Below are 72,089 nucleotides of genomic sequence, written 5' to 3'. Positions count from 1 at the left end.
GTGGGAGGAAGCAGGAAAAGTGCAAGAGAGCAGTGATGTGCTGTTGGCGGCCTCAGCCCGGTGGGTCCATTGGCTGGGCCTGGGGTGTTTGCGGCCGGTAGTCGTCATGTACTGTTGTGCGAGTCTATGTGCCTTTTTGTTTTGTTGTTGCGATGTAGTGAAGTTTGTGCGGTTTGTTGTGCTGTAGGTTTGGTTGTGTTTGTTTTGGAGTTTGAGAGGTGTATGCAGAGGGGAAATTGTTAGTGGAGTTGGTTAGTTGGCATCTCTATCCTGAATCGAAGCGCTAGGCTTGCGTAGTCTCCCCTGATTCGGCTCTGTCCTGATCTGGGTCCATCTGCCATTCCGAGGTTCCTTACTTCTCTGGCCCCCACCTCTATCCGGCTCGCTCATATCCCCCCTGTCCTCCCTTCATACTCCTGAGGCCAGTGCACCTGTCGACATCCAGAAGTCAGGTAGCGTGGTGAATTGCCAATATCTCGACAATTTCACAACACTGTGGTATCTGGTGGTAACTAAAAGGCGGGTAGAGATGTTAGGTGGGATAGGCTGGGGTAGTTGACTCGGTCTTCGTGTGTGTCGCCTGTGTTCCAGTCTATCCGGTGTCACCTGTCCAGGTGCCATGGGAGCTTCCTTGACATTTCTGGGGCTGCCTGTGTCCTTTTCAGTTTAGTAATCCCTTTTTCTCTTTTTTTGTTTTCAGTTTGAGTCTGAGGTGTTGAAGAGCCAGGTTTTTAGTGATTTTCTAAATTTTAGGTGATCTTCGGTGTTTCTTATTTCTTTTGGGATGTTGTTCCAGGTTTTTGCAGCTAGGTGGTAGAAGGAGGTGCCTCCAAGTTTTTTCTTAAGGTATGGTTTGAGCTCCAGGCGGACTTCGTTGCTTGATTGGAGGGGTCTCGTTGGTTTGTAGATTGTTATTTTCTTTTGTAGGAATTCTGCTCCTTGTCCGCTGATTGCCCTGTGCGTTCTGCACATTATTTTGAAGGTGATGCAATGTTTTAATGGGAACCAGTGTAGTGTTTTAGGGCAGGAGTGATATGGTCTCTTCTGGATAGTTTGAGGAGTAGTCTTGCTGCTGCATTTTGGATCTGTTGCAGTTTCTTCAGGAGGTATTCTGGTATTCCGAGGTAGAGGCTGTTAGCATAGTCGATTCTTGACATGATTAGGGCAACGATAGTGAGTGTTTTGTGCGTGAAGGAGAGGAAAGGTAGAATTCTTCTTGCTGTGTGGAGGAGGAAGAAACATTTCTTCACTGTTGCATTTATTTGTGGTTCTAAGGTTAGGGTGTGGTCCATTAGGACTCCCAGATTTTTTACTACCTTCAATGGTGTTGGGGCGTTTCCCATTTCCATAGGCCATGGGATGGCGGTTTTTTCTCTTGGTCTTTGGATACGATTATGATTTCTGTCTTTCCTGGGTTCATTTTCAGGTTGTTGGCATTCATCCAGTTGAAGACTTCTTTTAGAAAATCAATTAGGGTTGAATGATCAGCATCGGTATCTTCGATTTTGTAGATGATTTGAGTATCATCTGCATAGTTCTAACATGTAATGTTGTATTTTTTGAATATTTTGATGACCAGAGTCTGGTAAATGTTGAAATATAGTGGAGATAGTGAGGATCCTTGTGGCACTCCACAGTCGTTAACTCTTGGAGTGGATTGAATGGTTTAATCCTTATGGTTTCTGTTCTGTCTGCTAGGAATGATTTGGTCCAGAGTAGTGCTGTGTCTATTATGCCTATGTCTTCTAGTCTTTTGGCCAGGGTGTCGTGGCTAACTGTGTCAAATGCTTTGGAGAGGTTGAGTAGAATAAGGGCTGAGGTAGTGTTTGAGTCTGCCTTAGTTTTGAGGTCGTCCCAGAAGGATAATAGTGCTGTTTCCGTTCTTCTTGCTGGTCTGAAACCGACTTGAGCTTGGTCTAGCGGGTGGTGTTTTTCTACGTGTTCTTTGGTTATTTTATATATGTACGTTTCTAGAAGTATTGCCGGGTAGGGGATGTTAGAGATCGGCCTGTAGTTGGAGAGGTCTTCTACGTCGCCACTTGTGTTTTTCAGGAGTGGCTTGATGTATGCTGATTTGAAGATCCTCGGTACAGCCCCTGTTGCTAGTGATAGATTTATAAGGTTTCTGTAGTGTTTTACTGGCGTTTCTTGCGCGGTGATTGACTTTTAGATGTCTGGGGGACATGGGTCCATGGGTGATCTGGCTTTCTTGCTTTGTTTTACCAGCATTGCGAATACCTCTGCTGATATTTCAGGAAAGCTTTTGAGGTTGTGCTGCGGTTCCGTGTTAGGTTTGTTAGGTTGTATGTTGTGGTTGGTTGGTCTCTTTTGTATGGTTTGTTGGATGTCATTGATTTTTTTTTAAAGTGGTCTGCCAGGTCGTTGCATAGTTTTTCTGAGGGGGTTGGGTTGTTATCACAGCCAGGTGGGTTTCTCATTTTTTTAATGATGCTAAACATGTCTTTTTGTGTGTTGGTGGCATTTGTGATTCTGTCATCGTAATGTCTTCTCTTCGCCTTGTGAATTTCCTTCTTATATGCGCAGATTTGTTTCTTGAACAGTGTTTTTTTCTGGGTTGTATTCTTTCCTCCATTCCAGTTCCATTTTTTTGTTTTCCTTTTTCATGCGTTTAATTGTGGGGTGAACCATTTTGCCATTGCTCTTATTTTTTGATGGGGTGAACGGTTTTTCTGGGGCGATCTTCTCAATTGTATCTGCAATACATTTGTGTAGTATCTCCGCTTTCCCGTCTAGGTCAGCAAGCTCTAGTTCTGTAGTTGAGGGTTTGGTTAATTCCAGTTGTTCGAATAGGTTGCTTTCTTTGATGTTTTTCCAGTTTCATTTTGTGGTGGTTGTGAGTTTCGGTGGTGGCATGCAGACTTGAGTAGGCAGAGTGATCATGAATGGGGTGATGAGATGGTTGCTCCACAGTATTTGTATTGGCGGTGCCGTGTTAATGAGTTTTTCGTTGGCGAAAATTGCATCAACGGTGTGTCCTGCCGAGTGAGTTGCCCCTTTGACTAGTTGTCGTAGTTTCATGGTGGTGAGTTGTTCAATCAGTGAGTTTTGGGAGTTGGCGTGATTGTCTTCAAACCCGATGTTGAAGTCCCCCAGGTTGATTAGGTGTTCGTGGTTGATGGCTAAGTTGGTGATGGCTTCTATGAAGTTGTCGACGAATGTTGCATCATATTTCGGGGGTCTGTACATCAGGATGAATGTGATGTTGGTTTTTGGGCTCGCTGTTAGGTGTATTACCATCGTTTCACAGTTGAGGTTGTTGAGAGGTTTGTCAGTTTTTATTTTCAGGTGTTCTTTGAATGCTATTGCGATGCCTCCTCCTTTTTTGTTTTTTCTGTTTATTTGCAGGCATTTGAAGTTTGTTGGAAGGCAGTTTTGGAGTGTGATTTTGTGGTTGTCGTCCAGCCATGTTTCTGTGATGAACAAGATGTCAATGCCGTTGTCGTCGAGTAGGTCGAAGATCTCTGTTGAGTGTCTTGACATGGATCTTGCATTTATTAGATTGCAGTGACGTTTGGAGGTGTTGTTTGGTTTAGACTTTCTTGTTGAGGTCGTCTTCTGATCGGTGTTGAGGCTTTCTTCCTGGTCGATCTCTTATTGGGCTGTGGGTTTCGGGGTGTCAGCGTCTTCAAAGAGTTCTTCTTGGTTTTGTCTTGGTTTTTTTTTGTTTTCATCGGGTTTGTCTTCCGGGAGTTGTGGTTGTTGATTGGAGGTTCTTCTTGCTTTGGTGATGTAGGGTGTTATCGGATAGGTTGTGTGTTTGTTGTTTTTTGTGTTGTTCCTCCTTCTTCTACTTGCTTGTGTTGGGTTGTTTGTTGTAGCTGCATCTAACTTTGGGTTGGATTGCTGTGGTTGCCAGATGTCACCAAGGTATGGAGTTAGGTAGAGGGTTTTGTCTCTTCTCTCAGCGTTGGTTAGATTTGTGTTCCTGTCTGTCGGGGTGTATTCTATAGTTGTCGTTCTTAGTTGCAGTTCTGGAGTGATTGTTCTTTCTTCTCTTCGTCTTTTCCTTGGATGGGTAGTTTGCGCGGCATTATAAGGTTGTGAGTTGTTTAGTCTTTGTTTGGTGATGTCCAGTTGGTCCTGCTTTGGTCTGGTTGTCTTGTGGTGTAGTAGAGGGTGTTTGAGGCTGTCCACTACTAGTTTGGGCTCTGTCTTATGTGGTTTCTGGCTGAAGTTGGCGACTCGTTCAGTCCCTGTCCTTAGAGAGGATGGGGAGGTGGTTAAGGTTTGTTTAGATTGGGTGTTATCAGTGGCTCTCTTTAGTGTCTGTCTCCCTGAGCGCGGTTCAATCCGGTGAGCTAGCTATGTGGGTTTGGGAAGGGTATATACTAGTTGAAGAGTGGCTTGGAGGGGCGCTGCTCGAACTTGCGTCTTGTGATGTGTGAGCTCCTAATCAGATTGACACTCTACAGTGATACACTGGTGGGTTTTGTCTCACTTGAGAGTGAGTTGGTCAGCTAAATTTGAGACACCTGTTTAGTGGCAGAGAGGCCTATCAATGCAATCCAAACACAATATGCAATTTGGGCACAGAGGCCCCACATGATCTGAAAGACCTAAATAGTGGCAGAGAGGCCTGCCAATGCAATGAAAGTATCACGCAGTGCAATTTGGCCACAGAGGCCCTGTTAAATTTGAGAGACCTGTATAGTGGGAGAGAGGCCTATCAATGCAATCTGAATAACACACAGTGTAACTTTGGGCACAGAGGCCCTGCTAAACCTGAGAGGCCTTTGTAGTGGGAGAGAGCCCTATCAGTGCAATCTCGATATCAAACAGTGTGGTGTGGAGGCCTATCAATGTAGTCTAATATCACATAGAGCGATTGGAGACAGAACCCCAGCTAGATCTGAGAGACCTGTACAGTGGGAGAGAGGCCCAGCAGTGCAATCTAAATATCATACCATGCAGTCTAATATCACACAGTGCAATTGGAGACAGAACCCCAGCTAGATTTGAGAGACCTGTATAGTGGGAGAGAGGCCTAGCAGTGCAATCCAAACATCATACAATGCAGTCTAATATCACACAGTGCAATTGGAGACAGAACCCCAACTAGATTTGAGAGACGTGTATTGTGGGAGAGATGCCTAGCAGTGCAATCTAAATATCATAGAATGTAGTCCAGTATCACACAGTGCAACTGGAGGCAGAACCCCAGGTGGACTCAAGATTCCTGCACAGTGGGAGAGCGGCCTAGCAGTGCAATCTTAAACATCATACAATGCAGTCTAATATCACAGTGCAATTGGAGACAGAACCCCAGCTAGACCCGAGAGACCTGTACAGTGGGAGAGAGGCCTAGCAGTGCAATCCAAATATCATACAATGCAGTCTAATATCACAGTGCAATTGGAGACAGAACCCCAGCTAGATTTGAGAGACCTGTATAGTGGGAGAGAGGTCTAGCAGTATAATCTAAACATCATACCATGCAGTCTAATATCACACAGTGCAACTGGAGGCAGAACCCTAGGTGGACTCAAGAGACCTGCACAGTGGGAGAGAGGCCTAGCATTGTAATCTAAACATCATACAATGCAGTGTAATATCACACAGTGGAGTTTGGAGGCTAAGTTTGGATTTTGACTAAGTTTTTGGAAGAGGGTGAGAGATGCAGTGTGGTGTAGTCACCTTGCTTAAAGTGGGTTTCTAAGTTGCATGGATTCTAGTGTAGAGTGATTGCTCTACTCCTGGCCTATGGCCACTCCTACCTTACTGGTCCTTGTGGGTGATGGTTGACGGCTGGCCACTGGCTTCCCCCTGCGGACACCTGCTGACACTTCCTGGAGCCGCCTCTGTTGCCGCAGCCCTTGGCCTTGGGGCCCTTAGCCAAAGGGCTGCACGGGCAGAGGGCTGCCCTGGGAAGAACGGTGATGAAGGTCGAGAGGACCAATGAGAGCGGGGGAAGGCGGGTCAGGAGGTGGGAGGGGATGCAACCAGGAAGGGGGTTTTGGGAGGAAGAGGATGGTAGCAGGGGCTGCCAGGGGTCTGGGGGGGGTGCTGGAGGGGACACCAACAAAATGGAGAAGGCCCGGAGTGGCCTAAATAACAACTTTACTCACCGCGCATCCACTGCAGAGTGGATGCCGGTGCTCACGAAGTGGCATCTGGGCCCTGCAAGAGATGGTCCGGAGGGCCAATCAGAGTGAGAGAAGGCGGGTCGGGAGGGGATGCAACCAGGAAGAGGGTGTGGGGAGGAAGAGGACGGTAGCAGGGGCTGCAAGGGGCCTGTGGGGGGGCACCAACAAAATGGAGAAAGCCCGGAGTGGCTTAAATAACAACTTTACTCACCGCGCATCCACTGGAGATGCAATGACATGACTGTCAAGATACCTGTAAGTGTGCAGAGTGAAGTATCTGGGAGAGTCCTGTTGGGGAATGACTTAAAAACTCTTGGAGTTGTATCAAGCACCCCGCGGCCTCCCAGCAAAAGGAAACAGGAGCAGACTAGGAAGGCCAGAGAGAGACCTTAAAGGGCTCTCCAGAGGAGATTATAAAGCAAACTATAACTCCCAGTTCCCAGTCCACAGGACTTACTGACTGCAATTTCTAAGAAGAAGGAGGAAAAGGGGCCACCTAAAACCTCCAGGAATAAACCACCCAGCACTCCTGTGCTACCAACAAGGACATCCCCAAGAGGACTGTCCAAAGTCACACCTGTGACTCCTCCACCAGCTGAGGCTGAGTGTGTGGAACAACCTTGTGTGGTTGAATCAGCTGCTGAGGAATCAGAGGTGGAAGAGGACCTTGCTCCTGTTGGAGATTTGTATCCTGCAGACCATCCTGAGCTGCAGTCTTTACTGGCAGAAGTTGGACCCTGTAGGGCAGACTTCAGCAGAGGTCAAAGAGAGTGTCCTACTGTTGAAGGTCTTCGCCAATAGGCAGATTCCCAGCTGGATGGGCAAGAGCCAGGGAAGCATATGTTGTACTGGGAAGATGGCCTCTTCTACAGTGAACCTACTGAGTCTATCCCAGGGGACTACAGAAGACTTGTGGTACCTCTTGAAAGCAGACTCCAGTTCCTACTGTTAGCCCATGAGATACCTTTGGCTGGTCACTTAAGTTTTAAGAAGACCAAGGAAAGACTTTCTTTATATTTCTACTGAACTAAATTGGGGTCTGATGTAGATACGTTCTGTAGGAGCTGTCACACTTGCCAAACCTCTTTCAAGAGTGGAGCCAATAATGTGGCACCCTTGGTGCCTCTCCCAGTGGTGGGAATTCCTTTTGAGAGGGTAGGAATCGACATTGATGGTCCCTTAGACTCTCCCACATCTTCAGGAAACAGGTTTATCCTGGTTGTAGTAGACCATGCTACTAGGTATCCTGAAGCAATACCTATGAGAGCTGTTACAGCTCAGGCTGTTGCTAAGGCCCTACTTGGTATTTTTACCAGGGTAGGTTTTCCTAAGAAGGTTATCTCTGACAGAGGGTCCAAATGTTATGTCTCACTACATGCAGGCCATGTGGAAAAGCTGTGGAGTACCTTACAAGTTCTCAACTGCCTATCATCCTCAGACAAATGGATTGGTGGAGAGGTTGAACCATACAATGAAGAGCATGATAGGTGCTTTAGAGGAACCCCTTAGAAGAAATTGGGACATTCTACTGCCACGCCTTCTCTTTCTTATAGAGAAGTCTGTCAGGAGGGATTTGGATTTAGTCCCTTTGAACTTCTTTATGACCATCCAGTTAGAGGCCAATTGCCCCTGATTAAGGAGGGGTTGGAGAGTGCTCCTTCCCCCAAGCCAGTGAGAGTCACTGACTACGTGATGGGTCTCCATAGGAGAATGTCACAAATGATGGCAGAAGCATCAGAAAGATAGGCTCACAAAATGACTCCTTTCTCATCGACAACACTCGCATCCCCATATCTCATTCAGTCAAAATATTGGGAGTATATCTGGATTTGAATCCCACCATGACCAGACAGGTCAATGCAATATCCTCAGCAGATGCCTACCACTCAAAACATATACCAGCCGCCAGACAATTCCTAACGCAATAAAGCTCCCTCACCATCGCCAGAGCAATCATTGGATCTAACCTTGACTACTACAACGCGCTCCTACTAGGCACGTCGGTAAAGAACATCAGGAAACCCCAAACAGTTCAAAACAATGCCCCCAGAGCAGCCACAGGCATCTCCAGGAGAGATCATATCTCGGCCACAATGAAATCTGTCCATTGGCTTCCTGTTAAGGAACGTATCCTCTTTAAGTCTCTGACACTTACCCATAAATGTCTCCATGATACTGCACCCCGGTACCTCTCTCAAAGATTCTCGGCGCCCCCCCTGGAACAGACTCACTAAATCCAGCTACACCAACCGTCTGGCCATCCCCAAAACCCTCAAAGCCCGGGCAGGCGGCTCAAGCTTCTCGGTGATAGCAGCCACCAACTGGAACCTGCTCCGTCCCACAATCAGAAGCATTGAATCCCATGGTGCCTTCAGAAAAGCAATCAAAACAAGACTGTATAACTCCTAGTCAGGATATCAGTGTTAGGCACTTGCTACCTGTAACACAGATATTGCCTTGTACATTTTGTAACTAAGACACTTTCTTGAAACAGCGCCTCAATGCCTCTGGGCTGCTAGGTGCTTTAGAAATACAAAATAAATAAAAGATAATTGGAAAGCAGGTCAGGCTCTGGTGAAACATTGGCCTGACCAGAAGGCCAACATGGTTGGGTTTACTCAAGACCAGCTAGTTCTAGTTATAGTACCTACAAGGCAGAGGGCCTTACAGGACAAATGGATATGACCCTTCAAGGTTGGGGATAAACCTGGAGAGGTCAACTATCTGGTGGACTTAGGCAATCCTAAGGAGGCTCCCAGAGTCTTTCACACAAACCGTCTAAAAGCTTATGTCTCAAGACCAGAAGTGGGAGCTTTGCTTCTAGCTTCAGCTCACGAGGAGGAGGAGAGTGAACCTCTACCTGACCTACTTAGAGGCCAGCCTTTAGATGAGAAAGTAGAAGGAGTCAATCTCTCTTCTAATGTGACCCCTGAACAACAGGAGGAGTGCAAGTTTCTGTTAAACCAGTTTGACTCCCTGTTTTCACTATCACCAGGGTTGACCCCTTGGGGCCAGCATGATATTCAAACTGGCGACTGTTTAACTGTTAACAACAGAGGTTACAGGATGTCAGATCATCTAAGATCCCACATAAAGGAGGAGGTCAAAAGCCCTCTACAAGTCCATGGTCGAGTCACGGTCTAGTCCAGCTGTTCTAGTACCAAAGGCAGGATCCAAGGAGTTGAGATTCTGTGTGGTCTATAGAGCTCTTAATGGAGTCACCAACACTGATGCCCACCCTTTACCAAGGACAGATGAACTAGTGAACAAACTTGGTTCAGCCAAGTACCACAGTACATTTGATCTCACTTCAGGCTATTGGCAAATAGCACTGACAGACCATGCCAAGGAGAAAACTGCATTCTCATCCCCAGCAGGCCTTTTTAAGGTAATGCCTTTTGGACTAAAGAATGCACCTGCTACATTCCAAAGGATGGTTAATCAAGTTCTGAATGGGATGGAGGACTTCTGCATGGCATACTTGGATGGCATTGCAGTGTTCAGCCCTACTTGGAAAGAACATGTTGACCACTTAGGATATGTTTTGCAGGCTCTTGAGCACGCCCATCAGACTATAAAGGCTAGTAAATATCAAATTGGTGAGAGTAAAGTGGTCTACCTTGGACATGAGGTAGGAGGGGGTGTAATCAGGCCATTGCCTAGCAATGTACAAGCTGTACAAAACTGAGCCACCCCTACTACTCATACCCAAGTGAGAGCCTTCCTAGGCCTCACTGGGTACTACAGGAACTTAATTGAGAACTATAGGACCATAGCTTCTCCCTTGAATGTGATCTCCACTCCCAAATTCCCTAAAAAGGTCAGGTGAAATGGGCAGTGCACTGAAGCATTTGAAGGCCTAAAGAAATCCTTTTGTCAAGCTCCAATCCTAAGAGCTCCTGACTATAACCAAACCTTCATTGTGCAGACAGATGCTTCAAATACAGGTATAGGTGCAGTCCTTAGTCAACCGTATGAGAAAGGTAGGGAGCACCATATTTGCTTCATCAGCAGGAAGCTGAAGGAACCAGTGGTGGGCGAAACAGAGGAATAAATCAAAAGAGGGGAAAAGCACTCTCTGTGGTAAGTTCCAAGGATATCAAGTTCAGAGTGCCAGAATATGACTTGTCTGTTATTTCCTAAAAGTTGCTTTATTCTTCTTTCTTTTCCTTGTTAGAAAGCTTGCAGGATAAAAGGACTGGGTTGCTGACAGGTATCCAAGTTCAAAATAAAAGAAACGGCATTAGCCGCGTGCACAGTGAAAGTAAAGGCAGCAACTGTGGAAGCTTCCCTGTCACATCAGGAGTTTATTTTGTAAAGTTTGTTTAGTGAACTCTGGGAGGCTATAGAGTCCGGTTCCCCAAGCGAACTAATGACAAGTGCGTAGGTGTTGGCGAGTGAGGACCACATGTGATTATATAAATATATATACCTGTAGACGCGGCAGCTCGTAACTCTGATGAAACAATTATTGTTCACTACAACTTTAGACTGTCCCTTTGAAAACTAGGGAATTTAACGTGGAAACTAACACAACATAGACTCACGGGTATTCCCTTCCTGCATACCTTAATTTTCTTCTTCCCTGCAGGTTGACAGAGACGTAGAATGCCGACGAAAATTCTAATGAACGTTGAAGAAGCTGCGGGTTCTTGGAACGCACTATCTTGCTGGATTCAGAAGCTCTGGTGACAGTGAGGAGAACATTAAGGGGGAATAGAATGGAAGGGAATGGAAAACACAAGAACTATGAAGAAAGCTGTGGAAACTGGGATCAAATGAGCGTTGGTCGGATACTGAGGACAGCAGTAAGTGTTGTACTGCATGAGGCAGAAACAACGCGAAGCGCGGGCACCCCAATGAGTGGGGCTTATAAGGAGCGCCTCGCTCAAAGCATAGAACAACACTGCTAACAAACAGGCTACCAACCGGGCGGCCATTTTAGGTAATCAGGAAATTCTTTAAGCCCATTAGAAATGTCCCAACACAGAACCAAACTTATGTGCAGCCCATGCTCGCCAGGCCAATGACAATTTCTTCTTCCCACAGAGAGTTTGGCACCTTTTGTTACCCAGTTGAGGAGCAGATCTAGGCAGTTTGGCAGTGATCATGACAGTGTTCCCCCACCCCCAAAGCCCCCCCAGGATCAAATCACCCCTTTCTGGTTTATGCGGATAGTTCTGATGAAATTGTTTCAACAACCTGGGAGCATGGATATTCTCAAGGGGTTCCCAAGTTCTGTCTTGTGGTCTGTTACCTTTCCAATCCACTAAGTAAAACAATTTCCAGCGCACCACCCTGGAATCCAAGATAGCCTTGACTTCATACTCCGGCTGATCACTTTCCAAATCCAAGTGTGCAGGAGTTTCTTGAATTTGAGTATCTGACAGACTGGTTTTAACAGAGAGACATGAAATACCGGGTGTATCTTCATATGCTTGGGAAGAGCCAGTTTCATGGCCACTGGATTGATGACAGCTTCAATTGGAAATGGGCCTAAAAATCTCGGATGATATTTCCGAGACCCTTTCAGAGCAAGATTTGTTTAGGCTAACCAGACAGCTTGCCCCACCTGATACACTGGAGAGTCACTACGACGGCGATCAGCAAACTTCTTCTAAGCGTCTTTAGCTACAGTCAGCTGTGCCTGTGCCTTGACTATTGCATTGGAAATATTGTTGTGCAGTGATTTAACAGCTGGCATCTCCAAGGGTTCCGGAGGATGATAAACTGAGGTCCGTGGATGTGGACCATGCAAGGTGTAAAAGGGACTGAGACGGTAGATGAATGCACCAAATTATTGTAGGCGTACTCTGCCACCCACAACACATCCAACCAGGATCACAAAAGGGGGGAACTGCAACACAAAGACAATAATTACTTCTCTACAAGTGAGTCAGTCCTTAGATGCCCCTCCCCACTCTTTAGGCCAGGTTTGTAGGTTTCGTCCACAGAAGAATGTTCATAAAGGGTGAGTCCATATGCTCACCTGTTTTTTGTATTTGAAGAGCTCTCCATCCTGCTTGTTAACAGGGGCAGGTGTCCTGAAGAATTGTGGTCTTCTGAAGAGGAGATGAAGAAACTCGTAGGGGGTGTTAATGTTAATGTTAAAGGACATTTGTACCACACACTATCACCACTGGAGTGGTCCCATGGCGCTCTGGCGGCTCTGAAAAAGGAGGGGGGTTGAGTTAGTGGGAGGAAGCAGGAAAAGTGCAAGAGAGCAGTGATGTGCTTTTGGCGGCCTCAGCCCGGTGGGTCCGTTGGCTGGGCCTGGGGTGTTTGAGGCCGGTAGTCATCCTGTACTGTTGTGCGAGTCTATGTGCCTTTTTGTTTTGTTGTTGCGATGTAGTGAAGTTTGTGCGGTTTGTTGTGCTGTAGGTTTGGTTGTGTTTGTTTTGGAGTTTGAGAGGTGTATGCAGAGGGGAAATTGTTAGTGGAGTTGGTTAGTTGGCATCTCTATCCTGAATCGAAGCGCTAGGCTTGCGTAGTCTCCCCTGATTCGGCTCTGTCCTGATCTGGGTCCATCTGCCATCCCGAGGTTCCTTACTTTTCTGGCCCCCACCTCTATCCGGCTCGCTCATATCCCCCCCTGTCCTCCCTTCATACTCCTGTGGCCAGTGCACCTGTCGATGTCCAGAAGTCAGGTAGTGTGGTGAATTGCTAATATCTCAACAATTTCACAACACTGTGGTATCTGGTGCTAACTAAGATGCGGGAGGAGATGTTAGGTGGGATTGGCTGGGGTAGTTGACTCGGTCTCCGTGCGTGTCGCCTGTGTTCCAGTCTATCCGGTGTCACCCGTCCAGGTGCCGTGGGAGCTTGCTTGTCATTTCTGGGACTGTCTGTGTCCTTTTCAGTTTAGTCAACCTTTTTCTCTTTTTTTGTTTTCAGTTTGAGTCTGAGGTGTTGAAGAGCCAGGTTTTTGGTGATTTTCTAAATTTTAGGTGATCTTCGGTGTTTCTTATTTCTTTTGGGATGTTGTTACAGGTTTTTGCGGCTAGGTGGTAGAAGGAGGTGCCTCCAAGTTTTTTCTTAAGGTATGGTTTGAGTTCCAGGCAGACTTCGTTGCTTGATCGGTGGGGTCTCGTTGGTTTGTAGATTGTTATTTTCTTCTGTAGGAATTCTGCTCCTTGTCCGCTGATTGCCCTGTGCGTTCTGCACCTTGTTTTGAAGGTGATGCAATGTTTTAATGGAAGTCATTGTAGTGTTTTGAGAGCAGGAGTGATGTGGTCTCTTCTGGATAGTTTGAGGAATAGTCTTGCTGCTGCATTTTGGATCTGTTGCAGTTTCTTCAGTAAGTATTCTGGTATTCCGAGGTAGAGGCTGTTAGCATAGTCGATTCTTGACATGATTAGGGTGACAATAGTGAGTGTTTTGTGCGTGAAGGAGAGGAAAGGTAGAATTCTTCTTGCGGTATGGAGGAGGCAGAAACATTTCTTCACTGTTGCATTTATTTGTGGTTCTAAGGTTAGGGTGTTGTCCATTAGGACTCCCAGATTTTTTACTACATTCGATGGTGTTGCTGCGTTTCCCATTTCCGTAGGCCATGTGATGGTGGTTTCGTTCTCTTGATCTTTGGATACGATCATGATTTCTGTTTTTCCTGGGTTGATTTTCAGGTTGTTGGCATTCATCCAGTTGAAGACTTCTTTTAGACAATCGATTAGGGTTGAATGATCAGCATCGGTATCTTCGATTTTGTAGATGATTTGAGTATCATCTGCGTAGTTCTAACATGTAATGTTGTATGTTTTGAAGATTTTGATGACCGGAGTCTGTTAAATGTTGAAATATAGTGGAGATAGTGAGGATCCTTGTGGCACTGCACAGTCGTTAACTCGTGGGGTGGATTTGAATGGTTTAATCCATACAGTTTCTGTTCTGTCTGCTAGGAATGATTTGGTCCAGAGTAGTGCTGTATCTGTTATGCCTATGTCTTCTAGTCTTTTAGTCAGGGTGTCATGGCTAACTGTGTCAAATGCTACAAAGAGGTTGAGTAGAATAAGGGCTGAGGTAGTGTTTGAGTCTGCGTTAGTTTTGAGGTCATCCCAGAAGGATAATAGTGCTATTTCCGTTCTTCTTGCTGGTCTGAAACCAACTTGAGCTTGGTCTAGCAGGTGGTGTTTTTCTATGTGTTCTTGGATTATTTATATACGTATGTTTCTAGAAGTTTTGCCGGGTAGGGGATGTTAGAGATCGGCCTGTAGTTGGAGAGGTCTTCTACGTCGCCACTTGTGTTTTTCAGGAGTGGCTTGATGCATGCTGATTTGAAGATCCTTGGTACCGTCCCTGTTGCTAGTGATAGATTTAGAAGATTTCTGTAGTGTTTTGCTGGCGTTTCTTGCGCGAGGATTGACTTGTAGATGTCTGGGGGACATGGGTCCATGGGTGATCCAGCTTTCTTGCTTTGTTTTACCAGAATTGCGAATGCCACTGCTGATATTTCAGGAAAGCTTTTGAGGGTGTGCTGTGGTTCCGTGTTAGGTTCGTTAGGTTGTATGTTGTGGTTGGTTGGTCTCTTTTGTATGGTTTGTCGGATGTCATTGATTTTTTTTTAAAGTGGTCTGCCAGATCGTTGCATAGTTTTTCTGAGGGGGTTGGGGTGTTATCGCAGCCAGGTGGGTTTCTCATTTCTTTAATGATGCTAAACATTTCATTTTGTGTGTTGGTGGCATTTGTGATTCTGTCATCGTAATGTCTTCTCTTTGCCTTTTGAATATCCTTCTTATATGCGCGGATTTGTTTCTGGAACAGTGTTTTTTTTTCTGGGTTGTATTCTTTCCTCCATTCCAGTTCCATTTTTTTATTTTCATTTTTCATGGCGTTTAATAGTGGGGTGAACCATTTTGCCATTGCTCTTTTTTTGATGGGGTGAACAGTTTTTCTGGGGCGATCTTGTCTATTGTATCTGCGATCCATTTGTGTAGTATCTCCGCTTTCCCGTCTAGGTCAGCTAGCTCTAGTTCTGTAGGTGAGGGTTTGGTTATTCCCAGTTGTTTGAATAGGTTGCTTTCTTTGATGTTTTTCCAGTTTCTTTTTGTGGTGGTTGTGAGTTTCGGTGGTTGCACGCAGACTTGAGTAGGCAGAGTGATCATGAATGGGGTGATGAGATGGTCTCTCCACAGTATTTGTATTGGCGGTGCCGTGTTGATGAGTTTTTCGTTGGTGAGAATTGCGTCAACGGTGTGTCCTGCCGAGTGAGTTGCCCCTTTGACTAGTTGTAGTTTCATGGTGGTGAGTTGTTCAATCAGTGAGTTTTGGGAGTTGGCGTGATTGTCTTCAAACCTGATGTTGAAGTCCCCCAGGTTGATTAGGTGTTCGTGGTTGATGGCTAAGTTGGTAATGGTTTCTATGACGTTGTCGACGAATGTTGCATCATATGTCGGGGGTCTGTACACCAGGATGAATGTGATGTTGGTTTTTGGGCTCGCTGTTAGGTGTATTACCATGGTTTCACAGTTGAGGATGTTGAGAGGTTTGACAGTTTTTATTTTCAGGTGTTCTTTGAATGCTATTGCGATGCCTCCTCCTTTTTTGTTTTTTCTGTTTATTTGCAGGCATTTGAAGTTTGTTGGAAGGCAATTTTGGAGTGTGATTTTGTAGTTGTTGTCCAGCCATGTTTCTGTGATGAACAAGATGTCAATGCCGTTGTCGTCGAGTAGGTCGAAGCTCTCTGTTGAGTGTTTTGACATGGATCTTGCGTTTATTAGATTGCATTGAAGTTTGGAGATGTTGTTTGGTTTGGTCATTCTTGTTGAGGTCGTCTTCTGATCGGTGTTGAGGCTTTCTTACTTGTCCATCTCTTGTTGGGCTGTGGGTTTCGGGGTGTCAGTGTTTTCAAAGAGTTCTTCTAGGTGTTGTCTTGGTTTTTTTTTTGTTTTCTTCAGGTTCGTCTTCCGGGAGGTGTGGTTGTTGATTGGAGGTTCTTCTTGCGTTGGTGATGTAGGGTGTTATCGGATAGGTCGTGTGTTTGTTGTTTTTTGTGTTTTTCCTCCTTCTTCTACTTGCTTGTGTTGGGTTGTTTGATATAGCTGCTTCTACGTTGGGTTGGATTGCTGTGGTTGCCAAATGCCAGCGAGGTATGGAGTTAGGTAGAGGGATTTGTCGCTTCTCTCAGCGTTGGTTCGATTTGTGTTCCTGTCTGTCGGGGTGTATTCTATAGTTGTCTTTCTTAGTTGCTGTACTTGAGGGATTGTTCTTTCTTCTCTTCGTCTTTTCCTCGGAATGGGTCGTTTGCATGGCATTCTAAGGTTGAGAGTTGTTTAGTCTTTGTTTGGTGATGTCTAGTTGGTCCTGCTTTGGTCTGGTTGTCTTGTGGTGTAGTAGAGGGTGTTTGAGGCTGTCTGCTACTAGTTTGAGCTCTGTCTGTCGGTGGTATTCTGGCTGAAGTTGGCGACTCGTTCAGTCCCTGACCTTAGAGAGGATGGGGAGGTGGTTAAGGGTTGTTTAGATTGAGTGTTATCGGTTGCTCTCTTTAGTGTCTGTCTCCCTGAGCGCGGTTCAATGCAGTGAGCTAGCTATGTGGGTTTGGGAAGGGTATCTACTAGTTGAAGAGTGGCTTGGAGGGGCGCAGCTCAAACTTGCGTCTTGTGATGCGTGAGCTCCTAATCAGATTGACACTCCACAGTGATACACTGGTGGGTTTTTTCTCACTTGAGAGTGAGTTGGTCAGCTAAATTTGAGACACCTCTTTAGTGGGAGAGAGGCCTATCAATGCAATCCAAACACAAAATGCAATTTGGGCACAGAGGCCCCACTAGATCCGAAAGACCTAAATAGTGGGAGAGAGGCCTGCCAATGCAATGAAAGTATCAAGCAGTGCAAGTAGGAGGGGCGTGCCCACGGGGAGAAGATGGGTGAAAGCGGAATGAAGGTTGAGAGGATTTTAAGGAGACGGAAGGGAGCAAGGGATAGGAAGGGAGGAATTTGAAATGCTTTCATTATTTAACTGTGGGGAATGGAAATTGTTTATTTATTTAATTGTTGGCAATTTGTTAAAACGGTTATGTTAGTCTGGCCAGGGAGCCAGGTTAGCGTTTCTTCGTGAGGTGTGGCCTGTCACATTAAAGCAACCATTTCCACTTAAAAGCGAGTCTGGGTAATTTTGTGCAGTAATCCCAAAGGTCCCAAAGGACATCATTCCAAGATGGACGGTCTGGTACATCCCTATTGTGATCTATTTAAAAATATCCATACGAGGAAGGGAAAATACAGATCCAATGATGGCTCCTGGGTGCATATAATCAAAGAGCATTGTGGGAATGTAAGAATGATCACGGATGTGATAAAAGGGTAAATACTGCACACACTGGGCTTGGTGCTCATTTAATTGTTCACAACACTCACCCTAACCTTGAAATGTTTGTAACCATGAACAATATGTACTTATTGGGTCAGTGCAAAGGTGTTGATTTGTAGTCAAAATGGCTGCGACAGCTGTCACTACATTGGCATTCTTGGTCGACCTTACTTCTTATTTGTAGAACCTTTTAAAATAGGTGGGGCAGGTACCCTCTGTGAGTGACAGCATGTCCAGTCCCCAATGCACAAACATTCTAAGAGAATTACAAATGTATAATGACTACTAAACCTGGGGTAGGCCTGGGGTGAGGATGCCGGACGCACTCAAGAATGGGGGATTCACCCCAGAAATGTTAAAAACTACCAGGCGTCCCTTTATGTGGCCACTTTCCTGGTGGCTGATGAAAGCAGGCCTCCTTCTCAAAGTGGGGCTTTTGACCCCTATTCATTTAAAATTCTCGGCGTGGTCTGTTTGAAACCCAAGCCAAGCTGTATTTACTTTATTTAGAGACATGCATAATATTTGTGTGTGTCCATATGTTTTGTGTGGGATGTCACTGTGAGTGGAGGAACAACCAGGCTGTGAGGCTTCCTCGAATCCATCCACAGTGTCCCCTGGATGCCAAGCACTTGGCTGGGGGGAGTTTCTTTGTTTGTATTTGTACTACAGCGCCTTATGCCAAGGCGCTTTGCAAAATTAATGAGATGGTACAATTTATGAAATTATGGCAAGTAATAAACATAATACACCAGAGAGAAAAAAGAAGAAGAAAAATCATACAGAGAAGGAAATTAGTTGATGGTCCAGGAAACAGTTAATATGAAAGTAAGCCAAGCAACTTGTGGAAGTTTGTGAGACGAAAAACAGGCCCCACTCCCCTTCACAAAATAGAAACCTTAGAGGGGAGCCAATTCCGAGTTAAAACATGATTAAAAGATGATTAAAAGTCCATCACAACATAAATAGCAACCATGATCCCAGGATTAGCTCCATATGATAAACATGGACAAAAATAGCTGCAACCAAGAGATACAAGCTAAAATCTGTGCAGAGTTGTTGCGGAGAGGGGAACACCCATCTGGCTTGGCACCCATATTGGAGGGCCATAAGAGGTCAACCGTGTGAGACAGAGTTACGTATCGCAGCCCGGCACAATAACATCATTGCCTCCCCCTGGGTTTGAGTACCAGGGGGTCTGCTGCGCCTCTCCAAGATCTTTTTGTTGGCAGTGCATGGCCATACTGATTGTTTTTCCCACCCACTGCCCTAAAAAGTTGTAACCATAGAGGGGAAAGGGAGACTACCGGTGGAGGCACCTGGTGAAAACCAAACTCTTCAGAGTTGATAAACTCATATTTGGCCCCCAACCTGGGTATGGCATGTTTAGCTAAAAGAGCCAATAGGCCAAGTAACACTATTTGGTGATAGTGAGCTCCTATGGGCCCCTACCATGGTGTAATTGGTCGAGCGATGCACTCTCCTGCTGTGCCACCTACTCTAGAGTACAAAGTGCATTTAATGGAGTTTCAGTCTGTAGCAACTGTAGCGAGCTACCTTAGTTTTCAAAATATTGGCTATATTCCGCTTGACTTATTTGTTTGCTGCATGTGGAGCTGAAGACATTGCGACCGACCAATGTCAGGAATAACATGTAAAAGGCAAACACCACAGAGACTCCACTTTACGCTCCAAATTATAAATGGTGTTCAAGAAATAAAGTTTTCAGAATTGCTCCAATCTTGATAAATTTTATTTTTTGTTTACAATTTGTTTGGAAATTATAGGTTCATTTCCATTCACATTTCTTGCTGTGATTTGTTTGAAAATTTTAAATTCATTTTCATTATCCTTTTCAATCATATTTCTTGCTTTCAATAAAGAAAAGTTGTAAACTGCGTTTGCATATATTCATTTTCATTAACCTTTTCAATCACATTTCTTGCTTTCAATAAAGAAAAGTTGTAAACTGCGTTTGCATATATTCATTTTCATTAACCTTTTCAATCACATTTCTTGCTTTCAATAAAGAAAAGTTGTAAACTGCGTTTTCTGTGCTGGTTATTTGGATTAGTGCCTTCTAGCACCCTCTAGTCCCTTGTGGCACCCTCTACACGTGTTTCCCCATGCTAACATTAGGCATGGTTCTTCAGGAGTTAATTGTGATAAGGCGCTGTCTTTGTTACATATTATGCAATTGTGCTGTGGGAAAAGGGGAACAAGAGAAATTGCCTTAATAGTCGTAAGCCCTTTAGTGCCATATGCCAGTTACTTGTTTACATTGTCAATGCCACTTACTTGTTTGCTCTAATTCGTTAGGTATTCTATTTCTTAGGCTCATAGGATTCAGGATCGCCTGGTGTGGCTGTTATAGGCGGTCTGCCATGCGGTCTCTATAAGAGAACAGGAACACTTTTAATTGTAGCAACAATAAATGCTCCCACTCTTGTTTGGCTAGAGTCTATAATGATTTAGCAGTCTGGTGCTTACCTGGGATTTGAGTTGCTTCTAATTCGTTCGATTACGGCTTTATTTTGCAGAGATGCATCGGATTCGAGTGTCCGATACATCTCTCAAAATGGCCGATATAAGTATTGCATCCCGAGCGTCGCAACGCAACGTGATGACGTCACCGCGCTCCGAACACAAACCAATCGCCATTTTGGATCGGGGATGCCTTTTTTTGTAAGTTGCTTTGAGGAATTTTCTTGCCTTTGAATTTTTACAGACTTTGTTTTACAATGATGGAAGAGGCTTGAGTCGACCCTGATTATATTGTAAGTGATGGAGACATTCAGATTGTATATAAATTACTGGGTCATTTGTCAAACTCACGATAGGTGATGGCACTTATTGCTGTTGGTTATGATAGGTGGTGGGGCAACACGTATTGCTGTTAGTTATACAGTTTCAAAAATGTCACAATATTCGATCATTCCTTTTGCACTTCACTGAATTGTTATATAATTGCTTTCATAAGTGCATGCAAATTTTAGGTTACTTGTAGTCTACAAGAAATGGCCCATTTCTGTATCAAAGTTCAGGCCATGGTTGCAGCAGTCAAGGATACAGATCCATTTGGCTTCATGTTGACAAAGTTTTTTCTACCTATTGCCTCCTCTTTGGCCAATTTTGACCTCTTCGATTCCAAAGAATCTTAACCCATCAATGTCCTTTGTAGAGTGTTCCAATGCAAAGTGTTTTCCAAGGGGGTATCTTATATCTCTGTTTTTGATGGTTCGCAGATGTTCTGAAATTTGGATTTTCAAAGGCCTTACTGTACTGCCTATGTAGATCTTGGCACATATGCATGTGACTATATAGATTACATAGTTCGCATTGCAATTCATAAAGTCCATAATTGTGTACAATTTGCCTTTGGACAGGCTTATTTCTTTTTTGCTGTTTTCCGCAAACTTGCAATAGTTGCATTGTCCACACTTGAAGAAACCTTTTCGTTTGTCTTGTGATCAGATTTGGCTTTTGCCTTTTGACAATGCACTTTGTGTGACATGTGATGGGCATAAGATTTGTTTAAAGTTTTTGGCTTTCCGATAAGTGATGAGGGGGTGATCTACAACAAAGTTCCTGAGGTCATTGTCCAGTGTGAGTATGTTCCAATGTTTTTGTAGAATCTTCCCTAAGATCTTCTTGTACGTACTGTAAGTGGTTACAAATCTTATTTTGTTTTCCTGTTTGTCTGTGTGACGTTTTTTCTTTTTGTTTTGCAAGAGATCTATGCGGTTGCAATGTTTGGCTTTGGCTTGTGCTTCTTTCAATTGTTTGTTGTTGTATCCTCTTTTAAGAAATTTTGCAGTTGCTGTCTCCATATGTTTATTCATTTCTGTGTCTTGAGTATAGCTGCGTGTTATCCTGATTAATTCCCCATATGGTATGTTCTTGATTGTGTGCGGTGGATGATTACTGCAGGCATGAAGAATGCTGTTTCCTGCGGTTGGTTTTGTACAGAGTGTGGTTTGTATTCTATTGCTTTCAATTTAAAGTTGCAAATCCAGGAAATGGATCTGATTAGTGCTTTATTCCATTGTGAGTTTTAGATTGTAGTTGTTGTTGTTTAGATATCTATGATAGTCTTGCAAAGTAGTTTGGCTTCCATTCCATATTACGAGAATGTCATTTATGTACCTGCCCCAGAAGAAGATGTTGTTATCTTCAGTGAATGCTTTATGCAGCCAAGCGTGTTTGAGTTCGAAGCTACCCATGTATAGGTTGGCATAAGAAGGTGTAAATTTAGCTCCCATGGCGGTGCCCTGGCATTGCTTATAGATGGTGTTGTTGAACAGGAATATGTTGTTGTATAGAACGAAGTTCAGCATTTCAAGGATCATGTTGTTTTGTTCCAGATATGAGATAGATCTTGCTTTTAGAAAGTATTTGGTTGTTTCCATGCCTTTCAAATGTAATATGCTGGTGTCTAAGGCTGTGACATCTAAGGTGACAAATCTGTAATTTTCTTCCCAATCGATGTGTTCCAACTGTTGTATGATATGTTTTTATTTTTTTTTTAAACTTTTATTTATTTAGCTTGGCAGCATAACACAGGCGAACAACACATTGGGCAAATACATTATAATTACGGTTAAGGAAAACACAGGCGTACAATAACTGTTTCAAATGTGGATACGTTCTTCAGATATCAATGCAGCATGAGCAAGACATAAGAGGGTTGTGATTCATGATGGGGACCCTGAATGGCTAGGGGTATTAGCTGGGGACAGTGCATTCGGCGTTGCACTCAAGTCGGACATATAGGACTGAAATTTAAGCCAAATATCTCTGGGTCTGGAGTGAGTAGGCTGTAGCTAAGCTCAGGTTTCCTCCGTGTCTGAGGCCCATGTGACTGCCCTGAGCCATTGAGCATGAGTGGGAGGTGCGGGCGTAGCCAGCAGAGTAGGATGGATCGTACTGCAAGTAGCATGCAAAGGCCAGCCAGCTTCTTGGATTCTCGGGGGAGTCCGGAGAAGTCGTGGAAAAGGCATAGTGTTGGAGAGGGGTCGATGGGGTGGTCGAGAATTGCGGATATGGTTGAGCAGACCATACCCCAGAATTGGTGAAGATGAGGGCAGGACCAAATCATGTGAATATAATCAGCAGTATCTTGACCACATCTGGGGCAACCTGGGGAGTGGTCACTAAACATGTGATGTAATCTGTTTGGGGTATAATGAAACCTGTGCAGTACCTTGAGCTGTATCAATTGAAAGCAGGAATTAAAGGATACCCTGTGTGTGCGAGCACACATATTGGACCACCGTTCATCTGTTATCTCCACCCCGAGGTCGTCCTGCCATGCTTGCCTCAGTTTAGTGAATTTCGGAGTGGATCTGGATTGCATCAAGGTATACAGCCTAGATATTTTACCTCTGGTGGGTGTAGGGGATGTCAGTTCTTCTATGGCGGGGTCGTCTGGTGGTAGCGCTGGGAACATATGGTAGTGCCGTTTGAGTGTTTTGCGAAGGGACGAATACTGGAGCCAGGCACACTGGCCACGTCTCAAGGGCAATGGGAGGTCCGGCCATTCGACAAAGCTGCCCTGCACGAAGTATGATATTTTTGTATCCTGTACATATGATGCTAAATTTGCTACCAGGGGTTGTAGACAACGGTCAATGTATGCTGAAATGGGTTCTGTGACTGCACCGATGCCATTGATTATTGGTCTGCTGGAAGGTATTGTAACGTAACTTTTATGTATTTTTGGGTAGAAAATAGATTGTGGCAAGTACCGGGTGTTTGGACTTCAAGAAATCTAGTTCTTCTTCAGAGAGAAGGCCATTCTCATGCCAGTCAGTGGTCATTTGGTTCCATTCTGCCATAATAGTTGGTAAAGGGTTGTCTTTGAGTTTTGTGTAGCAAGTTGTGTCTTCTAGATGTTTAGCTGCCATTTTGATGTAGTCTTCAGTATTCAGACGTACTATTTTGCCTCCTTTATCGGCCTCTTTTATTGTGATGTTGTCGTTTTTGCTGAGCTCCAAAACTGCAGTTCTTTCTTTCTTTGTGAGATTGTCGTATTTCTTTCTGTCCTGTTGATTATGTATATACACTTACTTTTCTTAGGTCTTTTTCCACTGCTAGCGTGAATAGGTCTATTACGTTTTCCATTGCTGTGTGTGGAGTAAATGAGGATTTTGATTTGAGTTTAGATGAGACTCTTTGTCCTGTGTCTATATCTAGGTCTGTAAGTAACGTCTCCATCGGACGGCTTTCTTCAGTATCTCCAATGTTGAGTAAACTTACTGTGTGTTCTGTATCTTGTATCGGGAGTTCCGATATTGGAGGTTTCAATGTTCCTTCTTTTTTTTCTTGTCTGACAGGTTGCAAAGTATTTTTTTAATTTGAGCAATCTACTGAATTTGTGAAGGTCCACATTTGTTTGAAAAAATTTTAATCTGTTGGTTGAACTGAAGGACAACCTTTTATTGAGTGCTGAATTCAATTCCTGTGAGAGTTCCAGGTCAGAAAGATTGAGAACTAAGTTTTCTTCTGGCTTGAATTTTTGGATCTTGTCCACATGCCTTTTGGGTTGTCTAGAGTTTTCAGTATTTGCATGCAGCCTATTTAGAACAAGCCTGAAGGCCGAGCCAGTTTGCCCGCCAGCTGTCACCCTGCTAATATGTGTCCTGGCCTTTCCCCCTCTCTATCTGGGCTGGGCCCTGCTTTGGTCTGAGGACAGTGCTGGTGGCTGACCTCCCTCCGCATGGCATCTTCTGTCCTTTCACTCTTTCCCTGCAGCCCAAGAGCCCGTAGGTAAGAATACTGCCAGTAACAGCACGTTAGGCGTGCGTTCACTCTCGGTTGAGTTGGACCATGTTTTGTGCTGCCTAATGATAAGTGCAGATATTTGTTTTCTTGATGTGATTCTGGCATGCTTATATAGTGATAATAATGCAGCAGGATGCCATTCCAACATATTAAAAGAGATGGTGGTTTTCCTTTCTGTGTCCAATTTTTTGAATGTCTTATAATGTACACATCTTTCCTAGCATGGCGATTACGTGCATTTCCCACACATTGGGCATAACATTTTCACAAATCTGGCAAGATCAAGGAGTGTAACATCCCAGTATTCAATTCAGCAAAACATTATGTGAAATGGATAGTTGAGGAAAAAAAGATCATTTGACAGTCTAAAACTACTTTGAAATTGTAAATCTCAATTCATACTAAAATAAAGACATCATTATTAACATAGATAGCTTGGGAAATATATGTGACCATGTGCTGTCAATTTCATAAAAGATGACCTTTGGCAGGGTGGCAGAAATGTTATTTTCTTTTTCTTTCTTTTTTCTTTGAAATTATTTTTTGTAGTAAATGTTGATGAATGTGTTTTTTAGGAATCGATGTGTAAAATGGTAAAGTTTGTTTTCTTTTTCATCTTTCTTTTATTGTATTATATAAAGGTATGATGTAATTGTCTTTTTTGTATTATATTTGTGAAAGATCATAGCACAATACAATATATATGTTTTTAAATGATGCTGACCATAACCATGTGAGTAGTTTCCTGTGAAATTATTTTGTAAATTGGGACACTCAAACCTACCATGGTTTGACCCGTCTCGCGCAAACCTGAGCCGAATTTTGAAGTAATGGATCATGAAGCTGAGGTAGGCTAGTGGTGGGGGATGCTGGAGGCATGCAGGAATAGGGGATTCCCCCCAGTCATGTTAAGGCCTCTGGGTATCCTCTTGACAGCAAGTTAGGTGTGCCCTTCTAAGAGGGGTGTCCCCCGCCATGAGGTATACATACTGTGCATGATAGCTTCAGTGCTTTAAGTGGGGTGAGAAATCAAGGGGAGGGCTGCAAAGAGGGTGTGTGGCCTAAATGATGGCCGTGGCCTGAAGTGTTGCCAGAAAAGTAGTCAGGTTACTGGGGATTCACCCGAGCCCTGCTGGTGACAAGCCAGTGTCAAATTGCGCTGTACTGTTTCATTGGTGCTCAATTCATTTTGTTTCATTCAATAGACTGTGTCAATCAGTTAATTGAATGAAATCAATGGTATCCAGCACCTACGAAACAGCACAGTCCAATGTGACTCAGGCTTGAATCCCCAGCACTGGGCAATCAATAAAATGCTTTATTTTATTGTCCCGTGACAGGGATTCCAACCCGAGCCCTGCGCTGACAAACCAGTGTTGCAACGCACTGTGCTATTTCATAGGTGCACAATTTCTTGTTTTATACAAGAGACTCGTTGACATGGCTTTATGTGTCAAGCAGTCTATGAATGAAACAAACATAAGCTATCACCTAAGTAATAACACAGTGGAAGGTGACCCTGCCTAGTCACCAGCAGTGTGCAGGTTCGAATCCCATGCATGGAAAGAAAAATAAAGTTGTTGTTGAGGCTGTCTGAGGTAGTGTGAGCCCCGGCTTGATGGGAGACTACAGGGACTCAGCCTTGACCCACTTAAAGGCCTGGATAGCTTGCATGAAGGTGGAAGTTGAGTGCCACTGTCAATGCTGCACATATAGTGAGGAATGGAACGCGCAATGGTCTTGCAGCCCATCTGGGTCCTGAGCTGGTTTGACTCTAGTACCTGCTAAATACTGCGCTTCTCTCACCGACCCCCACATTCTGATCCTGCACAGCTCTGCTGCCTGTGGGTCTCCGCCTCTTCCCTCTCCACTTATAGTCTGCTCGGCCCATGTCCCATGTCCCTCTACTCTGGAGCTCCAGGGATGTATTTGCTGTGTCCGTTTGGAGCGTGTTGAGGGGAAGGCCACTGCTCGTTTCTGGGTTTCCCTACAGAGGATAGGTGAGAATATTTAAAGAGGCAGTATCTTCAAAGTAAACAAGTATATTTTTTAGTGTAATGATGTCCTCTAGAGGGGGTGAGGGGACCTAATATGGCGAAGCTGGTCCCAATAAAAGTGACATTTCTAATGTACAGGAGTCTAGTTCCTCTGAATAATATGGGGTCCCATTAGAAAACGGGTAAGGAAATTACAATTCTGGCTCCAGTAAATAAGGTGGTCCAGAAATACATGGATAATTCCCCCTGGGACTGAAATAATACTTTATCAGTGACCTTCGACCACCTTATTGATAACATGGAAGACTTGCGCTCGTCTAACTAAGTCCATGCTACCCCAAGTCTCAGCTGAAGCGAGGCATTTCATACCAGAGTCACATTCTCTCAAGAGGCAAAAGGAAGAAGAGGGTCTCAGGCTCTCTCGATATCTGATTCCTCTTCTTCCCATTTGGAGGGCTGACATTCTTCTCCTGAGAGTTAGAAGAGAAAAAGAGGTGTAGGGTATGCTACCATGGAGTCTGAGACGAGGATGTGCTAGCACTATCCTTCTGTGACCCAACAAACATCCAGCCTCCACCCACTGCAGAGTTGGGCCCATCCGAGGTGGTAATTGCTCTCATGATGCACTGGATAAGAAACTTCCAGGGGGGACTAGGAAAGTAATACATTGTGTTCTGAGGGCCATAGACCAATCTTACTGGACAAAGTCACTCAAACCCCTGAGAGAGTCCAGTCCATGATAGCCTTCTTGACTAAGAAACGGAAGGACAAAGAAGGGTATAGAGGAAGCACTGACTTCATGCCCTGATAAGTTCTTGGCTTTTGAGATTTCATTCAATTTTCGAAAATCCATGCAAAAACAGGAACTCCCATTTGGCTTGGGAACTAGAACTACTGGGGATAACCAGTCACTTTGGGAAGGCGCGATTACGCCGAGTTCTAACATCTCTTGTACCTCTTGATTAATTATTTGCAACTTTGCTTCAGGTATTCTATAGGGCCATAGTCTAACTATAGTTCCAGATTGAGTGTTTATGTAATGATGAGCTAGAGTCGTTCTCCCAGGTAGAGATGAAAATGTCTCTGTATATTTGTCTATTATTTTTGATAACTCGAGCTTTTGGATGGTAGATAAGTTCTGATTTATATTCAAAGTTTCTTTTCCCTCTTTCTTTAACAATTGTGGAAAGTGCTCCGCCTGTATCTCGCTGGTATTGATCATAGCTATGGTTGTATTAGGTTCTACCCATTTCTTAAGTAGGTTCACATGATAGGTTTGCAGCGGTATTCTTTTATCGATTGTCTCACTTTATAAGGTAATGGCCCTAGTACTTCTTCTATCACATAGGGTCCTCTCCAGGCTGCCAACATTTTATTTTCTGACGTGGGTGGGAGAACTAACACTCGGTCCCCCTTTTGGAATTTTCGGAACTGAGAACTTTGGTTATAATATTGTTCTTGTCTTCCCTGTACCTGCATTACATTTTCTCGAGCTATGGATTGTAACTTCTCTACTCTTTCTCTGAGTTGACAAGCATATTCTGTAAGAGAGATCTCTTGGGTCGGTTGTTCTTCCCAATTTTCTTCTAACAAAGTTCTCACTGGTCTTTCGAACAGAATTTCAAATGGAGAGAATCCCGTTGACGACTGTGGGGTGTTTTGAAGTGTAAGTAATATCCAAGGCAATAGCCTGTCCCAATTCCTCTCTCCTGGTTCAGTGGTTTTCCGTAACATCTGTTTGATGGTTTGATTGTATTTCACAACAAGGCCATCTGTTTGAGGGTGATAAACTGCCATTTTTAAGTGTTCAATTTGTAAAATCTCACAAACCTGCTTAAGAATAGCAGACATAAAATTGGTTCTTCGATCAGTTACAATCTCTTTAGGAATCCCTACCCTACTTATGAATGGAATTAGTACATCGCAAACTTGTTGCGCATTAGGTATTTAAGAGGAAAAGCCTCGGGGTACCTGGTTGCGTAATCTACAATTACAAGGATATACTTGTGTCCCATAGAAGAGGGATCCAGTGGCCCCACAATATCCAAGCCAATACGATTAAAGGGTTCCTATACTATTGGCATTGGTTGCAAAGGGGCCTTTTTTATATTCGCTCTATTTTTTTCTGACATTCTTCACATGCCTGACAGAATCTGGCAACTTGAGGGTATATTCCTGGCCAATAGAACCTCGCCAAAATCTTTTGAATTGTTTTATCAGTTCCCAAGTGTCCTTCTCCAACTTGCACATGAGCCACATCTAATACTGCTTTATAACATTTCCTGGGAACCAATAACTGATGAACAGTTTTCTCGCCCATATCTTTCGAGACTCGATAATACAACCCTTTTTCTTGGACAAAATAGGGTTCCTTTACATGTCTGTTCTCTTGGGCGACTGTCCTAGCATGTTTCAAAAGCGGGTCTAGTTCCTGGGCCATTTGAAAGCTATTACCTCCTTCATCAATCCTCCAATCCACAGCAATTGGTAAAACATGTCTTTCTCCCCACTCTCTCTTCAACCTTCTTATGTTGGCTCTGCTTTTCCTCTCTTTACTGATAGTAGTAGGAATTTCCTGATTGTAAAAAGGTGCATTTTCTAACCATTTATCTTCCAAATTCTTTATTATTTGAGTAAAGTTGGGTACATCTGACCCGATCAAAAGAGGCTCTGGCAAAACTGGCAATACAGCTGCCCTAACTCCCATTTGTTCCCCAGCCACTTTCACCTTTATCTCCTTGGTAGGGTAACTTATTACATCCCCATGTACACATCTAACAGGTATTTTTTTAGTCTAATCCACTGTTTCACCTACCAGATCAGTACTTACTACAGTCTGTAGACTCCCTGAATCAATCATTGCCCTGGTGGGCTTTGCATCAACCTTGGCCTCACAGGTGTATACATATTGGTGAAGGTGAAAATTCTTGGCAATCTCCCCCTCTTGGTATTTCAATTGATCCTGCATCCATTGGTTCAGGTTTGATGCGTTTAGGGCACAACCTGGCTAAGTGCCCCCACTCGCCACACTCAAAACATTGAAGCCCCTCAGGAGTAGGACCAAGAGGGCGGGTTCCAGCAGGAACTTCACTAGTCGATCGTTGTCTACCATTTTCCCATTCAGACCTCCTAACCATCGAGTTTGGCCATCTTTGATTACTTGTTGGACTGCTGGATGCATTGGAGGGACTCATAACGGGTCTGGAACTTCCTGTGTAAGTTATTAGTCGGCCTTGACCAGCCTTCCGATAAGCTGAAGCAATATTGACGGCCTCAATCAAATTAGGGCGGTGATGTTGTCGTTCCCATCATTGTATGGGTAAAGGTAGCGCTTCTATGAATTGTTCCAATACAAGTTTCTCAGCCATTTCCTGGGTTGTGGTTGTGGCTGTTTGTACCTAGTTCCTTTACTCTATAGAAGAGTTGACAGGGAGTTTCTTCTGGCTGCAACTTGATCTCCCTGAATTGTATTCTATATGCCTCCTCATCATGTCCGAGGCGTTCAAGCACTACTCTTTTCATGTCTATATAATTTGTATCTCCGTCGGATTCGCTGCATGATAGGCACTTTGCATTTCTCCTGTCATGAGTGGAGCGATGTAGTAACACCACCTATCGACGGGCCACTGGGCATTTCTGGCCACATGTTCAAAGTTCACAAAAACAATGGGCAGGGTCCTCCCCAGGAGCATATTTTTGCAGAACAGATGCTGGTACTTGTGAATGTCTTCGCACATTTGTAGCCACAATCAATTGGGCCTGTTGTACTTGTAGAGCTTGCTGAAAGGCCTGTCGGTCCGCCTGTGCTTGTTGGCTTTGTAATTGTAAAGCCTGTTGTAAGAGATGTTGTCCTTCACTTAGTTCTTAATTAAGGCTTCCATGGTGTCCACTCTTATCCCACCGCTGCCTCCAAATGTCACTGCTTATATGGTGAGGATAAGAGTAACACGCTGAACCAGTGGCAAGTTTTAAACAACATAACTTTATTAACTTCAATGTTTTTCCTTTTTTTTCTTTCAGGTTTAAAGGATACGTGTTGCTGGAGTTTCTGCCAGTTCATGTAAAAGAATCTTCTCAGTTTTGGTAAGTATTATGGTAAGCCTTGTTTTGTTTTCTTCTATTTTTTTCTCTTTCTCCTTCTGTTTAATATATAGTCTATTTTCCAGAAACCATCTTCTTTCTTTAAGACAACTTTACATTATATGATGTACACAGTGTCTCCACCCTTTCTTGTGATCGATTTCTTCTTCTCTTGCTGAACTGACATCTTATCTGTGTAGCTTTCAAGAAAATATGACTGAATCTTGTATACACATTTAATGTTATTTTCCTTCGTAGATGTTTATTAACGTGGAGGAGGAAGACCTTTGTTTTTACACTCTTTTCGCTAACTCATACTTCCTTTATGAGCATCCAGTATTTTCAGATAGGGGCACTGTATTCTCTGTTTAACGGATGCAAATCAGTTACGCTTCCAAGACTAGTTTCGGTCCGGGGTGAGAAACGCATTCAAAGCAGCGTTTACTTGCCATATTATACTACTGACAGGGGGCCGTACCTCAATGGACAGCTCCTCCCATTGTGGGCGTCGGCCTCACGTGATTGGTCCCGATGAAGACTGATTTTCCCTCGGTGTCGGAGCTTCTGCTTCCTCTTTGAAGTGTTGATTTAGCTCCGATTGGTTCCTGTAAGTTCAGCTGGTTCCCAGCTGACGGCTCCCGTCTCCTTCAATGCCGAGAGTCGGACACGCCCCCTCAGAGTCGAGGCTTGGTGGGCCCATCCTGCTACGGACGATTTATGCCTTCTTAGATTCAACCTTTGCCACTGCTGTACAGCCTGGTATTGTTAGAGTCTGCTTTTGGAACAGAACTGTCACAGGGGGGCAATGGCTTCTGAAGCAATCCTTTTGTGGGGGAGGCTGGTGGAGGTTCTCCTTGCAGCAGACTGGTCGAAGGAGGCAACTTTCAAAACGTTTTTTATCATAAGTGTGTTGAGCATATGGCTAATGTTGTGTAATAAGAAGCCTCCTGCCTTGACATCGAATGGCATAATCAAAAAAAGGGGCTCCTGGTTGGGACCCTATTATGCCCAGGAGGGCTAAACATACATCAAACACAAGTGAACAGGGTCGATGGAGCCATTAAAAGTCACAGTGTGAATGGACACTGTCTCATGATTGTGCAATACAACACTTTGTCTCTGTGTAATGTTATGACCCCTGTCATCTGTTGTTGTTGACAGTAGGATGTGCACTGTTGTCTCTGTATAAATCTCACCCCGAGATAATCACCTTGGGACAGTATCCAATGCATCATTCGTGACTATATACCTCTATATAATGAGTTTCTGTGTGCTATGTAAATATAGAAACATGTCCCCTCTCTGACTGAGATAAAACTTTGAATTTGTTTGAGAAATTGAAGTCTTGATTTGTTAATTCAAGCTCTAGAATTCGGTGGTTTGGCTCCATCGACCCTGTTCACTTGTGTTTGATGTATATTTGACATCGAAATGGCTGCACCTCTCATTAACATGAGCTGGGGTTTAGATTATTTTAAACTCTCACAGTTTAAAGAAGTGGGTAGCCATTCCTTCATTGGCAAGTGCAGGAATAATAAGTCACATTTTTGACTGAGGGTGTAAGAGGCTCGAGGAAGCAGTGTCTGTTGGTTTTATGCTGTGCATAACTTATTTGTGAGACAACGTAAATTGATGTCAACAAATCGTAAACAGGGAACCTGTGAAGTGTATTTGTGGGGATGGATGTATTATCCCTCTTATGCACCCCCAGAACAGATGAACATCAGTGTGTGGAGCTAATAGATGTTTATGTACCAAACTATGAAACAAAACAGCACAAACTATGCTGCTTTAATCCAATCGCCGATTGGATGTGTTATCTGCCACCGCCCCACCCCGGCCAGCCTTGGAAATAGAGCAGAGCATATGCATTAATCAGTGAAATGAGCGCAATATTAATTCAGTGGGTTTGACCTGAAATCAAGAAATGGTTGTTGTCCTATCAGATTTCCAGTTTACTGATCTTATATTTTAGTTGGAGGTTGCTGGGAAGGAAAGATGGAAGAGCACATCTAGAAAGATGGCTTGTTGGGTCTCCTGGGCTCGCCATGGAATATAATCCCATTCCCACTGCATGCCACTCCGCTGTTGACTGGCAGCTAAATAAATGCACAACTGTCTAGATGCCGCTCACTGATACATACACCTATTGTGTGTCATTGTCATAAACGTGTGAAGAAGGTCTAAATAACACAGTAGCTAGAGGAAGAGAATCATATATATGTTAAGAAAGATGGCAGACTCTGGGGAACCTTGCAGACCCCAAAATGCCACCCTGGACTAGGAAAACCTGACTCCTCCAGGACAGGCGAGAATGTGTTTTCCAGGAAGGGATCAAGATCTTAAGGTAATGAAAGCCACCAAGAGGTCAAGGACCAACAGCAGGCATATTTACCCAGAGTTACCAGCCATAAGAATGTTGCTCATACATTCAGCAATGCTTTCTAACTAACACCTTGGTCTGAAACAGGGTTGGACGGCATAGAGCAGCGGAAACGGTTTCAGCTGGAAATTGATCTTCACTGAGGCTGTCTAGCACTTTTGAGAGGATGAGTTGAATGGAAATTGGCCAACTCTGGCTGGTTTCCTACAGGTAACGAGGCCAGGGCATAACTTCTCAGCAGATCGTCCATACCTTTAATGGGCAAGTACTGGCATTTCTTATCAAGGCTGCTATACTTTATAAAATGTTCGAGGGTTGGTTCTTCTCAGAAGCAATGCTCCACTTTAATGGCACCTTATCAGCAGTTGTTGGCAGTCTTAAGGAAGCACACAAGGATTGAATCTACGTAATGTTTGAACTCTCTTGTTACCCTCTTCAGCAAGTATGACGAGCGGGCAGAGATTAAACTGTAAAGTCAGTTTCCGCACTGACAAGAAGCAAATCCAGCATGATTTTCTCATTGCCACGTCGCTCACACATCTCTCAAACTCTGAGAGACTTTCATTGGTTGCCCGTACAACAGAGGGTGCTGTTAAAGACCCTCTGCTTGATCTTTAGGTACATACAAGGGACTGTCCCGAGATATCTGGTGTAAATAATCTCGGCCTATCACCAGGAACACGGTCTTCGGTCATCACGACAACAGCTATTGGTGGTTCATCACTCACATTCTGTGACATGGGGTGATAGATGCTTTTCTTGTGCAGGGCCAAGAGCCTGGAATGCCCTACCCTATGAACTTCGTAACACTTTGGACTTTAGAAAAAAATTGAAAGCGTATCTTTTCATCTAAAATAGTAGACAATAATGGCTTTCTGGTGCTGTGCTGTTTTTACATCTGCGCCCAGATGCAATCGTTTTGCCCGGTTCCCCTGTGGATATGCGCTCTACAAATGCTAAAATACAATACAATACAATACAATACATGATTGGTGGGGTTAACAATTGGTCACAGAATGCGCAGAAACAAGCTCTGATCCCTCTGCGTTATTGCATTACCTCTTCCTCAGACAGATCCAGGTCACTTCAGGCCCACCTTAAAAAACTCTTGTAAGCTTTTTTGGAGTATGGTGAGCAGGGTTCTCACTAAGTTTGGGCCTTATCAGGAACCAAGCTTTGAGTGTGTCTGCTGATTAACCGAGATCTGTGTGGATCTTGGTATTACAACAAATGGAGATCAGAGTGAATGAACCTGAGTGTTATCATGAGCCGAACTCTGAAGGGACCTGTGCATTAAATAGAACCCAACTTTGATTAAGCCTGTCCATTATCAAGCAAGGAATCTGAGTGATCTGGGTATTATCAAGAGCACTCTGGTACTACCAACCTCAGTCTTTTTTGCGATTTTACACATTGTCAGGAGCTTGGTTCGGAGTGAATTTGCGTTTCAGAGCAGACCTCTGAGTTAATCTACGTATTGCTTTAGATGCTGTCAGCGACAAAAGGGCACCCTGCCATGATTTATGGGATAAAAAATGTCTTTATTTCAGCAACTATGAAAATTGCTTATAGGAGAAGTTCTCCCAAAAAACGTAATGTTTTAAAAAATTGCCCATAACAAAAAATACATTTTCACAGTTTGTTTTAAAAAAAAGTTCATAAGTAAAATGAGCAGCAAAAATTGCAACGGGAATGCAAAAACATTCTTGCTCGGAACGTGGTCCCAAACCACCCCCACAAATACCCAATTTCTCATGATATCCTCTTTCCCCTTCCCCACCTCTAGCCTGGTGCTGTTTCATTCTTGTTCCTCCTCCAAATGGCATTTTTTTCCACTTTTGAAAAGCGTCTGCTGCAAAGTACCATGGAAAATATGTAGCTATAACTTTGGGAAAAGTGGGCACCCCCTTCTCAGTCAAATATGTTAACAACTACGGGACGGAATAACCCCAGATCCCTCCCGGAAATCCGAGTCAACGCTTCGTACCTGGTACAATTCTGTTCAGCGTTGTTTGCTGTGCGCTGCGCAGGAGTTTTGACTTTTTCTCTATGGGGACATGAATGGGAGAAGACCGAAAAACGCGTTTATTTTCTTAATAACTTTTTCATTTTTGAACAAATCTTTCCCACATTTTCAAGTCTGGGGGACTACGGGTGGGAGGGGAGACTTTGACAAACTTTTTGTTTGCAAAATATCAGCCAAACCCATCATGCAAGTCAAAAGTTATTAGTAATTCAATTTCCGGATTCCCTATGGAACGTGATGCTGAATTATAGTGCTGCTTTTTATGTTTATAGTGTGCCATTGTTTTTACTGTGTATTACGGATTATATGAAGGTGTACTAGACTTTTTCACTGGACTGACCATGGGGTAGGTGCTGCAGCAGTGTTCGTTAAGGGCCCTGGAAGGCTGGTTAACATATGGCATGTATAGCTTGTGTTTTCGGGGTGATGAACTTCCAAATGCAGGTCTCTTCCTGCAGGGCCTTCTCTCCTGTTCTACTCTGTGTGGCTTTCAGGGAAGGCTGAGGGATGGGGTTGGGGTTGGTAGGGGTGTGGGGGAAGAAGGGGTTCCGCCGCTCTGTCCGTGGGTTTGGTGACAGTGGTTCATTGGGCAGTGGAGGTAATGGCCTGGAGAGAACGGGACCGGTTTTCCTCTGTTGTCTCTCGAGCATCCCACTCAGAGCCTTGCCTCCCCCGTCTCCTGGAGATGGACCAATGGGTAAGTGAACTTGCTTGCAGAGTGTCGAGGGAGGAGGGGCTCCTGGCCCTCGCCTGTGAATCCTTTTGAGGCTAATGTTTATTATTTTTCTTTGAGGGGGCAGCTGACCAATGCGGCTCGGTGTGTTTCGCAGTGGTTGTGCCAGGTGTCGACGAGGAAACCCAAAATGGAGGAGGCACCCCCGATAACCCGGGCGGTGTCCTCCTCCAAAAACGCCCTCCCCCCCTCCTCAGAGGAAGGGAGGCAGAGCGCGGCAAAATCAAGAAAAGCCCGCAAAGGGAGGAGCGCGGCAAAAGGAAGAGAAAGCCCGCAAAAGCGGGACAACGGAAAAGGGAGGAGTTACCCCCTTTAAAGCAGGCGGTTCCCCACTGCAGAAATCATTCACCCCTGGCAGTGGGACCCGCCTGCCACCGAGGAATTCGTTTCGGAGGAATTCGTTTGTGACTGCCAAAGGACGTCGGCGTGCGTGAGGAATTCGTGGAGCCCAGCAGCGGAAGCAGCCCTCGCCGAGCAAGGCGTTACGGGGAGAAAGCCGGGAAGAGGAAGCCAGCGGCAGCGACGCAGAGGGAGAGCCCAGCTACGGAAGAGGAACAGCAGAAGAAAGAGCCAGTCAAGCGATCGGCGGGGGAGCAGCGAGCCAGGGCACGGTGGTGGCAGAGGAAGGAGGCCGCAGCCGCTCACAAGGAAGCGCACGACGGCTCAAAGCGGGCCGGCACAAGGGTAAACAGGTCGGAGCTCTCCACTGACAAGCCACGGCTCGGCGAACGAGCGGGCCCCGCCCACGGCAAGGCAAGGGACACTCAGCAGGCCGCGACGCAAAGGCTCACCCCGTTTGGTAAAAGCCAGGGACAGTCGGCAGGCCACGACTCGACGGGCTGGGCAGGTCGACTCACTCCGTGGGGAAAAGCAATCAAGGCGGCAGGCGGCCAACAAAGAAGGGGGAACCACAGCAACGAGAATGGACCTTGCTGCATTCTTGAGCATGGCCAAACAGGCTGCCGCAAAACATGGGCCCAATTGGATGGAGGTCTTGGCGGACCAGCAGGAAGGGGAAGGACGAGCAAGCACAAGCCAGGGGCCTACCTCTCCGGTGCTTTTTCCAGACAATGATGAGGTGCAGGAGCTGGAGGAAGAGGAACAGGTCGAGGAGGAAGAAGAGCCGGCCGGAAAGAGGAAGAGGATTCAGACACAGCGAGCCAAGGCGAGCAAGGAACAGGCGACAAGAAAGCCCAGGACCGTGGGGGCAAAGAACAAGGGGCGGGCACAGGAGGTTGTAGCCAGACCGGCACCTGCACCTGCGGCGCCACCAGGGGAACCAGGTCCACCCAGCACGCTTGTGACCGTACCGGTGGCTGCAAGGGAAGAGGGGCCAGCATCCCTGGAGGCGGTTAAAGGTATGCTAATACAATGTATGCAGGCATGGGGTAGCGGGGGTGCGGGGCAGGTACTAAGCGGGAATGTGAATGCATTTAATCATGTGGGCGCCGGCACAGCAATGGGTCAACAGCCAAGGGGTGCTTGGGGACCAGGGGGCCTGGGGGCAAGGGGATTCCAGGCAGGGATTCAGAGTATCAATGGGTTGCCAGGGGGGGCGAACCTAGGTAGTGGGGAACCATTGGGGGCGAACCAGTGGTCTGGGGCCTGGTTGAACTCTCCGGTTGCAAGTGGGGTGGCACAGCAGGGGCACGGGCCCACTACTATGCACAATGGGAATGCTTTAGGTCAGAATGGCCAGGGGTGGGGGCCACAAGGTCCACACTCTACGGCTGGGAGCAGTCTTAACCACTTGGGGGGGCACAGTTTAGCTGCAGCCCAAAGGGAAGGGCCAATGACAGGGGTGGCACAAGCACCAGCTTGGTGGGGGCAAGGTCTTACGGGGGCGGGGATACCTCAGGGGGGAGGGCCCGTGGCAGGAGCCGGACAGGCGCCCGCCTGGTGGGGCCAAGGGGTGGCCGGGGCAGGTCCAACCCCGGGGCCTAGTGGCAATGGAGGTCTAGAGGGGATGTGGGGGCCCATGATGACACAGTATGGGAGGACAATGCCAGGGTTTGGACCAGTAAGGGTGGCAGTGAACTCTTTGTCATGGCATATCCCATTGACGGTGAAAGAGAGGGTGTGGAGAAAGTAATTTATTGATATTCTGGATTTTGTAGGGATGGAACCTCTGGGTAACGGGTTGAAAGAACTATCAGAGAAGGAGAAAGAGAAGAGGGATAAGGAGCAACCAAAAACAGAGGCGTCCATTCACAATTGGCTGAAATCTTTTAAGGTGTACACATCAATTATGATTGAAAAGTATCCACAAGATGCGTCATCAATGTTGGCATATGAACAATATATCCATGACCTGTATTTAAAGCATGGTGGGGATGGCTGGTTGCAATATGACCGAGCGTTTCGTCTAAAAATGCAAGTGTGGCCAGCTTTGTCTTGGGATGAAATGGATGTGGGCGGTTTTTTAGATAAGATGATCCAGCCTGGGGCGGGGGGAGAGAAATCCCCGGGGGAGAAACCCCAAGTTTGGAAGGGTAGGGGAGGATACGCCAAACGGGGGAGGGCATCCTTTCGCGGGCACTCCTCCTGGACCAGTAGAACCAGCTACCAGGGGGAGCAAGCGGAATGCTGGAGGGTCAATTCTGAAGAAGGCTGCCCCTTTGGGAAGACATGCAGATTCAAACACCCCCGAGGGGGGAGGGCCAGGGAACACAACTCCTCAACCAGCGAGGGGAAGCGTAAAAGCAGCCCCAAACCAAGGGAGAAAGTCAAGAGGGATTGAGGGGGCTAATGGTATGTCTAGGCCAAAACTGCTTTTGTGTAAAAATTGCTTTAAAGAGGGACTGCCGACTCCGGTCAAACTGCAAGCTATGACTCCATGGTTGAATATGTATCATAACAGCGAGGATGCCAGACTTTTATGGGAAGGATTCAGATGGGGGTTTAAGATACCATGTGCAGGAGTAAAGAAAGGAGCGGAGGCGGTAAACCTCAGGTCAGCATTAGCAATGCCAGAGGTGGTGGCAGCCAAAGTCGCCAAGGAAATCAGGTTGGGAAGGGTGGCAGGCCCTTTCCTTAAACCCCCGCTGAAGGACCTGGTAGTATCCCCTTTAGGGCTGGTGCCTAAAAAGGAGGAAGGGCAGTACCGGCTGATTCACCACCTCTCTTTTCCCGAGGGAGACTCAGTCAATGATGGGATCGATGAGGAACTGTGCAAATTACAGTATTCCTCCTTTGAAGATGCAGTGGAAGTAATAAGAAAGGCAGGGAAAGGAGCCGTCTTGGGGAAGGCAGATATTGAGTCTGCATTCCGGTTACTACCAATCCACAAAGACAGCCAACGTTTATTTGGGTTCAAAGTTCAGGACAAGTACTATTTTGATAAATGTCTACCGATGGGTTGTGCCATTTCTTGTGCATATTTTGAGGCAATTAGCAGCTTTCTAGAGTTCGCAGTCAAGCACGAGTGCAGGATGTGGGCAGTGGTACATTATCTGGATGATTTCCTTTTTGTGGGGAAAAAGGGGTCGGATGAGTGTGGGGCTCTCATGGGCACATTCCAGAGATTGACGAAGGTGATGGGGGCCCCATTAGCAGGGGACAAGACAGTGGGGCCGGTGACTTGTCTAACATTCCTGGGAATCGAAATTGATACTTTAAAGGGGGAGTGCAGGCTCCCCCGGGAAAAGGTGCATAAACTGAAGGAAATCATCCAAGGGCTAAAAGGGAAGAAAAGGCTACTTTGAAGGAACTCCAGGTTTTGGCCGGCAATCTCAACTTTGCAGGGAAGGTCATCCCATTAGGCAGAGTGTTTGTAAGGAATGTTGAGCTGAAAACAGTGGGGTTACAACATGCAAATCAACACGTAAGGTTGGGGTTGGAGGTTCAGGAAGACCTTGACATGTGGGACAAGTTTTTGGACCATTTTAACGGGGTACGAATATGGAGAAGGGAGAGGGACAGGGATGGCAGGTTCAGGCTGTTCACAGATTCATCCGGGGCTCTGGGATTCGGGGCAATCTTGGGCACCAAATGGTGCGGCATGGCCTGGCCAGAGGAATGGCACCGGGCAGGGGTCACCAAAGACATCACGCTGTTAGAACTCTTTCCCATTGTAGTTGCATTCAGATTATGGGGGCAACAACTGAAAGACAGCAAAATCGTGCTATGGTCTGACAACTTGGCGGTAGTCCAAGTCATTAATCAGGGTTCCGCTAGCAACACCAGGGTATTACAGATGTTAAGGGTGCTCAACAAATGCATGCTGCAACTCAACATTGAGGTGCGAGCTAGGCACATTCCAGGGGTGCAGAACACAGCTGCTGATGCTCTCTCTCATTTGCAGTTGGAAAAATTTCAAAGGAATTGCCCGGGAGCAGACGAGACGATGGCCACGTTCAAGGCACAGTGGTGGGGCATGATTGGGGAAATCTGAGCGCACTGATCCAAACGGCGCTGGCCCCGGGTACCACGAGCAGATACAAGGCATGCTGGGAGCGCTATTTGCAATTCAAGCAGGAAGTGTTAGCGGGCAACGAGGGGGAGCAACCGGTAAGGGCCTTTTTGGGTTGGGGTTGGCACGAGGGGAAGTCCAGGGCATGGATGGCGTACCACTTGGCAGCCATCGCTCACCACTACAAACTCGAGGGGGAAATGGATCCCACCAAGGAACACTACATAGTGACGGCCATGAAGGGGTGGGCTAAACAAGGAGCATATAAGGGTGATGATAGGAGGCCCATAGACGTGGTCAAACTCCAAAGAATCGTGGCACATTTGCAGGAGGTGTGCCGGGGAGGGTTCGAGGTGGCCCTTTTTAAAGCGGCATTCACACTGGCGTTTTTTGGGGCCTTCAGAATTAGTGAATTAGTGCCCGAAAACAAGGAGGCAAAAGGGAACGGTTTTTGAGGGTAAAGGATGTCCAGGTCGCGGGGACGCAGCTGGCAGTGTGGGTGAGACGGTCTAAAACAGACCAAGGAGGCAGAGGGTGCACAGTAACCCTCCAAGCCATCGCGGGCAACCCTATTTGCCCAGTCAGGGCGGTGGCAGAGTTCCTAAAAGTGAGGCCTCCCTCAAGAGAAGAGGCGCCTCTGCTCATCCGTCACGAGGGGTCGGCATTAAGCCACTTTCAATTCAGACGGGTAATGGAAATGGCTCTGGAAGGGATTGGGGAGACCAAGGGTGTCTTCGGAACACACTCATTTAGGATTGGGGCGGCCACATCTGCCGCGGTGATGGGTATGGGTGAAGGGACGATCAAACAGATTGGCAGATGGAAGTCAGGGTGTTTTAAGAGATATATCAGGCCCGAAAAAATATAACTTAACATGCCACCTTCTCTCCCTCCCAGCGGCAGCCCCGAAAGAGAAACGGACGATCTGGGTGATAGGACACTCATTTGTGTCAAGGGCAGGGGCGAGCTGGTCGGCTGAACAGGAGGAAATGACGGACGGCAGGTTTCGAGTGGAGTGGCATGGGGTACCAGGCATGAAGTGGGCTCAGCTTCAGGGGCAGGTGCACAGGCTGCTGGCGAAGCAGCAGAGACCGGATTTGTTGATCATACACCTGGGGGGGAACGATCTGACAAACATAGGGAGAGGGGCACTGATGCTGGCGATGATGGCCTCCTTACAGGAGCTGGCAGGTCAACTGGGGGACACGGAAATCATCTGGTCCGAGATAATCCCGAGGCAGGAATGGCGGGGGGCAGATAATCATGCAGCCGTAGAGAGGTCCAGAAGAAAGTTGAACAGCGCTATGGCCAGGTTCTGCAGGGGCAGGGGCTTTGGCCAGATCAGGCACAGCTTAATCATTTTAAAATCTCCCGAGTATTTCCTGAAGGACGGGGTGCATTTGTCCCCACTGGGGTTGGATTTGTTTTTCTGGAACATTTGCTCTCATTTATCAGACTTATAAGCAAGGAGGCAGGGGGGAGCCACAGAGGGCGGTAACCCACTTGTGGCGTGGCGGTGTTTGGGCAACCAAACACAAGAGACAGACTCCGGAAGAGCCAGGAGAAAGCGGGAAGGGTCTTCGCCCTTTCCAGACCCAGCGCCCCTTGGGAGCCTAACACGGCAGGGGCGTATGGGGGGGAACAACAAGGGCTCAGCTTCCCCCAAAGAAACGGCACTCTCCCCGCCCAAGGTTACCTGCAGGGGCAGGCGAGGCTCAGGCACAAAGGGCTGGGAGAGTTGGGCCTATGATGGACTTTTGGAAAGCAAGGGGGAAGCAGGTTTCGGACACGGAGCAGTCGCCGCATCTTCCAAAGTATCTCCACTAATGTGTGCAGTGTGTTTTATGATCTGTGGAGAATAAATCTGCGGCCTTTTATGCCAAAAAACCAAGCAAGGCTCATGTAACACTTTTCTGGGGGGAAAAAGGGTGTGAGTATTGCTAAGTAATGGGTCCAAAATGGACGGATGCACGGGTTATGCCAGGTGTCGACGAGGAAACCCAAAATGGAGGAGGCACCCCCGATAACCCGGGTGGTGTCCTCCTCCGAAAGCGCCCTCCCCCCCTCCTCAGAGGAAGGGAGGCAGAGCGCGGCAAAATCAAGAAAAGCCCGCGAAGGGAGGAGCGCGGCAAAAGGAAGAGAAAGCCCGCGAAAACGGGACAACGGAAAAGGGAGGAGTTACCCCCTTTAAAGCAGGCGGGTCCCCACTGCAGAAATCATTCACCCATGGCAGTAGGACCCGCCTGCCACCGAGGAATTCGTTTTCCACCCACCCACCCTACAAACAGGGACAAGGAGGAGGCCTGGTCGTCGACGTCGCAGGACGACAGGCGGTGTGGCGGTGTTTGGGCAACCAAACACAAGAGACAGACTCCAGAAGAGCCAGGAGAAAGCGGGAAGGGTCTTCGCCCTTTCCAGACCCAGCGCCCCTTGGGAGCCTAACACGGCAGGGGCGTCTGGGGGGGAACAACAAGGGCTCAGCTTCCCCCAAAGAAACGGCACTCTCCCCGCCCAAGGTTACCTGCAGGGGCAGGCGAGGCTCAGGCACAAAGGGCTGGGAGAGTTGGGTCTATGATGGACTTTTGGAAAGCAAGGGGGAAGCAGATTTCGGACACGGAGCAGTCGCCGCATCTTCCAAAGTATCTCCACTAATGTGTGCAGTGTGTTTTATGATCTGTGGAGAATAAATCTGCGGCCTTTTATGCCAAAAAACCAAGCAAGGCTCATGTAACACTTTTCTGGGGGGAAAAAAGGGGTGTGAGTATTGCTAAGTAATGGGTCCAAAATGGACGGATGCACGGGTTATGGGTATGCTGCAGCTTGTGAGGAGAGTACACTTTGGGGTCGAGCACCAGTTTTTTGGGGGGTTGCAGGCGAGGTGTGGGCTGGAAGGAGCAGTACCTTCTGCTATTTATCTCGTTGTGTTGTTCTATTTAAATATAATAACACGTTTGTTATTTTATCCCACGTGAAGTCGCAAACTAACCTTTCGTCTAACTCCATGGTACTTATTTTATTAATATGGAAAAGTCGTTCCTTCTTGGAATCGAAGCTTGTGACCTGCAGATTGAACACAGATCTCTGCAGCTGGTGCTTAACCCACCAGAAAATGTTGTTGCCGTTGGCCACTTTATCCTTGAGCAGAGAGAGTGTGAAGTCTGCTTGTTTTATCCAATAGCACAAAAAGACTGCCATGCTCATCCAGTATTCCCATACCACACTTATTGCCAGGGGTAGAAATCATTTTCCAAGTGGCCCCACATTACACATTTTCAGCAAGCCCAACCCTTTTCCTATGGGAAAATTTGGAAATACCACACAGGGTGCTGGGGCCTACCGGGAAAGCTCCAGAGCTGCCTCTAAGCCAGTCCACCTCTGCTTACTACTGTTTACACACTGACCCAGCAAGGCTCCAGCTCCGTCATTGCTTTCTGAGCACGGTCATAGCCCTGATGGTTGTGCTCGTTAAAAGGGAGTGCGGTCCAGATGGGGAGGGGTGACTCCAGATGACACACATTACGTAATTAGATCCACCATGGGGCGTCTCGTTGGCACAGAAGTGGCTTTTGGGAGTTTAGGGCGGGGGTATGGGTTGCCCAGGGATCGGATTGCTTTTGTCTTTACTTTTGGACCTCTGCGCCCCTTCCTTCGGGGGAGGGCACCTAGGGGTGGATCAGATGGGCAGATAGATGGCATGGGGCTCATCTCTAGCTAGGATCACCAGCCCTATAACAGAGGGTGGATATGGAGGGGCATCTCGATCAGGGAGGTGCATGCAAGTTGGAGAGACGTGAGACACCGGAATGGGCACAGCGCCATGTCTCACTGGGACAGAGCCTGCAGGCGTGCACTCTGGGGCAGCATGGAGGGGCTGCTCATCCCCCTGCCCCTCCCACCACTGACTACACCCTGTGGTCGCACCTGCGCTCTGCTCAACCACTCTCTTCATTGTTCAGATCCCATCCGCCCCCACTCTCCCACCTTCTTTTCCTGCCATCTCCATGCTACCTCACTCACCTACTCCATGCTACCTCACTCACCTACTCCATGCTACCTCACTCACCTACTCCATGCCACCTCACTCACCTACTCCATGCTTCCTCACTCACCTACTCCATGCTACCTCACTCACCTACTCCATGCTTCCTCACTCACCTACTCCATGCTTCCTCACTCACCTACTCCATGCTATCTCACTCACCTACTCCATGCTTCCTCGCTCACCTACTCCATGCTACCTCACTCACCTACTCCATGCTACCTCACTCACGTACTCCATGCTTCCTCACTCACCTACTCTGTGCTACCTCACTTACCCACTCCATGCTACCTCACTCACCTACTCCATGCTTCCTCACTCACCTACTCCATGCTACCTCACTCACCTACTCCATGCTACCTCATTCACCTACTCCATGCTTCCTCACCTACTCCATGCTTCCTCACTCACCTACTCCATGCTTCCCCACTCACCTACTCTATGCTACCTCACTCACCTACTCCATGCTACCTCACTCACCTACTCCATGCTACCTCACTCACCTACTCTCTTTGCATAGGAAACCCAGGACTACTACAGGCCTCTCCCTAGACACTCTGTCTCCAGCATCCAATGCTTCCCATTCATTGTAATAAGCATTACGATGGGCCTCCCCAACATCGCAGACATCACACCCACACCCCACTAACTCCACCTCCTTCGGAGCAGGGCATAACCCAGACGAATGCGCTTGCCTGTCCTCCCGCACTGCACACTACGACCGAGACAAAAAGCCGTCCCTCCCCCACCTAATTATAGACCACTGACCCTCTCCAACAACCACACCTAGTTCCAACTCATCAGAGGGAATTAGTTCAGGCCTCCACCCCTGGGTTGCACTCCAGGCTGGCTGTCTTCATTCGGGATTTGACGCGTGACTCTGCCTCAAACGTGGATCTCTGTCACAGATGTATGGAGGACAGTATATGGCCCTAAAGTTAAACAAAGGTAAGTCCCGGGTTGTGACTGGTCATGATTCATTTATATAACAGCTTATATTTTTGGCAGTGTTCCCTCTGAGCTGTGCGCACGTGGACTTGCCCAGCTTCCTTCTGGGTGCCACTCAAAAGAGTTTTAGCAGCGCACAAAGACAGTTCCCATCTTCTCAAGAACTAAATCATTATGAGCAACAGTCATTTTATGTTGGTTGTAATATGAGTAACGTTCACGCACCAATATTTCCATAGCCAATGGTGCCTTAGCAAAGCGTCACCCACGCTGTATAAGCTGTCAGCTCAAATATTGGTTACTGACTGTAAGTAAGCAGGCTACTTGGATGTACAACCTCATACCATGATTCCTGTTCTTTGCACATATGTCACAGAGGTGCCTCCAATGATAACTTGCCTTCTAAGGATTTTAAGTAGGCAAATATCATGCTCAGCCTCTTCTACTTTACCAGTGCTAGCTTTACCCAATAAGTGGAGGGCAACGTTGCAATAGCATCTGCTTGGTCTACAAGGGATTATGGGTATGGAATATGCCCGGCACCATTCATACACAGCATTAAGGCGATGAATATTCAAACAGCTGCATTGCTTTTCAAACAACTGGCATGCTTTATAGTATGATTGGTTATTTATCAGGTGCTTAATACCCAGAGGTTTCTAAGCACGGACCCGGGGATCGAACCTGTGTTGCTCTGTGTCGTCTTGCTTCCAAGGTGAGCACGTTGCCCTTAAGTTAACCTCCCGAGATGTTTCCAGATCCTTTCCAGATGTCCAGAGTTCCATTAGGCATAGACCTTAACAAATGCTCTGGTAATGCTCTGCTAGTTTCAATGAGCACTTGTACAATCCCACGCAACAATATCAGGGGAGGTTGCAAACCATCTGGTTTACACTGCAGAATAATTGTGTGTTTGCATGTTCATGACATTTTCTTAAACTGCCCATAATATCACGGTGAGGCTTTAAATATCTTTTTTTTGCAAAGTATTGTGGGTATGCAGTGTGTGTTTTACTGCTACATTTCCTCACTTTTTACAGAGCTCTATCAACTAGTATTGGAGGCCAGCACAGTAAGAGGTAGTGAGGGTTTAAGGCGCACTGCTAAAACTACTTGGGTTGAAAAACAAATCGGCAATCAGGTTTGGGCAGTGCAGGACTGTGAAGGAAATGTGTTTATTTGCATTAAAGGAGAGTAAACTTTAGTAACAGTGTAGGAAACTGAACCTTCTGTTTCTTTCCATACTCATCTGCTGAGGGGTTTTCAAAATAATCCTGTTTAGTTTTCTGTGTTTAGTGCCTCTAGCCACCTCGTGCATCTTGTTTAACTGATAACGGTGTATTGCAGAAAGGGGAGGCCTAGTTGCAGGAGAAGGCAGTGCATCTGTTGTACCTCTGAGCATTGCTGCTATTAACTTAGAAGGGGCTCCATACAAAACCTCAGTGAGACTCTTACAGAATTTCATCTAGGCTGCAGCAAGGAAGCGTGAGAAAAAACCCTAGCGACTGTATTGTGCATCCAGTTATTTCATGTCCTATGTAAGGGCTACAAGTGAGGATCTGATCAGATTTTACCTCCTACTTGGTATCAAATGATCTTTTAGTGAGTCAAAAAGTAATTGGCTTTGCCAAAAGGCGTATTTAAAGATGTTCTTTCCCTTACAATTCCTCTTGAGATTGGGCAGTAGTAATAGTAGAGCTCCATCCTATGGTAAAGCTGTGCTGGTCACAGATTGGAAAATATCACTAAAACATTGTGGGTAGAAGCAGGGGGTAGGCTCTGATTTGTTCATGGTTTCACATTTTTTTGTTGGTCTCATTTGTACACCCTATTTTTCTATGGCAAATGTTCCTGCTTTTTAGGGAGTACAACTGGGTGGTGTGTATGCCTCTTATCTGTAGAGCTGGTTTTGAATAAGTGTTGTCACTGAACAATGTAATGTTGATGGTAAGCAGTGGCACAGGCATTCTGATGATCATAATCTGTGCTGTAGTTATTCTGATGCAATTATCATCCTGACACACATTATGAGAGGCATGTTCTCTTGAACTGTTAATTACTTCATTAAAGTGCACATGAACTCTTGTTGCCATGATTTCCAGTCACCTTTTTAGCTACCATTGTTTCATGTGTGGGTTTTTTGCCAGCCACATCAGTTGTGATAAGATTATTATTTTTATTATAATACACAAGTGTTGCTTTTCCAATGCCATAAAACACATTCTGCATTGTCTATGAGCAGTGTGTCATAATCTGTGCTGGGCCTGATTATGAATATGAATGTTGTGATGGTCTGGTGATTTCACTGACATTCTAGGTGGCATGTTGGTGTGGTGATGTCACTGGGACTCTAGGTGGAGTGTTGATGGGTATTTGGAGTGCTGGGTTCTACTGGTGTCAGTTGGAACTAATGTGCTGGGCTGGATGGATGTCCCAGTGCTTTCTCTACTTATGAACAAGAGAAATAAACCTACATGGAAACTACTTACCTTCTGGTGTTCCTGTTCTGTGAAGAAGGTGGCTTAGTTTACCACACTGTATGGCCAAATAGCTTTTGACTCGGCCTCTTTGGGCAGAGCAAAAATGTTCCCTGTAACGCTGCACTTTCCGCGAACACGTCGGGCACTTCAGAAATGACGGTGCGTACCAATGCTGCGACGCCTGATTAGGGCTGTGATTGTTATGATGGTCTGGTGGGTGTTGTGTTGTGTTAGTGGAAGAGAGGGAGATATTTCATAATCTGTGCTGGGCCTGATTATGGATATGAATGTTGTGATGGTCTGGTGATGTCACTGACATTCAAGGTGGAGTTTTGGTGTGGTGATGTCACTGGGACTCTAGGTGGAGTGTTGATGGGTGTTTGGAGTGCTGGGTTCTACTAGTGTCAGTTGGACCTAATGTGCTGGGCTGGATGGATGTCCCAGTGCTTTCTCTACATATGAACAAGAGAAATAAACCTACATGGAAACTACTTACCTTCTGGTGTTGCTGCTCTGTGAAGAAGGTGGCTTAGTTTACTACACAGCGACACCAAATAGTCTCAACTAAAATTATTGTTTATACTGAGCATACAATTGTCTTTGTGCATACACATTTTTATGTGCCGAGGGGTACTTTTACTAGGTACTGTGGCTGATATTGAAATCATGGACTGGGTGAAGAACTCTCTTTATAATCACATCTAAAACATGTTTTTAGTCTATATCTTTGGAAAAAAGTGCAGTAAAATGTACCTTTTACACTGATTTGTAAATAATTGCAGAGGTTGAAGAGGGAGAAATTCCCCTCCAAACGTTCTTCAGAGATGATAGCTCAGTATTTGTGTTTTGTTTGACTTATACAGCGCTTAACACCAAGTGCCATCTACTCATGTTCACAAAAAGGCTTGCCCTCATTAGTCAGTTGCGCACATGGAAAATGTGCGCACAAAACCCACCACTTCCGCACATAGAGAAACATAATTAGAGGGAGCATTGCTTGGCACTTGTGTCTAGATGAGTTTAACCCTCTAGCTTTGTGATTACTATTATGCATGATGACAATGAAGACTAAACTTATCGACAGCACAGGCCCCACACGTCGAAACACCTGTCGGCAATTCAAGATATACATTCATGGCAATTCATGATGTTTTTCTTTGTTTAAGATATGTTGTGTGTGGGTTTCATCATATGACAGATGATTTCCTTTTGTTCAAGACTTAAGTTGTTGCGTACACTTCTCTGTACAAACTAGTTATGAATGAATTCACAAGTGACTGAATGACAGGCTAGGCATTCGCCGTTCTGTGTTCATTGTACACTTAATTACTTTTGCCTTTTGTAACTACTGTTGTTACCACAAACATATGACAATTATATATATTTTGTTTCTAAAAAAAATATATAAAAGAAAAGTGTGCAACATTATTCTCATTGTTTTAGGCATCATTGATCAGCAAATCTATCCGCCAGTTTGAATTATGCGAGAAGTGCCCTTAAGACAAGTGACTAATGTTCGCCTTGGTTGGTCACTACATTTAGTTTTTTGGAGAATGAAGAGCTGAGAAACATACAATAAAACACCTCAGTGTTGCAGAGGGCCGCATGTGCTGTTTTTATACGTAACTCTTGAAAACCATACCCTATTGTTATTGCCACATTTACATTCTATACAGCACTTTATTATGACCGCAAGGCCATTATAGGCTCCCTCAGTAGAGTTGGTGGACGCACTGCACTCTATTGTAGACACGCTTATAAGCTGTGCAGTCCTTGTGTTTATTCCATCGATGCAGTGCCATGACGCTGAGACTTCTATGCACTAAATACATGCCCATATTAAGACTTTGTTAAGAAAATAGAAACATAATATTTTAGATTTTACCCTCAAAGGCCAGCAAGGTGGTTGGCAGAATGAGCTATCACTACCTCAACATATAAAAGACAGTTCTACCAAACCTATGCAAATTCATTTATGCAGTAACTTTAGCAAAAGGGAAGCATAGGGGAGCATTAGTACCATGTTCAATATATGCTCCACGTTTTCATAGTCCCGGACATGCACCCTACACTTTGCATTTACTCCTACATTGAAAATACCTAAACATTTAGAAATCATATGTTACACTTTAACTCATTTAACATTATACTGCATTTAAAATGGTTGGCCTTGGACTTGCTTTATTTTAGGCTTTAGAAACGTTTAATGAATGTATGATGTCTGAGTGATATGCTATTATATTTGATTTGTTTTGTTTTTTAAATACATTTTATTGCTTTTTTCAAACCTTTAAAATGACTACAACATATAAACATACAACATACAAACAGCCACCAATAGTAGCCATTCCAGGACACTCTCCTCGTGAGCCGTCGTCTGTCATTACTCACAGTCTCACCTTTTTACAGACGTGTTTGCTCTACTGGTGCCATCATCAGGCGGTTTTCAATTGTCTCCAGAAGCCGAGTTAGTTGGAGTACCAGTTTCAAGTCTGTTCCTTGATACATCAATTCCCACCATTCGTCTACACATAGGGATGGATGGTTTACACTCCATGAACCCAAATGTCTTGTTCTTTCAGATCTTAGCTTGGTGCAAAATAGCACTAAGTGCTTGAGCGATTCATAGGCTTGCAAGCAGAATCTACATTCAGGTTTTGGGTGATCATTGCCCTTCCATGATCAAAGACGCTCGGTGGTTTTGAACATATTTAGTCTGAACAGTAGAAACAACCTTCGTGCTTGCGGATCGGGGAACAGTGTTATATAGCTTTGTTGGCTATTGAAGGCACGTGACTCAAGTGGTACATCACTCATCGATTTGGCAGCCGATCTCTCCATACAAGTTTGCTCCCAGTCTGCACGCCAGATTTTAAGTTTGGCCGCATCCGGGTTTTCATGGAGCATATCAACTTTGATGTCATATTTCTCTAATAGCGCTTCACATCTGTTCATCCACATAGATACGATATTAGAATTGCCAGGTATGGCGTCGTGAAAGATGTCAAAGTGTGAAATTTGCGCACAAGTACATGTTTTGCGATATAGATTTAATAAACTCCAGCAAATCCTTGCGTGAATCGATATTATAGATAGCTCGTATCTTATACATGCAGTCTTCAGGCCCTTGGGGAGGGCTAGTACTTTAGACCAGAAACAATTCTCTTAGGAAGCCCAAGTCTCATAGGAACAGCAAAGCGCATTTTCTGCCCCATATGTCAAGGCAGGGATTACCTTTTGTTGGTAGAAGGCCAAGACAGGTTTTAATGAGAATTTCCTGAATCTTTTTTGGATGATGAACGCCTGGCTTGTAAGTTGTTTGCATTTCCTTTTTGTTTCAGCAAGCCAAGGTCTGTCATTTATAGATGAACTTATTATCATTCCAGGATATTTTACGTTCGATGTTTGGAGCGTGTCTCGACCTAAAGTCCATTTTCTGTTTTGTCTATGGGCAACCCATCCGCCGTTTAGATTTCATAAGACCAGTATTTCACATTTTTTAGTGTTGATCGATAAATGGTTGGATGTAACGTACTGTTGCACAGCATTCATTTTCTTTGTAACCCGATGGGCGTTACATCCAAAACTATCAAGTCGTCAGCGTAAAGGAGCCAACTATAATGTGATTTGGCAACTATTGGTGGAAACGACTTTACTGAGTCAATTGATTTGCCTATATCCAATATAAAAAGGCTAAACATTGCAGCAGCTAGCGGACAACCCTGTTTGACTCCTTTAAAAGTATCAATTGCTTTAGATAAGAGCCCGGTTTGGTCCAGTCGAACTCGAATTGTGGTGTTAGTATGGAGTTCTCTGATCACAGCTGTTAAGTCCAACGGACATCCCCGCCCCGCAATTTTGCCCACAGGATCGATCTGTCGATGGTGTCGAACGCATACGAAAAGTCTATAAATGCTAGATAGACCTTTGTATTCGATTTTATCGCTTCCATTTTGATGATATTTAGCAATAGTAAATTTAGCGAGCATCCTACCTGTTTTACAAACCCGGATTGTCGTTTGTCCACGTGATTCGATGTTATAGCCCAAGCTACCAGTTTTTGTTGTAGCATGGTGGCATAGATTTTGTCCAGTACGTCCAACAATGCAACTGGTCGATAATTTTTGGGGTTTGCTCTGTCGCCTGTTTTAAAGACAGTTACAATGACCGTGGACTTCCAGGATTTTGAGGTCTGGCTAGTTGTGTTTATTCGTTTAAACAACGTTACACAAATCTCAGCCCATAATTCTGGGTGCAATTCAATTTAATAGTGAAGTTTGTGAGACCGTCTGGGCAGGAGCTCGCAAGTTTTTTGCTTTCTTGATAATGGCCACTATGTCGTCTTTCAGAAACGACAGGGCCCAAGGTTTAGAGGTTTCGTTATCAGGGCCGTCAAGTGACTCACTTGCTTTATATAATCCTTCAAAATGGGTTATGCAATCTGATTCCGACACCAGACACGCTTATATGGCTTTTTGCGGGGCATGTAAGTTATTAATGAGACTCCAAAAGTCTTTTGTATTTTTGTTTCGCAGTATCGTCAACATATGTTCCGCGTCGTTTTGAATCATAACATGCTTATTAGATTTTAGCCAGTTTTTGTATCGTTGCTTTGCAGCCTTTATGTCACGCTTGCGTGTCTGGTTATCCAGAGTCTTAGTTCGTCTAATTTCGCTACGCAACAGGCGCTTATGTTTCAAAAGGTCCAGGTCGAAGCAATGTTGACGTACAAAAGCCATATGCTTGAGCCCCATCTCCTTGGTTTTAAATTGCGTCAAAAGTTGGTCATATTCAAGGTTCAGGCTAGCGTTGCAATATTGATTTGTCAGTTGTTCAAGTACATGTGTTTCCAGTCTCAGCCGCACTCTGTTGGATTCGACTTTAATTTTGTGAGGCCATGTTACAGTAGGTGCCTTCAGTATGGTTAAGAATTCCGTTACTAACATGTCGTGATCACTTTCGGTTTTCTTAGCAACTTTAAACGATCTTATCCGTGGATGTAAAGCTTCCGACACAAACATGTAGTCAATGGTTGAAGCCAGGCCGTCCCGATGCCAGGTGGGGACTGGTGGCATGTCGTCGCAGGTGTTTCAATTTAATAGTTGTAAGTTGCGTGTGGACATCTCCTCTGACCAAGAGTGAGCCAGCGATATTTTTTTCTGCAGCGGATGGATTAAACAAATCAATGTTTAAGTCGCCGCAAACGATTATGTTTGCCAGCCAGACTCTTCCAACAGTTGGTCGAGTATTTCCATAATATGGTCTATAAAATCCTGTTTTCCAGCTCTTTTATGGTTCCAATGCAGGTTTAATATGCTTAACTGTTCGATGCACCTCTCACCATGGCATAGCAGTTCCATTGAGGTTACTTGAATAAATGGTGAGTAGTTGGTTTAGTTCACTATCCTCCAGCCAGAGGCTTTTCTAACCATGGTAGCCAAACCCACCATTGGACGACCTTTTAAAGATTTTATTGCAGGTTTTAGAGCCACCTCAAACTCCATCGCAACTGGAACTTCGCTTAGCCATGTTTCTTGTAAGCATGCAATATCGAGGGAATCGAGCCAGTTCGATTTAAACAGGTGTGAGAAACCATGTTTTTTCCAGGATGCTAGTCTACACACATTTTGCAATGCAACATATTGGCGTTATTGTTGGTTTTTGCTACTCAGAGCCGCTGGCAACCATTGCCACTCGTGTTTTTCCGTGGTTGTGCTCAACGATTTGTAACCAGGCACTTTGGGGCAATCCAAGCCTACTTTTCCATGTATAGTGATTCTTATTTTGTCTTTTTGGTGCTCCGTCTCAGTGGCATGTACAACCGTTTCCTGGCCGAGGCTTTTCAAGAATTTCTGAGTTTTTTCAACCGCATGCCCCGCTAGTTTGGATGAACGGGAGTTTGTGTTTAGGCCCGGTGCAGATGTCCCCTTGTTTCTTGTCGTGCTTACAGCAGAGCCTCCAGAAGAGAGCTTGTGACAGTGAGTCTCGTCGTCTTCATGGGATGATGAATGTGGTGTTTCGGTGAATTTAAAGACCTCAAATCCTAAAGAGAGCAAGGCTACGTTGGCATCCAGTATGGTTGATGTGATTAGGGATGAGGAAACGTGAAGCACCACCTTGTCGTTTCGTTTTTCGTGAAAAAACTCCACGATCTTCAAGTCGTTGGAGTTTATGGCACGTAAAGACGGCACAAGGTGGAGTAGCCTAATCGTGTTACCGCGATTCAAGATTAGCTTGTCAGAAGATTCTAGCCTTTCGATTACAAGTTTATGAATAGGGGTCGTCATGTTACCACTTCGCGACGCTGTTGTCTTAGGCATTCGAGAATAATTCTGAGGCGCCTTTGGGTTTTGCATTGATCGTTTACAGCTACCTGTCTCACCACTGACAGGGGTTTGATTCTTTGATTGGCCCACGTTTGCTTTGGTCTAAACTGTCAATTAATATGACTTGTGAAGGTCTCCAACCTCGGGTCATTTTTTTGACATTCTATTAATACAGTGCTTGTCACTGATTAGAACTTGAGTAAGGTGCTATAACATTTTGTGCAAGTAGTTCACTTATGTTTATGCTCACTTTGTGTATTTCATCAATGTTTTTGAGGTATGCATTTTAGATATGTTTGAGTTTAGTATGGATGGAGTGATTGGTGAATTGAGTGGGTCTGGTTGTGTTGCATATTATTTTGAGTGATTTCCTTTGACAATCATGTGCTAATATTTTCTTGAATTGTATTTTATCATTTCAATTTTTTGTGATACATTATGAGATTTTATATTTCTTATAATATACTCTACTAAATTAATAAATCTATTTTCTATTATGTTTAGGATGTGAATTGAATTCTTTCACCTTCTTGCTTGTGATGCGCTCTGCGCCTATCCGGTTATATCTTTAATCGGCTGTGCTATCAAGGATTCAGTCTTGTCCTTTCACCTAAACAAGATTCTATACCCCGGTCTCTTAGTTGTTTTTTATATACATACCTTTTCCAAGCACGGCCGTGGGTAGATTTTTTTGCTTGGAGTCCCTCATTGTCTTTAGGGGTTTCCGGGAGCTCATTTTGCGTCGTGGAGGCCGGCGGTATGAGAGGGACATGGGAATTGAGCCATGTGTTCTCAAGGCAGCCAAGAAGGGGTTCTATGGAAATCTGCATCCTTTCTTCATGTACGGTCATGAAGACCGGGCTAGTTGGAGGGATAGGTTGTACCTGCTGTTCATCCTTTTCTTCAATAATGTGACAAGTTCTTCCAGATGTAATGGGTTCCTGTTGCATAGGTTGCAAGGTCTCTTTTGAACGACTGCTTGATTTAGAATTCTTTCTGTCTGTTTTTCCTTCCTGAAACCCATTTGTAGGGCCCTTAGCAGGGCCATCAATAATGATAAGAGTGCCCTTCCCTACGCCTCCCGAGGTGGGGTCAGCATCCTCTTCCAGGTCTTCATACGCAGCCTCGTCGTATGTTGATAGGTTTAGAAGCTCACTGGGTATGTCGTGATCCAGACCTGCCAAGTCCACTACACGTTGAGTTGAAGGTGTGTCTGTAGAGTGTGGTACATGGTGATTTTTAATATTTATTAAGGAGGAGGCCTTCAAGCACTTGTTGATGTTACTGGCCACATTGTAGACCACATTTATGTTCTGCAGAAACTTCCGAGCCCCTTGCAACGCCTTGTTTTATATTCCCTTTTGATTTTTAGATGTTTGCGCTTGTTTTAGGGAATGATTTGTAGGGGGCTTGGGTGTCAATACGTTCGTTGAGCTATGTGGGGCCCCGTTGAAGATTGGGTAGATAGTCGCTGGATCAACTGCAAGGCATGTAGTGGGAATGATATTGACAGCGTCTACACACGACTTTGCCTGCGAAGGTGATGCTGCCCGAGAGTCGAGCTGCGCTTGATTCGCACTACTCCACGCCTGCGCAAATGCAGTGTGAAACGAGATGTCAGCCATGTTGTCATCGGAGGATGAGCCTAGGGTTATCGTACCTTCTTGTCCAGGCGCAGACGTGTTCTCAGTTGTGGGTATCAGGACTGGCGTACCCTCACCACTTGGGACAGATGACATCGCAAGGTTTTTTGAAAGAAGACCATTCTGCCCAAGCAAACTTGCTTGATCGGCTGCCTGAGGACAGATTGGGGTAATGTGACCCCAGCCAGCACCCCTAAAGTGTGTTCTAGCACCACTGTCAGCTTTCGCACGTTAGAGTATTGTCTGTGGATAACTGCGCCATATATGCCGAAACCGGCGAAGGCCCCAGCCTCACTATTTTTATCTATTTTTGGATTTGTAGAGCGCACTACAGGCCACGGGCATCGAGGCGCTATAAGGAGATGTAAGAGGGCTTGCTTAAGGGTTACAGGAGTGCGGCCCAACAGAAAAAATACTTAGTACAAGGTGCTTGGTTACATACTCAATTGTTACATTGCATAATATAGTAGATGGATGGTTAGGTGAGGTCCGGTGAGGAGAGGATACATGTAAACAAGTGCAACTCATTGGATTTATAGCTCAAACCGTTTACTCCGTTCTAAAGTGCTGCTTATTCTGGGCAGATAAGAGAACGCTGATCAGGCGAGATCAAGTGGTTTGGCCGGGATCACACAATTTCGTGAAAGCCTGTATCACACGCTGTATCACACGATTACGGGAGGTTCGCCAGCGCCACCTGTGATTTGGTCAATAGGCTGGAGAGCCACTTGGGACCTGGCACCATGAAGGAAGTGCGCCTCCCCCCTCGCGGGGCCGTGACACTAATTCCGATTGGGTGATTGTTCCTTCTAGGAAGCAGCTGCTGCTTCTCACACCCCAGTGCGCGCTCGCGCGAGGGATCAGCTGGTGCTGCAGCCGCGGTTTGCGCGCGCGCTCGCTCCTCCTGTGATGATAAAGGCAGAAGGGAAGATCGCGAGATGGAGCGATAGAATGATTGCTCTACTCCCGACAAGCCCCGCCCTATTCGAGGTTGGGGTACGCTCGCCTCTGATGCAGGGAGGAAGGAAGGCGGGTGCGTTTGAAGCTACACATTCACGCAAACTGGGGGCCGTGTGAGAACAAGTCCTTGCCCTGCATCCATACATGCCAACATTCTGAAGGGAGACATTGTCAAGGAAAGCGGGAGAAATTAATTTTCACATAGCTTGGAGTAGTGTTTGAATTATTTTAGCAGGGAGAAAGAAACGTCAAAATAGCAGTATTTTTAAATGAAAAATCGTGAGTCTCCAGCCTAAACCGGCGGGTTGGCATGTATGCACGTCACACCCAATGTGTGGGGGGGTGGGGGGCTGCAAGGACAAATATTGGTGAAAGAATGATGTGCACTGGATGGTGGAAGGGGAGGAGAGAAAGCGGCCATGGTTGGGTCCAGCTGAAGATGCGTGGGGGTCCATTTCAACATGATGGTTGGGGGCCCCTTGCTGAGAGGGAAAACAGTCTGAGGCACCCGTGGTATGCATACATTTAAATGGTGACAAAGATAAGGTTGATAGCCGTCGATTATCACGAGATGGCCAGCCAGCAGGGAGCTTAAACTCTAAATGTTGACTGAATAGCTCTAAACCCTTCTTTGTCAGCAAGGGGCAATGTTAGAAGGCCATGAGGTGGTAACACTTCTGTATATCCAGTGGGAAGGGAAAAAACAGCTTGTAATGCGAGCGCTGCAAAGTGCAAATTTAAAGCGCCAGAGCGAAAATAGAAACATGAATATTTTGGCGTGTTGCAAGACTGCTGACTGGCAACATGGGGGCAGTTGCTGGAGACCCCCCTGGGGCTCAAGGCTCCTTTCATTTGAAAAGGTTGAAAGGCCCTGACACCGTCCCTGGCGGTGGCCCTCCCACTAAGGTCCAGGTTTGTCTTACGGCAGGTGGGAGGGGGCTCTACTGCTCCTCAGCGTGACAGAGATTGTGCTGTGTGAGAGATTTGCAGAGGCGATGAGCTGTGTAGGCTCTGAGCTGTGTGGGTCATAGTGCTGTGTGTCATCTACGCAAGCACTGATTATTGAGGTGTGTGAGGAAGCCTTGGAGGTGAAAGGTGGTGTGCTGGATGAGCCATTAGAGCATTGATGAGCAGTGTGAGAGGTGTGATGCTGTGTGGTTTACATTTAGAGGTTGTGAGCATGAATATCTGTCTCCACGAGCAGTGTGAAGTGTCCGCACTCTGCTGCATAGACAATCTTTAAATAGAGGTGATGAGTAGTGACTTTGATTAGTGGAGTTGATTAGCTGAGCTATGTGTGAGTGCTCTGTGCCTTGTAGATGGCATTTGGAGGTGATGAGCTGTGTCTGATCTGTGGAGTTGATAATCTATGAGTGACTGTTAGAGTTAATGATCAGTGCGATGTGTGGGTGCTGTGAAGGTGATGAGTAGTGCAGAGCATGTGTGATCCACCCCCCTGGTTGCAGCAGAGCTAAAGAAAGAGAAGAGAGATTCTAGGGGCCAGTCCTGGAGATTAAGCTTCCACATCAAAAAACTGAATTGCTATAATTGTATTGCAATCTTGTTATTGATGTTATTGTTATCATTATCAATATGTTATGTTAAAGAAACTTATACTGCGCACTGTCACCACTTGCGTGGTCTGTTGGCACTCTGGCGCATCTGCAATGGGTGGGGGTTGGGGGTTTGTTAGTGGGGTTCAGAGGGGTAAGCAAGAGCTTTGATGTGCTGTTGGCAGCCTCAGTTCGTTGAAGCCGGTCACTGAGCGTTGGTGCATTTTTCGGTTGGTTGCCTCATGTGGTGTTGAGGTCTGGTTCTGTATGATTTGGGTTCATGTTGGGTGTTGTGAAGTATGTGCAGTTTGTGGTGTGGTAGAGGTATGGTTGTGTTTAGTTCAAGGTTTGAGTGTGAGTATGCAGAATGGTGAGTTTTTAGTATGGTTAGTTAGTAGCAATGCATTTCCTACCCCTCACAATCCATCTAGGTGCAGTGGATTTCCTACCCCTGTCAATACATCTAGGTGTACATTTCCTACCCCTGACAATCCTTCTAGGTATGATACATTTCCTACCCTGGCAATCCATCTAGGTGTAGTACATTTCCTACCCCTCACAATCCATCTAGGCGTAGTACATTTCCTACCCCTCACAATCTATCTAGGTGTGGTACATTTCCTACCCCTGAAAATACATCTAGGTGTACATTTCCTACCCCTGACAATCCATCTAGGTGTGATACATTTACTACCCCCAGCAATCCATCTAGGTGTGGTACATTTCTTACCCCTCAGAATCCATCTAGGTGTGGTACATTTCCTACCCCTGACAATTCATCTAGGTGTGATACATTTCCTACTCCTCAGAATCCATCTAGGTGTGGTACATTCCCTACCCTTCAGAATCCATCTAGGTGTGATACATTTCCTACCCCCAGCAATCCATCTAGGTGTGGTACATTTCTTACCCCTCAGAATCCATCTAGGTGTGGTACATTTCCTACCCCTGACAATCCATCTAGGCGTGATGCATTTCCTACTCCTCAGAATCCATCTAGATGTGGTACATTTCCTAGCCCCGACAATCCATCTAGGTGTACATTTCCTACCCCTGACAATCTATCTAGGTGTGATGTATTTCCTATCCCATCATCTAGGTGTGGTACATTTCCTACCCTGCCGACAATCCGTCCATGTGTGGTAAATTTCCTATCCCCGACAATCCATCTAGGTGTGGTACATTTCCTACCCCTCAGAATCCATCTAGGTGTGGTACATTTCCTACCCCTGACAATCCATCTAGGTGTGGAACTTTTCCTACCCCGGCAATCCATCAAGGTGTGGTACATCCTACCCCCAATCATCCATCTAGGTGTGGTACATTTAGACTAGTGAAGAGAGAAAAGGAAGCCCAGGAAGGGGTGCATTGGATGTGGATAGTCCACAGGAGGTGAATAGAGTGCCTGCCAGGGTGCAGAATTGAGATATGGGCCAGGGTGAAAATACAGAGAGGCCCTTCTAGAGATTAAAGAGTCAACTGGTGGGGAGAGAGACATTCATAGAGGAAAAGACAATGGCAGAAAACTAAGGGTAAGGTTAGGGGTGGAAACAGTGGCTACATACAGGAGGGAGAAGCAATGGGTGATGCATTGAAGGGGAGTAGGGAGAAAGTGAGTAAGGCCGAAGTGTAAATTGTTTTTGCACTCAATTGATAGATGGAGGGGTTGCTTCTGGGCTGTCACACTCAGACTAACTAGAGAAGTCCAGGATCAATTTAAGTTCTTTATTAATAAGAAAATAAACCAGAATTGCCCCCCCTTTGGAGCTGCAATGGATCCAAAATACATGAAAGGAAAGTCAATGGACCTGTTGGAGCAAAGATCGAGGGGACGGGGGTTTCAGAGAGAAGCACATTGGTACTTTACCCTGGTGTCCTCTTGTGAGATAGTGTCTATGGGGAGTGGTGTCTGTAAAACACCCTGAAGGGAGCATATCCTACACTGAGACAGTGGGCCTCATTACGAGTCCGGCGGTGACCCTGCCGGTGGTAGTGGAAGTCAGGTGCCGGTAAAATGTAAGCCCCCATTTTCATAGACTTGGAAGTGCCAGGCACCGTTTATAATGTTGCCAGTGCCTATCGTGACCGGTCTGCCTACCGTGGCTGCTGCGCCTGGCAGGGTCAGACCTGTCAGGCACAGCAGCCTCGGCATTCAGACTCCTAGTTTGCTGGTCCGGAAACAAGGGTGCCGGTGAGTAATGAGGCCTGCTGTGTCAAGTGAGTAGTGTCTAAGCAGCACATAGCTTCTGTGGTCGGCAGGGCCAAGCAGTTAGTGTCTCCCATGTTGGTGTCTGTGCGGTGCGCTGCTTCTATAGTGACTGGTCCCACAAACGTAAGTGGTTTGGAGGAACACTGTCTTGTTTTTGCAAAGGCAGAGTTGAGTAGTGGTAAGACCTTTCTTTTAATTTTAATTGCCTCTGGTGGTTCTGCGCATATCATTCACATCTGAGTTGCTCTCCATAAGTGGTCTGCTCAGTCAGTTCAGTGTATGTGGGAAACAGAACATAATCCTTTGACAGGCGATGGGAGGTTCTCCATAATATGACAGCAGGTTATCCTGGTTTCTCAGTTCTGAAGCTTGCATGCTCTGCCCTAGCTTCCTTTTATTGCATCTTTCTCTTTGCACCTACACAATGCGCTCGGCAGATAAGCTTGGCGTTTGCACAGTGAAACTTTCCAGTTACACAACCCATGAAGTGCCCTCTGTCTTTGCAGTTGGATAAGTGTCTAGTTCAGAATTCCCTTCAAGTTCCTGACAGGAGCCCACCCTCGATAAGTTCATCCTCAAGCTATCTATAGGAGTGATGGGGGGCTTGTTGGTTCTCTTATGAAATATTATTTAATCGATCATGAAGCAGAGACGTTAATTGCTGGGTCTCCAAATATATAAGCTTTGATTTATCCCCTTACATGCCAACATTTTAGATTGCCTGGAAGGGATTTTTTGTAACGGAAAGGGCGAGAATTGAAATGTCTTATTGAATTGTTATGAGATGAGGGATATTCTAAGCGGGGGAACGTAAAAATGGCAATATAGGAAGGGTTGGCATCTATGTATCCTTTGAAATGTACCAAAAATGACAAACGCCATCTTGAATCCTGAGCCACAAATGCAGGTTATCTCATATTCCCATTCTTTCGTCCAAGCACTGAGATGAAACTGCCTCATTAATCCCTTTTTTTTGTTTCAATAGTGCCGTGTGAAAGGCACTTTGTATCTTCCAGAGTTTGAAATGGTCCAACATAGCATGGTGCTAGTTTGTTGCAAGGCTGAGCTAGTTGCAAATTCTTGGTGAATAACCAAACTTTGTCTCAGGATTGATAGTCCTGTGTGTCTTTCTTCTTTTTGTCTGCTCTTTGTATAGAGCTTTGGCTTCTTGCATATGATCCCAGCTTCTTGATCAGTGTCCTTAATCAGATGCACTTTTCCTTGGGCTGATAGTTCCCTCACCTGAGGTAGACAACTGGGAATGCTATGGGAGTCAAATACTCCACTGAAAAAGAAAGTTGTAGTTCCCAAAGAGGTATGATAAGCATTGTTGTAGGAAAATTCGGTAGTGGGTGTCAATGAAACCCAGCCATCTTGTTGATTCATGAAACATCTCAGGTACTGTTCCAAAGTATGGCTCAGGCACTCATTCTGTCCACCCGTCTGCTGATGGCAACTAGATGTGTATTGCATCTGTATCCTTAAAAGTGACACATTGCTCCAAATCTAGATAATGATTGTGTCTTTCTATCTATTTCCCGAGGCAACCCAGGGATCCAAAAGATTTGGTGGACAAATAGGGTAGCCACTTTAGGTGCATCTGGAATCTTTGGGCAATGTATGAAATGAGCCATCTTAGTTAGGTAGTACACTATCACCAGGATGCATGTCTTACCAGTGATCGTGCCAGATTCATGAGGAAATCCATTGAGATACATTGCCTGGGTGCCTTGGGTGACAGTATTGGACAGCATTTTCCTTGTTTCTTCCCTCGTTCATCCTTCATTTGGTTGCAAACCGTAAATTGTTTAATGTACTTTATTACATCTTGAGCTACCAGAAGTGACATTGCAAATTATGGCTGGTCTTTCGCTGATCTCCGTTACCTGAGATTAGAATATTGTGGCTCCAGGCTAAAAGTAGCTCTTGGACTTCTGTTAACAATATCACCAATCTGTCCTTGAACCATAAAGCTTCCATACCCGAAGCCCTTAAAAAAGCTGTCGACCGGGATCCATGGCATCCTCCGTATAGGATCTTTACCAGCAAGACGTTGATAGTGATTGTCGCAAGAAACGGCTGCGATGTAAACATTGGAGGTGGCTGTTTTGGTGTCATTTTCTCATAACATCGACACAGCACATCACCTTGTTATTTGTAGAGCCACGGATGTAAACAATTCCAAAATTAAATTGTGTAAAGAACAGTAGCTACCTATGAGTCTCCGACTGACACATCAAAAGATCTTGAAGTGTTGTAGATTCTTAAGGTCTAGGAGCACAAACATGGGATGCTGCCATCCTTCCAGTAGATGTCTTCACCCTTGAGATTCTTCTCTGACTGCTATAATAAGTCATTTTCCAGAATTGTATAATTCTTCTCAGAAGACATTATTTGTCTGGAGAAGTAGAGAGATAATCTTCTGGAAGAACTGCTATTAATTCAAAATCTGAGGCATCAGCTTCTAGCATGCATGGCTATCAGGTTAAGGTAGACTTAAGATAGGTGCTTGAGTAAATGCCTGCTTTAAGTCCTGAAATGCTATCTCTGCTTCAGAGATCCTTTGAAATCCTTGTTTTCCTCATAAACACCATGTTCAAGGACGCTGTCTTGTTGGAGAATCCATGGAAGAACATCCGATAAAAGGAGGCAAAACCCACGAAGCACTGTGCAGTCTTCACGTCTATAGGGGAAGGCCATCGTAGGATGGCTTTGACTTTCCCTGGATCCATCTACGCCCCCTCTGTTCCCAAAATGTATGCCAGGTATGCAATGCACTCTACTTTAAACTGGTACTAGGACAGTTTTACGCATTGTTGATTTTCTCATAACTTATAAAACACGTTCCACACATGATGGAAATGTTGCTAATTAGATTCTGAGTGGATCAAAATGCCATCAAGCTATAGAGTAATGAACTTGGGAAAATCATATCCAAAAACTGCTGAACATTGGAAAGGCCTAAGGGCAAGACTCCATATTCAAAGTGCCTTATCTGAGTTGTGAAAGCATTTTTCCAGTAATCTCCATTTCTCATACTTATAAAATGGTAAGGTCCAATTTTGAAAAGATCTTAACACCTCTGGCCTGTTCTATCAATGGAGGTATTCGAGGTAAGGGATATTGGCTCTGTATGATTTGGACTTCAAATATTGGTAATCCATTCTTGATTAAACAAAAAGAGGGTGCTCACGCTGGAGATTTGGAGGGATGGATGTGCCATTTACAAAGACTTTCATTGATGTATTTCTGACGAATTGGATTCTGCTCTGCAGGAGTACAAGAATGCGTAGGGCCGGAAAAGTCCAGTCAGCCCTCACACTTCTACACACCAAGAGCCAACAAAATAATAAAGGTAATACAGATACAGTTAAGCGATATACCTCCTTCACCTTTTATGGTAATGTGGGCCGAGGGAAGGCTGAGCTCTTAAAAGGGCTGTGGATGCGATCCAATCGTTACCCCAAGGAAACAGTAACACAGTCCGAGATAAAAGTAATGTCCAATCAAGGTTCTATAAAAATATAAACACTTTAATCAAATGCACCATCTGCAATAGAACTATCTAGAAAACACTGTACAAAACCCACCCCTGTAGAAAGACAGAGAAGATGTAACAGATAGAAGAATGTGAATATGAGTGCACGGGTGATAGACAAATTGTTGACCACAAAAAGGATATGCCTTTTGGGGAAAAAAAGGTGCAAAAGTGACCTAATCAGTCTCTAGCGCACACATGGACCAAGGTGGCAGTTATCGGTCAACAGTACCTCATTTTGGGGCTTTGTTGGGTTGACATCATTGAACCCAGCTTTGAGCACTGATGCAAGCGGATGAAGCTCAGTTCGGGCATGGTGGATCATGTGGGCCCAAGTAGCTAGCGGGTGTTGAGCATGTTCAAATGTGGTAGCTCTGTTTGGCTCGAAGGGGGCTTGCAGCGATACAGGTCGGGGTGCTCCGCAGGATCTCTTCGAGGTCAGGCCGAGTCAAGTTGGATTGAAACTGCCAGGAAGGGTCGCTGTGTAACGCTCCAGTGAATCGCGTCGACGGGTGCCGGTTGTTGAATTATTGATCCTGTTGCTCCGATGTGCAGTCCGGTGAAGCAGGAGTTCGAGGGTCAGGTCGAGTTGTGGTGTAACCCCAGAGTCAGCAAGTACTCTCCAGTGGTTCGAGTTGCGTCCTGGTGGTGCTTGGTTGATGTGAGCCTAGCAGGTGATGGGCTCAGTGCGGACACAGTGCAACGTCGAGCGGCTGAAAGTACAAGCAATTATTTGAAGGTTCGGAGGAGTGTCAGAAAGTAGTACTGGTGGTATCCGTCTGCGACAAAGGTGTCATATCCACTTTGAAGGCCTTTCGACTTGTTTTGAGGTGGCAGAATGGGGAGCCTTAGCAGATTTGGTCATCCAGGTGCTCTGAGACACAATTCAGGGGTTCGAGGACAGGGTGAGTACTTTCTGAACCTGCTCTCCCAGCCCTGGGAGATTCTGGTGCAGAATGGCAGGGCCTGGTCCACAGCAAAATGCCCCCCCCAATGTGTCCTGGGAGTGGGTAGGGGCTGGAGCTCTTTTCTGCCTTGCACTGCTCCTTCTTCACCTCAGTGGCTGAGTATTTTGGAGAGTACAACTCTCCCAAAACAGGTCCAGTGAATATTTCTCAGGTGTTGTTATAGAGTGAATCAAAGAAGTGGTGGGAGACAGCTTCTTTAAAAGAAGGTAAAAGCCAACAGATGATTGGACTAAAGCCAGCATGCTTGAGTGTCCACTTCCTGTTATTTTTTTATAACACATTTTATTGCCTTTAAAACACAAAACAAAACAAAGATTGAACACAATTGTAGAGATGATCAAAAAGTCCGAACCTTACAATTGGCATCCACAGTATAAACCTATCTGGCTTCTCCCCCATCAAACAGTTGCCCACCCCTTCAGGAAGCATCCTCCCATTTATTCCATATCTTTTCCAATGCATGTTCTTGAAAAAAAGTGGACTTTGCCCTTCTGACATCACACCCAAAGTGCTTTGCTCTAGAGGAAGTGGAGGGGACAGGAAGGAGAGAGAGTAATAGAGAGAAACAAAATGGTGCAAATCTCCTCTGAACAAAGGCCTCCTGAGTACTATACTCCTGCCCATTTCTGTCTCACTAGGCTCAACAGCCTTTAGAAATGCAGCACCCTGGCGTGACGCTACTCCCTTTGAATGGGTGTGCTTCTTTAATGCTTGGGCCCAGGGAGGCTGCCTGGTGGGCGGCTGGCTCTGGCAGAGGGCGTTACCTATGCTCACCAAGAGATCAAAGAAGAGGCATGGCTATTCAGGTTCTTGTCATGTCATTTGACAGGCTAAGCCCTTCTGGCCAGAATATACACATCACCCTCCACAGCAGAGCTGACTCACTGGAGCTGACAGATGTGTGATATCAGATTGGATTTGGCTTCAATGATCATAAGTAGTGCCATGCACCATGCCTTAATTTAGGCATAGCTTTATTTTTATAGTTTACCCTGCCGCCATCATTGGTTATTTATTATCATCATAGTTTTGGTACAGGAGAGCATATCTTAAATGTAACCCTTGTGCTGTAGAGGCCTGGCTGTCACTGCACCTGTCAAATGGGCAGCTATCACCTCTGAACCTCCTCTGTGCCACTGGTAGATCAAGAGCTGTGAATCAGGACACTGATGCACAAGGACCCAGATATGCACTATGCTTTTGGCATGGAGCCTATGAAAGGGGAATTTGATCAGCAGATTTCCCATTCAGAAATGGAATTAGCCACATAATTTTATTAATTTAATAAAAATCAAAAAAGCCGGGGCTTCTACATTCTTGTCAAATGGCAATCTGTCACAGTATTACTTAAGGGCTTTCTCCCTTTCTCTGTAAGAGCATGGATTTTTCTGGTGGATAACACCAATCCATGTTCAAGATCTATGGGAACAATCATACGGATGATGAGGGGGAACCCTTCGGATTTAACTTCACTGAACACAGCTACAAAGTCTGTGCCCACTCTGGGGATGTCTGCACAAGCCAGTAGATTTACCTTGGTGTAGGTTACTGGTTTCCTCATTTGTTCAACCTTCTTTCAAGTACTGCTGCAGACAGCAGGTAGAACCAAACATCAAGGTCTTCTTCTTCCGGTCTATCCAGGGATTATTTTGTTTGAGTCAGGGTAGCTTTGAGATTACTCGTAAATGGGGGCATTGATCATATTGTGTGTCAAATGCTCCTGATGCGTTTGACACATTACCAGCACTTCTTTTGCTCTCATACGTGATTTATCCTGAGGACAAGGATGTTCCACCCACTCCACTTCTTTGTTGTTTGGGTAGATTCTTGGTGATGAAATCCAAGCTCATCTTGCAGGCGCACCCTTTATCAGTGAAGTTACGCAAGGCTCCACTGATGACCATAGTTGTGGCACTAATCAATAAACCACCTTCCTAGTGGATTTGTGGGGGAAGGTATGTGTGTGAGAGGCTAGACAGTAGACTTATTATGAGGGGAATGTTCTATATACTTCCTGTGCTTGCCCCTTTCACCATCACAGGTGGCAAGCATGTGCCTTTCCCTATGGAGGAGTTGCTGGTCAAGGTTTAAAAAAAAGACCTTTCTAATAAATTCATCTGTTCTAACACAGTATATTACCGGAGACCAGTCTTTAAGCACGGGTCCGGGCTTCAAACTAGTGTTACTCTACATGACTTGCTTCCAAGACAAACACATTGCTCCTGAGCTATTCTCCCGGCCTACCCACAATATAGATATAACTATTCTTCTTTGATTCCGTTCTTTGGGGGTAAGTGGTCCTTGGGTATTAGCCACTTGCATGGGCTCGGGAGAGTCTTCTCTAGTAGGAGCATGACATGCCAGGGTCCTACTCCAGAAGGTTAGAGTTTGTGGATTGTGTCTCTGTTCTTCTGTCTTGTGTTCTACCAGCTGTTGATCAATCCAAAGAGCAAAATCCAATAACCAATCCATATTGTAAGGAGTTTCTATATGTACTAATTCATCCTTGATCTTACCCTTCATCTCCTTTATAAAGTGTCCTTGCAAGGCTGCTTTGTTACAATCACTCTCGGCGGAGATATGTGTACTTAGAAATGTATGTTCTCATTTCAATTGTGCCCTGTGGTAATTCCATCAATTCCGCAGTCCAAGACTGTTGCACCTGTCAAGGGACAAAGTCCAAATTGACCTCCCTCTGAAAAGTTATAAAATTCTTCAACATCCAATTCTGCTTTCCAAAAGCACCATGACCATGAGGCAGCACCGCGGCGAGGTTGCTCAATATAATATAAACGCCATCCACTTCACTTGATCGGTCAAAAAGGCCTGGGCCCAATAGAACAAATTTACTTACCATTGATGTAGAAAGATCTGGTAATCCTTTGGTTTCCCCTTATATATCATAGGGAGCGGAAATGTAAAAAGGACATCAATTCCTGTGGCAGCTGTGGCCCCTAAATTAACTTGAGACTGTACATTTGCACTTGCCTGTGCAGCCCTTGATTGGCTTGCATCATTCCTCTTAATTTTTCTTATAATTGTTCTATCATGACCTCCATTTTTCCTGTCGTTGAGTGGAGAGGAACTTCACAATCTGTCAGGCTCAGAGTAAATAGCGGAATCCAGGATCAATGTACGCTTATTATCAGAAGAAATCAGATTTGCTCCTCCTTGAAACCTCTATGAATCCAAAATAAATTAAAGGAGAGTCAATGGACACATTGCCACACAGATCAAGGTTACAGTGGTTCATGCGCTTGTTGCTAATTTACCCTGTTGTCTTCTCACCAGATAGTGGGGGGTCATTACAATTTCCCTGGTGCGGTCAAAGTGGAGGTACACCTGTTACTGGCACTTTTATTACACCTGGAAAACAGAAGTGAATGATTCACCTCCAGCTAAAGGCTGGAGGTGAATTGGCTCCCCACTGGCAAAAAAATGCCAGAATTACCGGCACCGGTAATACCTCTCCGAGTAATTCCGGCAATCCCCTAGAATGGGGATTTTACACCATTGCCAGCACCTGGAATATCCCAGTAATACTGGGATATCAGGTGCTGGTAACAGTAGGGCAGTTTCCCGGTATTGCATCAGTATTAACAGCGGGATACCAGGAAACATGTAATGAGGGTCTGTAAAGTTGCCATCTCCAACTATGAATTAGTTGTCCAGGTGATTAGTATCTGAGTAGCACATAGACTCTTTAGGTGGCGGGAACAAGGAGTTAATATCTCCCATGCTTGCGTCTGATTCACGTCACCCCTGTAATGACTGGTCGCACATGCTAAAGTGCCTTAGAGGAGCACCGCCTCTTTTTTGAAAGACTAAGATAGCCACTGCTCTTAGGTTTCTTTGAATCACCATAGAGTCAGATGTTCATCGTGGATCTATTGGGTCTGGGTTACTCTCCATTGGAGGAGTACACTTGGTTAGTTCGGTATTCGCTGGAGACAGAGCATAATCCTTTGACAGGTGATCTCAGGTTCTCGACTAAACAACAGTAGATTCCCAACGATTTCAGTTGCAAAGCTAGTGTTCTCTGCCACAGCTTTCTTTTATGTCTTTCTCTTTGTACCTGAACAGTGATCTCAGCAGCCGGGACACGAGCACAGGTGTTCAGAAAGATGTGTTAGCTGCTTTGCATCCATAGCCATCTATGAAAGCCCCAACATTTTGCTGTTGTTTTGAACTTGATCCGACCTTTGCAGGTAAGTACATCTTTTCTGCTTTGCTTAGACTGCCCAGCTCATCTGTTTTGGAGGCATTGATCCTTAGGTCTCTCAGTGCAGGTGGACTGTTCTCTATTGTGAAATTCCCTGTTTGTTTTGCACTGCACATATCACCTTACCAGGGTGCAACATATGCACTCACCACTAGCCACTGACGAGTGATATTTGACTCTTGACAAGTAAGAAATGGTGTGCTTTGTGCCTCTATACAATTGAGATGGGAAGTTGTTTTCTTTTAATGGCTGGCTAGTAGCTTGCAATGTGATTTTTTGCACTTTTTGCCCTTACAGTGAAGCTTGGTGAGGATACTTTTTTGTCCCTTTCTTGTTATTTGAAGTAGCTTTATGATTACTTACATGATGTGTTCAGGACTGGCTGGTGGCAGCAAGGGGATTTTTTTATGGGACTGTCTGGTCTCAGTCCACATCCTTGCTGAGTGTGGCTGTTGCTGAGCAGATGTGGTGGACGGAGGCTGTCTTTATTTGGACAGCCCCTGCCAGTTTGAATGGCGCAGGGTCTTGCCATTCATGGGTTCAGGGGCGACTGAAGCTCGAATCTAGGACTCCTGGAGCCATTTGGAGCCAAGACCATTTTGAAGAGTAACATCTTGCTGAAGACCTGGAACTCATTGCAGTCAACCAGCATTGCCTTCTTCAACCATACCAGTTCTGCTGATCTCCAGAAGGCCTTTATTCATGCTTCTACCCCTCAACAGGTGTGAAAAAACAGTCTTGACTCCTGCTTGGGGTTCCTGCCCTCCTTCAGAAGTGTCCCAGAATCATCCTGTGGGCTGACAGCTGGCTCCTGGGCTACCTCACTGCATCTGTCACCATCCTGAGTTCGGTCTTGGGATGCTGCAGACCTCTACTTGGGAAACATGTGGCCTCCCCATGCAGTTACCTCTCTCCAGGAGGAAAAGGGACCTTGCAGGAAGGACCAGCTCATTTTTTTCCACCATGAGGGTCGACTTACGCTATTTGATTGCATAGGTCATCGCTGTTCTTCCCCTGCATTGTGTCATGGGGGTCCTTTGAGGTAGTCAACAATATGGTGGCCCTTTCTTCATCGTGCCAAGGGTCGTCCAGCTGACCAATCCCGGAACCGTCTTACCAGATCGCGTAACCGCTGACTAGCTGGACCTTAATCCCAAAGCCGAAAGTGACCTGCACCAGCAACCCCTAGGCAGTCATAGACAGAACCAAAGCACAGAGTAAGTCAGTGCATTACATTTCAGAGCACCAGAAGGGGTCCCTGAGAAAATCAGAGTATGCTAACATACCCATTTACAACATGCCAGAGCCAAAGGGTTTAAACAGGCATAATGTCCTTATCCTACCATGCCCTTGCCTGACCATGACGGGTGAGTTCTGCTCAAGGATCCCCCCTTGGCTTCTTGTAAGGTGGTAGGATCGGGAGATGACCCCTACGAACTTTACTTCTACTGTTCTTAATTTCTGAAACACTTAGAAACTACCTGTTGCCATTGCCAACACTTGGTTAGCCTACTGTAAAGACTCCTAGCCCCCTGAAAGGGTTACTTGAGAATTGTAACTAAGGGCACTAGGCCCTATCTCTTCTAGCAAGGTAAGGACTTTAAAAGTTTAGAGCCTTATAATTGTAAGGTTGTGCATTGTGTTTTAACTTTTTTATTTTGATATTAGTTCTCAAATTGGTTTTATGCTTACAATGGACCTCATTCTAAGTGTGGCGGTCTGGATATAAGGGTACTGGTAAGCTTACCAGCACCCTTGTGTCAGGACTGCCACAATAAGAGTCTGCCTGCAGGGGCGGACAGACTTGCCTGGGTGCCATGGTTAGACCTGCAGGGTGCAACGGCCCTTGCAGAAAGACTTTTCATGGAAGCACCGGCACCGTTAGCAATGGTGCTGGTGCTTCCATCTCCCCACTCCCATGGAGTCCTGTGGGACTCCACAGGAATGGGGAGTTACCAAACCCGCCATCTGACTTCCCGCGCCTCCAGGACTGTAATGTCCTGGTGGCATCGGGAAGTCAGGCAGCAGATTCAGTGTTTCTGGGTCGGCGGCAACCCGCCGGTTACATCCGACCTCGGAATGAAGCCCAATGGGGGTCATTCCGAGTACGGCGGTAGGGGGTTAACGGATGCCGGTGCCGTTAATCCCCTACCGCTGCATTCCGAGGTCCCTTAGCGGGTCCCACTAGGGCCGGCCGGTTTCACCAGCCGCCCTTAGTGGGACCCGTTAAGGGACCATGGAGCTAATAACGAGCCCGCTATTTGCGGGCCCGTTATTAGCTTCTTCCCTGTTCCCATTGAGCCCTATGTGGACTCGAATGGGAATGGGGAATGGTTTTCGAAATGGGGACAACATCATGGACTCGGACACAGGTTTGGAGGCAGCCATGGTGCTATTTGCACCATGGCTACCTCCAAACTCGTAATGACCCCCAATGTCTTTTTCTTCACTTACTTTGCCACACTACAGTGTTCTAGTGCTGATCTCAATGTGTTTAAAAGCAAAGTGAATGTGTATACATTAGTAGTGTGTCTTTAGTGATTTACTAACCTGTGATTTTTGATTAATAAGAGTTGCCCAGGCCCTAAATAAGTATAACTGTCTTTTCATACATGCTGCCTAACTTGTGTTATTAAGAGTGCTCTCTGCTTAACTGAACCCTTCACCACGCTCACCCTCTTCTAAGTCTAAACCTGACTGCTTAATCACACTACCTTGATAGAGTTTGGCTTGTGTGAGTGGTCAGCAATGTGAGGCGGACAACATTTGTATGATTGTTCAAAATCTACCATTTTATTAAATCATAGAAGTTTTCAAAAGCGTCACTATTCTTCGGAGGATTTCCCTGCCTAACTAAAACGAAGGTGAAACACTCTGCCACAGGATGTCTGGCCCTCACACTTAAACATCAAATATGCAAAGAAAATATATGTCAATTCAAATAACATCAACAATTATTTTTACAGTTCTTTGATAACCTTTTAGTAAGCTGGGTGAAACCCAGGATTCAAGGTAAATTCAGCTCCAATGTTCAACAAAAAGAAACAAGGAGATTCATGTAGGAAATACAGTCTCAAGTCAATTCTTGATATTTCAATGTCAGTAAAGTTTTGTTAACCAAAGTTCCAACAGCAGCAACGCGTCTCCTCTTGTTGATAACCACTTTATCGTAATAGCATTAATGTTATCCCTAGCAACAATGCTTTTCCACAACTTCCAGTTGTCCAAGAAAAAATATCACAATTCAAAGGAAATACAGTTTCTGCAAATGTTAGTGAAACACAGTTCCTGGTTAACAGTTATGTCTCTCTTTATGAGATTACGATTCACAGTAGGTATCTTTTTCAGGATAACTTCACAGCACGTCTACAACTTCAACTTCTA

The sequence above is a fragment of the Ambystoma mexicanum genome, chromosome 2q (genome assembly GCF_040938575.1).
Source record: "Ambystoma mexicanum isolate Mex_15411 chromosome 2q, UKY_AmexF1_1, whole genome shotgun sequence".
NCBI lineage: Eukaryota > Metazoa > Chordata > Amphibia > Caudata > Ambystomatidae > Ambystoma > Ambystoma mexicanum.
The sequence above is the reverse complement of the archived record's forward strand: the minus strand, read 5'-3'. Positions refer to the sequence as shown.